Source organism: Pelodiscus sinensis, chromosome 1 (assembly GCF_049634645.1).
Source record: "Pelodiscus sinensis isolate JC-2024 chromosome 1, ASM4963464v1, whole genome shotgun sequence".
NCBI classification, from domain to species: Eukaryota; Metazoa; Chordata; order Testudines; family Trionychidae; genus Pelodiscus; species Pelodiscus sinensis.
In genome coordinates this window covers 326457321-326516637 of record NC_134711.1, presented here as the reverse complement: position 1 = coordinate 326516637, position 59317 = coordinate 326457321, and the positions used below count along the sequence as shown (strand labels likewise).

At 52.9% G+C, this 59317-nt stretch overlaps 4 protein-coding genes across 4 annotated transcripts in view; 1 reads left to right on the top strand and 3 right to left on the bottom strand.

Annotated features, from left to right (window-relative positions):
• Positions 1-909, bottom strand: part of LOC142827193 (olfactory receptor 51G2-like) — a 936-nt gene extending 27 nt beyond the window's left edge. Inside the window, exon 1 of the mRNA XM_075921371.1 lies at positions 1-909. This exon is cut by the window's left edge and continues 27 nt beyond it. Coding sequence (XP_075777486.1) covers positions 1-909 — 909 coding nt within the window.
• Positions 910-7539: 6630 nt separating this feature from the next.
• On the bottom strand, positions 7540-8475 carry LOC102461802 (olfactory receptor 51G2-like). Its single transcript, XM_006126570.3, has one exon. It carries the CDS (start codon positions 8473-8475, stop codon positions 7540-7542), a length of 936 nt encoding a protein of 311 aa, XP_006126632.3.
• Positions 8476-18868: 10393 nt separating this feature from the next.
• LOC102461561 (olfactory receptor 51G2-like) lies at positions 18869-26448 on the bottom strand. Its single transcript, XM_006126569.2, has 2 exons — positions 26420-26448; positions 18869-19847 (listed from the first exon to the last, which is right to left on the bottom strand). Exons 1-2 carry the CDS (start codon positions 26446-26448, stop codon positions 18869-18871), a joined length of 1008 nt encoding a protein of 335 aa, XP_006126631.2.
• Positions 26449-43505: 17057 nt separating this feature from the next.
• LOC112546353 (uncharacterized) lies at positions 43506-51998 on the top strand. Its single transcript, XM_075919700.1, is given in 4 exon segments — positions 43506-43721; positions 44618-44669; positions 45699-49600; positions 49603-51998. Coding segments are annotated over 4 exon segments (6360 nt in total). The 5' UTR covers positions 43506-43574; the 3' UTR covers positions 51862-51998.
• The last annotated feature ends 7319 nt before the right edge of the window (positions 51999-59317 follow it).

The window sequence follows — 59317 nt, the reverse complement described above, 5'->3', positions numbered from 1 at the left end:
CGCACGAAGGTGTTTGCTTTTCACGCTGTACACGACTGGGTTCAGCAGTGGTGGGACCATCAAGTAAAAGTAGGCCAGGAGAAACTGAAACAAATGAGGAGAGCTGTTCCCAAATCTGTGGATCACAGCCAGGCCAAGGACAGGTACGTAGAAGAGCAGGACGGCACAGAGGTGGGAGACGCAGGTGTTCAGGGCCTTGAGGCTCTCTGTGCATGATGCGATCCTCAGCACTGTTTTGAGGATCATCACGTAGGAGAGGAAGATCAGAAGCGAATCGAAACCCAGTGTCAAAAGTGCAGTAAACAAGCCATACACATTGTTGACTGTGGTATCCGCACAAGCCAGCCTCATAATTTCCTGGTGCAGGCAGTAGGAATGGGAGAGGACATTGGAGCGACAATATTGGAACCGTTTCAGGAGAAAGGGCAGTGGACATACTATAGCCACCCCTTTTAACACAAACACCAGCCCCATCTTGGCTACTCTTGGCAGAGTTAAGATGGAGGCGTATCTCAGCGGGTTACAGATGGCAACAAAGCGGTCAAAGGCCATCAACAGGAGCATGGAGGATTCAATACCTTGAAGAAAGTGGATGAAGAACAACTGAGCAAAACAGGCATCCAGGCTGATCTCCCTAAAGTTAAACAAGAATATGCCCAGTATCGTTGGCATGGTGGATATTGATAAACCAAGGTCTGTGAGGGCCAACATGGAAAGGAAAATGTACATGGGCTCATGGAGGCTTGGGTCTGTTTTTATAATGAACAGAAGGAAGGAATTGCCTACTAACGAAATGGCATACATGATGCAGAAGGGGATAGCGATCCAGAGATGGATGTCTTCGTGCCCAGATATCCCAGTGAGAAGGAACACTGCAAATTGGAAGTTGGTATCATTGACAGCTGACATATTGTACTGGAAAGTTCCAAGACTTTTTCTACTTTACTTCCTGAAAGGAACAACAGGAGACTGGATGACATTTAACTAGATATCATTCTGCTCTCTGATCAAAACTAGAGACTTCCCTGAGGAAAAAAAAACAGCAAGCAAATGGTCTGGTAGCACTTTATAAACTAACAAAACATGTAGATGGTATCATGAGCTTTCATGGGCACTGCCCACTTCTTCAGATGACCAGAGTTAACACTAGGGGACAAGAAAACTCGAAATAAATAGTAGAAGGGAAGGGGGGGAAGAGAAAGATGCTCTGTTGCCCACCCCCTGTTGGTTTTTTTTTCTGTAACAGACTAACTTGGGTACCCCCTGAATTCCCTGAGGAAGATCATCTAACTCATAGTCTTGGATTTACACCACCAATAGCAATATAGGCACTGTAAGCCTGGATCAGACCTGCATTGCCTCTAACCCAGTATCCAGTGGCCAAGTCTAGATGATTCAGAGGAAGGTAGAAGAAACCCTGCAATATACAGCTGCGTTCATACCTATTCTCAAGGAAAGTTTCCCACTGGCACCTACTAGTTAGACATAATTTGTGGTGAAAATCAAGGAAGATTTACAGCCCTTCCAAGACAGCTCTCACGGCTCTAATTGGATTTGCTGGTTACCCATATAAACATAAGCCTTCTTTGAATCCATCTGTGTTCTTGGTCCCAATGACAGCTTGTGGCAGAGAGTTCCACAGGCTACTTGATCTCTGTGTGATTTACAGTCATGAACGTCACGCAGAGAAACCCTTTCTGGACCTCCACTTTGGTGCCATTGTATCATGGCATGTGCATAAACACATGGCTAGTGCATGGTGAAAAGGGACATTGTACTTCACACCTCTACGGTCAAGCTATTTATAAATGTGTTTCATTGGGCATCTATTACATACAACCACATTTACACTCCCCTTTCCTCTACCCTTTGCTGAGACAGACCAGGGGTTCTGTTCTCTCGCAACTTTTTGAAAGACTTGTGCAGGTATTGCCAATAGATTCTCTTCATGATCCAGAATGGAAGCGTTAGAAAGAGCTTCTGATCCGGTAGCAGGAGGCAGGATCATGCACCAATTCACTGATCAGAGAATGCTTTTCAGCAGGCAAGACCGTACAGAAACGATGACACTTTTAACCACTTGCTAACAAACTCTTTAGTGCTGCACACAGCCATGCTGATTGTGAAGGTTGGTGGAGGTGGTGGAGTCAGGGTATGGACTCTTTCTCAGGGAATGCCTTGCTACTCAGTCATGAACTAGCACTCACATGAACCCTTCAGGGTCAACACGGTGCTGTTAATGTAGCCTCAGACTCAACAAGGCAGCCTGGACTGAGGCAGGAGGAAGGAAAACACAAGAGATGCAGGACAGTGGCTGCTATCGCTTCCCAGCATAAACTGAACCTGGTGGTGAACTCACACTATCCCACTGGCGTGCACCACTCTCTCTCCTGCATGGTGCATACACAGCTGCACATGGCCATGGGGGGGGGGGGGGGGGAGATAGACAGAGATGCACAGTGTCTGTGTGGCAGGGGGCGGATAGAGACATCCATTGCCCCTTTAAGTACGTGGGGCTCACTTGACGCATATTGCTCTTGTAAGTGGCCAGGGAAGTCCAGAAACAAGACTCTGTAGCTGTGATATCCTGCGCTATGGAGATGGGGTATGGCGCAGGATGGAGGAGGCGAGGGGGGACATTCTGACATCAGCACCCTCTTGTCCTTCCTAGTCCTCAGCCCCCGGAAAGCAGGCGACTCGTAGGAGCAACTCCAAGGCACAGAGCAGGAGCAGCACAGCAGTGAGGGGGAAGGGCAGCTGAACCCAGCCTCATGTCTGCAAGGGAACATGGGGGAGATGATGGTGGGACTGCCAGCCCACCCTGGTTCCAAACATCTCCACTTGGGCACTCACTTACTGATCCATCCTTTCCCCTCCGATCTCCTTTCAGAGATGATTTCTCATGTTACAGTGGGATTTCAAATGTAGCTTCTGTCATCTGGCTTTCTCCAAACCCTGAAAAGGTGGCAGAGTCTCTTGTTAGCAAACAAACATCCAGCAGCTCCACAGTCCCTGGGTTAAGAGCTGACTGGTTCTCCTCAGGGCCTGTTCTGTCAGTCTCTCGCCTGTGCCCGGTGTGGTGACATGCACGGGGGTCTGCATATGAAATATTCATCCCCTGAGCTCTCACTCTCTGGTACGTAACCCCAGCACCTGTTATTCAGGCACGATGAGGGTTTGCAGGAAGTGGATTTCAAAGTCAACTGGAGGAGTATTCATGGAAATGGAGCTCAGTTTCCCACATGCTAGTAATCTCTTGTTCTCTCCCTCAGGGATGTAATCGTTTAAACTGTAACCGTTTAAATGATTAACCAATAAGCATGAGCTTATCAAATACGGAAACTGTTACATGCCCGCTCTGGTGGGGCTGCATCTGAGCCCACAGCAGGGGATGGCATTCGGCTCCCTGGGAGCGGGGCTGGGAGCCAGTGTGCACTGGGATCCAGCTGAAAACCTCGTTTCCAGCATGCACTGTTTCCCATAGACAGCAACGCAGGGCAGCAGCCAGCTCTTTGGGAGCAGGGTGGGAGGTGGGATCCGTCTACGGCCCTGCGCTGAAGGTTCTTCAGTATAAAGCTTATAGAATCTGCAACACAGCTGGCTCCCCAGGAGTGGGTCTGTCATTCAGGAGCAAACAAATTCCCACACACTCATAAGAAAAGCAAAACACCCCATTCTACATACCAGGGCATTAACTTTCACAGTATCTTCCATCGAGGGGCTTCAGATGTCTGATATACTGTGCTCCCAATGGCACCAAACTGAACTAAAAAGCAAAGAAATCAAATGTTTTTCTTTATTGCATTTTGCTGTCCTGGAATGCACAGGCCACCAAATTATTTCTTCGTGCTCAGCCTCGTTCCACAGGGCAACATTTCTCCGTACTTGATATAACAAGGGCGTCACTCTGATATAACAAGACCTGAAATAACAAGGTTGTCGCTCCAGCAGCCTTGCTTGGAGTATTCCACTGGAAGCTCATTGGCGGTTCATTTCAGATGCTGATTTTCAATAAAGTCTTTTTCTTCAGGGGCACAGGACGCACAACAAGGAGAAGCCCTGGTTTGTCAACTCCTGGTCGTTCAAAAGCGAAAAGGCTTTAGGTTGAGTTTGTTTAATGCTTGTAGAGTGACTGTGAAGAGCTAATACTGTACAGAAGTGCTAAATATTAAGACTTTGCAACCATCGAAAGATCTGGGTCATTTCTGGTTGCTGCTGACAGAAAGCTTAACACAAAGAAGTGCAAACTGTAGGGGGCTGGTACACACAAAACGTATGCTTCAAGAAACCTCATGTCAGAGCGGCTGATCACACATGCTAGAGGAGATACTACTTAGTCCCACTAGGAGAGCAGAGGTTCGCCCTGCATGATCTCTTGACCCCTATCGTTCTCCACTATTATCCTGATTGTGCATGAGCTGATGGACAAAAGAGTGGGGAATCGGTGGCAATTAAGGACACAAACTAGGGATCTTCCCTAAAATTATATTGGGGTTCAATGTGAAGGCAACAATTCACACTGGGAGACAGTTTGTAAAGTGAGGCAGCCTAAAATGCAACGCCACCCCTGAAAGTGGGAGGATCACGGGATTCCAGCCCATAACAGGGCAGGGTATGAGGCTTAGGATTTGCAATTCGGGATAGTGATGCCAGGAGCACTGTAACTCTTTGGAGAACCTATTGGGTAGAAGTGATGGAGCCCTCAGCTGTTCAGGTAACAGAAATATCAGATTTGTTGCCAGAGAGCAACGCAGCTCTGAATTCCTGCCTGCACCATCAAGCCGGAGAATAAAGTGTTTGGAAATGCATTTGCTGAATGCATTTCCATTCAGAAAAAACTATTTGGGAACCATTCACTACTACCCTGGGAGATCCCCTTTCCCTCAGCCCTTGGCAGTACCTTGCTCGGAGCACATGGCACCTCTAGAAGTGGGATCCCAGAGCAACCCGGACTCCAGCTCATTTTGAATTTCTTCTGTAGCGTCAAAAAAACACCATGGAGCTTGGGCAGTTGTAAGGGAGGGTTCCCCATCTACTTAGTGCTGCCTGCCTGTCACCCTATCTCTGAGTCACCCGGACAGCCCAGCTGCGTCCTCTGCTGCTGCACAGAACATCTGCCAATACAAACAGCCTGCAGCCTTCGCCCTGCACTTGGCATGTTACAGACAGTGAAACCTGCCAACGTACCCAGTTCCTGCTAGAAGGGAGTCGCTGGCATCAGAGGTCTTCACCCTAAAAAACAAGGAATCACCAGAGAAGCTGCACAAGGAGCAGGCAGTGTGTGTTTAGAAAGGGAGACAACTGTCTTTATGAAGCATTTTTGTACATATCCTTGAGGGAGCTACTTGGCCATCAGGGAACCTAAGCTTTAACCCATGACATCCAATAGCAAACGGCAGGAGGCCAGATCCCAGGGGATGGGGGATGATGCTAAACAACTGGCCTGCAGCACTAGCCCTGCTGCAGGCTCCGTTGATGGAACCTGGACTTGCCATCACTGTTCTCAGGGTTTGACTCACCACATGGCTAAGGCAAGGGTGACCATATGGTAATGATGGTGCTGTCATGTGTTCTTACTGACATAACATAAAATATAGTAATAATGTGGGACCAGATTTCTCCCTGGCAGCCCCTTTCCTGTATTACAAAAATAATTATTAATTCTATCAGGGATGGTCTAGACAGTATTTGGTCCTGCCGTGAGGGCAGGGGACTGCATTTGATGACCTCTCGAGGTCCCTTCCAGTTAGTATTCTATGATTCTATGAGATAGTTTAAATGTCTCTTGTAGAAAATGTGTCTTGTCAGGTATTTATGGAAATGTTAAGATTGGCAGATTGTGATGGTGTCATGTGTTTGCATGGCTTATTATTGCAGCTGAAGTTATGAATATTGACTATCTCCATGTGTGGTGATACCTGGGTGGCACCCACAATGCAAAATACTTAGTTGCAGTCTAGACCAGTTGGTTACAAACTTGATTCTGGGGACCCCTTTGTAAGCCACTGATGGGCCAATGATGCTTTGGTAAGTCAAGTGTCTGTAGCAACGGAACCTCACAGCTCCCATTGTCTGTGGGCCAACATTTCCAGCCAAGAGGGGCTGTGGGAAGCTCCAAGCCCCTGGCAGGTCCACAAATGAAGTTTGAAAACTGCTATTCTAGACAGCAGGTTGGGAAGGGGAACTTAGCGGAAGCAATAGTCCCTAGGAGAGTTTTCCCAAGAAAGCTCCGGACAGCCTATGGGGAATGGCTGCTCTGATTCAGCAGGTCAGGCAAAGGCATGTGACCAGACCACATGACACGGAACTCCATTTCGGTACCCTGGGGAGCCAGGGTCTTGAGAGGGGGGCTACCCACAGACCCTGCTCCTGCTGCTCCTCTAGTCCCTGTGCGCTCCCCAGAGCAGGTAGAGGGTCCGTAGTTTCCCACAGTGGGCCGGGAACCCTGCGTGTCTCTTACCACAGCCCAGCCCTGACTTTCAGAAAGGTCAGGAGACATAGGACCTCAAGGTGAAGAGGAACAGGGTGAAGATATGGGGGGAGGCGAAATGGGGCAGGGACCTCTGAGGAAAAGGAGGAGCAGAGCGTGGAGCCTCAGAGAAGAACTCCTTCCCGTGTCCTGCTTTTGCCTGTTTGCAAAGGTCACCCTAAGGTGCAGGAACTAGGCTTGCTGTGCCTCTCGGCAAGGGGGAGGCTAACGGAGCCTGTTTCCACCACTTCCCAACGAGGTGGAGCAGCACAAACCCAGTGGATGCTGAAAAATTTCACCTGAATCTCTTGCCAGGACTCCTGTGGGTCAGACCCTCCCTCGCACACACAACTCTGCCCTCCCTTGGCAGAAAGTGCGCTCAGAGTGTGTGTGTGTGTGTGGTGCAGAGCCATTAAAGGGGAGGGAGGAGTTGTCTGACTGGCTTCTCCCAGGTCTCCTGCAAGAATCACGTCTCTGACACGACTCAGTCACAAGCCCCCGGCTGTGGGCAAGGGGGAAGGGTGGGTGTCTGTGCTCCTTGAACAGCCTCTGGCCATAGCTGGTGCAGGGCTCATGGGTCACACATCATCAGCGTGCTCAGGATGGGCCAGGACTGTGACTGCAGAACAGCTCTGTGGTTTATCTCAGGGCTCCTGGGTGTTTAAGCAGAGACAGGAAGGTGACAGGCCTGGCGTCATGGGAAACAACAGCCACCTCCCTTCTCTTTATGGTTTGTAGTAACAGGAATTCTGAGGCCGGAGCAGCCACCAAACAGCTCTTTATGGGCCAACATCCCACCAGTCCCCTGGCTCTTCCAAACACAGTCACTTTGTAAATGCTGCTTCCTACCTTGGTCTCCTTCCCCCATCGTTCCTCCCTCACCTGCCCTTCGCCCATTGCTCCAGGCCTTAGACCCCCATCCGACCCTCCCTCTACACAGCAGAGATCATTAATGCTCATGTCTCCTAGAGCATAACAGGTCCAGGATGGAATGGGGGTCTGTGCGGCCATTTATTTTTTAATTCATCTCCCATGTCACCAGCACTGGAGCTGGGTGATGAAATGACCCTTCACTTAATGAACACCCTGATGATCCTCGCACGAAGGTGTTTGTTTTTCACGCTGTACACGATTGGGTTCAGCAGCGGTGGGACCAGCAGGTAAAAGTAGCCCAGGAGAAACTGAAGTAAGTGAGAAGAGCTGTTCCCAAATCTGTGGATCACAGCCAGGCCGATGACAGGTAAGAAGAAGAGCAGGACAGCACAGAGGTGGGAGACGCAGGTGTTCAGGGCCTTGAGGCTCTCCGTGCGGGACGCGATGCTCAGCACTGTTTTGAGGATCATCACATAGGAGAGGAAGATCAGAAGCGAATCGAAACCAATTGTTAAGAGTGCAGTAAACAGACCAAAGATATTGTTGACTGTGATGTCCGCACAAGCCAGCCTCATAACTTCCTGGTGCAGGCAGTAGGAATGGGAGAGGACATTGGAGCGACAATATTGGAACCGTCTCAGCAGAAAGGGCAGTGGATATACTACAGCCACCTCTCTTACCACAAACACCAGCCCCATCTTGGCTACTCTTGGCAGGGTTAAGATGGAAGCATATCTCAGCGGGTTACAGATGGCAACAAAGCGGTCAAAGGCCATCAACAGGAGCGTGGAGGATTCAATACCTTGAAGAAAGTGGATGAAGAACAGCTGAGCAAAACAGGCATCCAGGCTGATCTCCCTAAAGTTAAACAAGAATATGCCCAGTATCGTTGGCATGGTGGATATTGATAAACCAAGGTCTGTGAGGGCCAACATGGAAAGGAAAATGTACATGGGCTCATGGAGGCTTGGGTCTGTTTTTATAATGAACAGAAGGAAGGAATTGCCTACCAGCGAAATGACATACATGATGCAGAAGGGGATAGCGATCCAGAGATGGACATCTTCGTGCCCAGGTATCCCAGTGAGAAGGAACACTGCAAATTGGAAGTTGGTATCATTGACAGCTGACATATTGTACTGGAAAGCTCCAAGGCATTTTCTACTTTGCTTCCTGAAAGGAACAACAACAGGAGACTGTATGACATTTAACTAACCATCATTCTGCTCTCAGATCAAGACTAGAGACTTCCTGGTGTTTGAGGAAGATCCGCTAAATTATAGTCTTGGACTTATACCACAAATAGCAAGATAGGCACTGTCTGCTTGGATCAGACCTACATTGCTTCTAACCAGTGGCCAGTGGCCAGGTCTAAATGATTCAGAGGAAGGTGGAAGAAACCCTGCAATACACAGCTGCACTAATACTATTATCAAGGAAAGTTTCCCTCTGACACCCGCTAGTTAGATGTAATTTGTCAGGAAAATCAAGCCCTCCGAGATAAACACTCATGACTCTAATTGGATTTGCTGGTTACCCATATAAACATGAAGCCCCTCTTTGGATCTGCCTGTACTCTTGGCCCCAGTGATACCTTGTGGCAGAGAGATTTACAGTCATGAACTTCACACACAGAAACTCTTTCTGGACCTCCACTTTGGTACCATTGTACTATGGTACATGCATAAACACATGGCTAGTGCTTTGTGAAAAGGGGGATTGTACGTCTCACCTTTATATTGAAACTTTTTATAAATGTGTTTCATTGCCTCACTCTCATAAGATATAATAAAAATAATACATTATTATTAATTGTCGTATTAGTATTATCTCCGCTCCAAACTATGTCACTGCCTCTTTGCAGTGCACGGGACAAATTCTTAGGGACATATTCTGAATTCAGCAACATTGACTTCAACTGTGTCACTGAAGATTTATATCTTTAAATTCCGTCAAAGCTGGTCTCTATAATTTTTCCCTTACTCGAAGCTTCTGGCGATACACTCTGGCCCAAAAGAATCCCCCCAGGAGAACCTGAAGTATTTTGACTGGTTAGCATTGATTGATTCAGGAGAATTCAGTCATCATACAGGCTTCTCTTCATCCTCACAAGACCTGCATCCTCGGTCTGTAGACACCAGGCAAGTTACAATCTACACAGACAGTCACTTCATCTGGTTGGGGAAGGGTTGACTTCACAAATGGTGAATAGTGCAAACACTAGTTTTTCACTAATATTCAGCTGACTGTGCAAGTTACCTCAGTTGGGTATCTATTACATATAACCATATTTACACTCCCCTTTGCTCTACCTTTCACTGAAACAGACCAGGGGTTCTGTTCTCTCAGGAGTTTTTGAAAGTCTTGCGCAGGTATTGCCAATGGGTTGTTTTCATGCCCCAGAATGTAAGTGTTAGAAAGAGCTTCTGGTCAGGTAGCAGGAGACAGGCTCATGCACCTGTTCACTGATCAGAGAATTTTTTTCAGCGGACAAAAGTGCTGCACACAGCCATGATGATTGTGAAGCTGGGTGGACGTGGTGGAGCCAGGGGGTAGACTCATTCCCTGGGAATGCCTTGCTACTCAGTGATGAATAGAGACATGCATTGCCCCTTTAACTACACTGGGCTTATTTCAAGCATATTTCCCTTTGAAGTGGTCCAGGAAATCCAGAAACAAGACTCTGTAGCTGTGATATCCTGCCTCATGGAGATGGGGTATGGAGCTGGATGGAGGAGGCAAGGGGAGACAGTCTGACATCAGCACCTTCTCTCCTTCCTAGCCCCCACCCCCGCAGAAAGCAGGATGCTCATGGGAGCAACTCCAAGGCACAGAGGTGGGGGAAAGGCAGCTGAACCCAGCCTCATAAATGACAGGGAACTTGGGGAAGCTGATGCGGGGCTGCCAGGCCACCCTAGTTCCAAAACCCCTCAAGGACAGGCTGCTTTTCCCAAAAATCCGGCAAGTCGTGGATGAAACAGGCAGGTGAACAACATTATAAGACAGCACTGCACAACTTTCCGTGAGCTCGTGCTCTGATAGAATAAGCACCGTAACAACTAAACAGCGTTAACTGGGATGACATTACATTGACTGTCCCTGTACATGCATGCCATGAAATCCTGTTTTGTACTCTTTGTATTGCAATGAAAAGTTTTGGAATAACATTTATACATTTCTGCTTTGGCACTCACTTACCCACCCTTCCTTTCCCCTCCGAACTCCTTTCAGAGATGATTTCTCAGGTTACAGTGGGACTTCAAATGTGGCTTTTGTCACCTGGCTTTCTTCAAAACCTGAAAAGGTGTCAGTGCCTCTTGTCAACAAACAAAGGTCTACTAGCATCTCTATCCCTGGGTTAAGAGCTGACTGGTTCTCCTCAGGGTCTGTTCTGTCAGTCACTAGCCTGTACCCAGAGAGGAAACATGCACGGGGGTCTGCATATGAAATATTCATCCCCTGAGCTCTCACTCTCTGGTACATAACCCCAGCACTTTTTATTCCGGCATGATGAGGGTTTGCAGGAAGTGGATTTCAAAGTCAAATGGAGGAGTATTCATGGAAATGGAGCTTAGTTTCCCACATAACAGTAATCTCTTGCTTTCGCTGGCTAGGTCTAGACTGCAACATTTTTGTGGAAAAAGCTATGCAAAATGCGCTCCTCATTTTGCATAGCTTTTTCCACCTTTTTTTTTCAGAAAAGCCTTCTCTTTCAGCGGAGCCCTTATGCCTTGTGAAACGAAGTATACAGGGCTTCCCGGAAGAGTGTGTTTGCTCTTCCGCGAAAAAAAGTGGAAGGGCAAACGTGTTCCTTGGACACAGAGATATCCCTCTAAAACCCCGTAGTCTAGACGTAACCTCTCTCTCAGGGATGCAGTAGACGTTTAAATGGTTAAATGGTTAACCAATAAGCATGATCTTATCGGAGACTGAAATGATTATATGCCAGTCCCCCCAGGGCTGTATCTGAGCCCACCAGCATGCGGCGGCAACTGGCTCCCTGGGAGTGGGGCTGGAAGCTGGTATGCATCTGGAGCTGGCTTAAAAGCAAGTTTTCGGTGCACACTGTCTTCCGAGGAGCAGCTGCCATCCTGTGCTGCTGCCTCTATATCATTCTTGGTACTTTTAAGGGGTTGCAAAGGCAGCGGAGGAAGCCCAAACACAATGTGGGAAGTTTCTCCTTCATCCCTCCTTCAAGGATTTTAAATCCACTTCTTAGCAGACTATGATAGAAAGACTGTCCCAATAAGCTAAAGGCAGGTTTTTCTCTCCATTTGCTGGATCTCTAACAGTTCAATCCATTTTTAAAGTACCTCACATTTGATTTCTTTTGAGTGTCATTCCAAAACCTTACAACTTAAAATAAACCTGAAGTTAGTCCACATTTTTAATGCCCCAAATCAAACCGACTTCTTTCCCAGGTGGCAAATGTTGGGTACACATGGAATGTGTATGATTCGAGAAGAGAAGGAGAACACAGACCAGTTACTGCTGACACTTGTCTAGCATTATTACCTCCAGGGAAAACAGATTTTTACAGAATAGATTTTGGTCCCTTCTGCTTTTTCACATCTGATATAGTAGAATTGCTTTCCTCTCCTTAATGGATCTTTTAAGATGCTGATTTTCAGTAAAATGTTTGAAAATGAATTTGCTGCTGCATTTCCAGAAGGAAATAAACCTAATGCTTTTTGGGAGCCATTCACTGAGACTTTGGGAGATCTCCTTTCCCTCAGACCCTGGCAGGACCTCGCTCAGAGCACACAGCACCTCTAGAAATGGGACCCCCTGAGAAACCCTGACTTGGGGCATTGGGGGGTTTAACATTTGAAGCTTGTTTTGAATCTTTGTGCAGTTTAAATGACCCACGGTGGAGCATGGTCTATTGTAGGGGAGGGGTTCACAAGCTAACGAGCGCTGCCTGTTCTCCAGCCCCATCACTGAGTCACCTCAACAGCCCCGCTGAGTCCTCTGCCGCTGCACAGAACAGCTGCCAATGCAAACAGCCTGCAGCCTTCGCCCTGCACTTGGCATGTTACAGATAGTGAAACCTTCCAACGTACCCAGTTCCTGCTAGAAGGGAGCTGCTGACACCAGAGGTCTTCACCCTAAAGCACAAGGAGTCATCAGAGGGGCTGCAGGGCAGCAGGCAGCGTGTGTTCAGATGGGGTGACAACTGCCTTTATGCAGCATGTTTGTACCTTCCCTTGGGGTCACTTGGCCATCGGGAACTCAGCTGTTTGGCTTCCTGTGAACCAGCTTTAACCCTGTCACTGCCAATGGCAAATGGTAGGAGGCCAAATCCCAAGGGATGGGTGCTGATGCTAAACAACTAGCTTGCAGCACCAGCCCTGCTGCAGGCTCTACTCCTAGTACCTGGGCTTGTCGGCTTTGTTCATATGGTTCCAGTTAGTCACATGGCTAAGGCAAGGGTGGCCGTATGGTAATGATGATGCTGTCATGTGATCTTGCTGAAATAAAATAGATTAATGATAGCGTGGAACCAGAGAACATGACCCATGAAGGAAGGCTGAAAGAATTGAGTTTGTTTAGTTTAGAAAAGAGAAGATTGAGGGGGGACATGACAGCCGTTTTCAGGTATCTAAAAGGGTGTCATAAGGAGGAGGGAGAAAACTTGCTCTCCTTAGCCTCTGAGGATAGGACAAGAAGCAATGGGCTTAAACTGCAGCAAGGGAGGTTTAGGTTGGACATTAGGAAAAAGTTCCTACCTGTCAGGGTAGTCAAACACTGGAATAAATTGCCCAGGGAGGTTGTGGAATCTCCATCACTGGAGATATTTAAGAGTAGGTTGGATAAATGTCTATCAGGGATGATCTAGAGTGCTGGGTCCTGCCTTGAGGGCGGGGGGCTGGACTCGATGACCTCTCGAGGTCCCTTCCAGCTCTAGTATTCTATGATTCTATGATTAAGAGATGATAGTTTGTTTTCAAGCTCTCTCCTAAGGGAGGATTAAAGAGCTTGGGGTTACCCAGAGGGAGAAATTCCCAAGGGCCCCCATCTTTGCACGTGAACTGCCAGAGGGGGGAACAGCCTTGACCGGAAGGATACAATTATTTTAGTTTTCCAGCCCAGCTCTTGCTCAACCCATGTGACAGGATCACACCTCTAGGGGGCAGCACTTGTCCCCCATCAGCCTCCCCCTCAGCAAGCCCAGGACATCTGGTAGGGTGCCTCTGCCAGCTCTGTAACAGAGGGAACCCTTGGAAATGGCCTGTCTGGAAAAGGCCCATCCATCAGGCGGACAATTTAAGAACGGCCAAATTCAATCATAGAAAGGGTCCATCCTGTCCAGTGTCCTGTCTCCTGACTGAGGCCAGTGCCAGGTTCTTCAGAACCAATGAGCCGAACAATGCAACCTCCATCGTCTGCTCCCCGCGGCTGGCAGTCACACAGAGCATGGGGTTGGGTGCCCAGCCATCACAGCTACAAGCCACGAATGCACCTGTCCTCCAGGAACTCATCAAGTTCTTTTTAATGGGACCCAGTTATACTTTGGGCCTTCGTAACGTCCCCTGGCAATGAGTTCCAGAGGCTGGCCACTCCTTATGTGAAGAAGTGCTTCCTTTTGCTTGTGTTAAACCTGCTGCCTATTAACTTCATTGGGTGACCACTGGTAGCCGTGTTGCGAGAAGGAATAAATAACCGTTCCTTATTCACTTTCTCCAAACCATTCATGATATTCTACATCTCAGTCATATCCTTCCTCCTCCCCCCCATACGCACACGCACACACTTATCTGTCTATTTTTCATACGGAAATATCCAAGTCTTTTAAATGCCCGGTCTATGGGAAACTGTTCCATACCTCTGACGATTTTTGCTGGCCTCCTATCTACCTTTCCCAATTCCAATATAGCTTCTTTGAGATGGGATGGTGTGACGGCGCGTTGAGGGTCCCCCATCTCCTGCACCCCCGTAATGGCACGAACAGACACCACCAGCCAGTAGAATAGAGGTGTTTTATTGCTTCTCCAGGATACAGCACAGCACAGATGTCATCAGGTTACAGGGCAGGCCTAGGATGCCTCAGCCCCCCTTGATATGGGGCAGGGGGTCTCAGCTTCTAAACCCCCCAGCCTGTTGCTGAGGCTGCTTCCTCCATGCTCCCAGACAGAAACTAACTAACTCTCCTCCAGCCCTGCCCCCAAGCCAGGGCGGCATTCCACCTTCCTTTGTTTCTCCCCATGGGGGGTAGCTGGTCAGACAGATTTGGAGCCCCCTTTGCATAATGACCAGACAGCAGAGGTCGCCACAGCCCTAGCAAGGCACCCCCACTACATCACAGATGGACAGAATTACACTGTAGTATTCAAGATGTGGATGCACTATAATTGACATGGAGGCAAGATGATATTTTCTGCCTTGAATACTGCGTACAGATGTGGTTGCCTCATCTCAAAAAAGAGATCTGGGCACTGGAAAAGGTCCAGAAAAGGACAACCAAAATTATAGGGGTGTTGAATGTGTGCCATGTGAAGAGAGATTAAAAAGACTGGGACTTTTCAGCTTAGAAAATTAAGGTTGGCGGGCAGTATGATAGAGGTCTATAAAATCATGACGGGTGCGGAGAACGTAAATAAGGAAAAGTTATTTACTTGTTCCCATAAAGTAATGGGGGTTACCAAATGAAATGAATAGGTGACAGGTTTAAAGCAAACAAGAGGCAGTTTTTCTTTATGCAGTGTACAGTCAACCTGTGGAACTCCTTGCCAGAGGATGTTGTGAAGACTAGGATTTTAACAGGATTCAAAAAATAACTAGATAAATTCATGGAGGCTAGATCCATCAATGGCTGTTAGCCAGGACAGGGTAGGAACGGTGTCCCTAGCCTCTGTTTGTCAGAGGCTGGAAATGGGTGTCAGGGGAGGGATCACTTGATGATTCTCTGTTCTGTTCACTCCCTCTGGGGCATCTGGCATTAGCCACTGTTGGAAGACAGGATACTGGCCTAGATGGACCCAATATCCAATATAGGATTGCCCTGCACTTGGCATGTTACAGACAGTGAAACCTGCCAACGAACCCAGTTCCTGCTAGAAGGGAGCCACTGGCACCAAAGGTCTTCACCCTAAAGCACAAGGAGTCACCGGAGAGGCTGCATGAGCAGCAGGCAGTGTCTGTTCAGACAGGGAAGTAACTGCCTTATTCAGCATGTTTGTGTAGGCCCCTTACTAAAGGAGCCTCTGACTTTGATTGCAGCTACAGCCTGTTACTGAGAACCTACCCGGGCTTGGAACTAGCAGGCTGCTTCGGGGGCTGCTGAGGATTGTCCCTAGAGGGCAGAGACTCTGCCTTTGCCTGTGGCTGTGAAGGGCCTACATAAACCTGCACTGGAGGTGACTGTGAGTAACTGGGCTGTTTGGAAAAGTGCTGCCTAGGACAGAGCACAGAAGACAAACTGACTCTGGGTGCAATGGGAGGCAGAGTGATCTGCCCAGAGAACCAGAGCTGCTGGCATTTGGTGGGGCCTGCTCCAGTGGCAGAGGGATTTTGCAGCTGGTTGCTCAGCTTGGACTAACATACACAGAACCTGCCCAGGGCTGTCTCCACTCCAGCTGCAGACCTTCAAGCACGCCCACCCAAATGTCAGGGACTCTGAATCCAGAGGAGGGCACGTTCTGGGGTGGGATGGATGGTAGCAGTGCATATGCCAGATGGATAAATTTCCTTTCTTTCTGTGTACTTTGTTAATTGATTTTATTCACTTTTAATCTGTTATACCCTGTTTCTTCAAGCTGTTAAGTAAAGGTGTGTTAATTCTAATCTAATCAAAGTGTATTATTTATAATTGTTGTCTTGGAGTTAGATCCAGATTATTGCTGAAATAATTTTATTCCTGGAGGCTTCCAAGCACACCACTAAGGCTATGTCTAGACTGCAAGCCTCTTTCGAAAGAGGCTCTTTCGAAAGATACTTTCGAAAGAGCCTCTTTCGAAAGAGAGCATCTAGACTGCACGCGGAATTTCGAAAAAGCAAGCCGCTTTTTCGAAAGAAAGCACCCAGTGAGTCTGGATGCTCTCTTTCTAAAAAGCCTGTTTGCTTTCAAGAACGCCTTCTTTCGAAAGAGCACTTTCGAAAGAAGGCGTTCTTCCTCGTGGAATTAGGTTTACCACCGTCGAAAGAAAAGCCGCATTCTTTCGATTTAATTTCAAAAGAACGCAGTTGCAGTCTAGACGCAGGTGAAGTTTTTTCGAAAAAAGGCTACTTTTTTCGAAAAAACCCCTGAGTCTGGACACAGCCTAAGTGTGTACAGGGCCAGCCATGTGGCGGCACCGCCATTGTATATTCTTTAGGAGCAAGGGGGTGGCTAAGAATCCCCAACTGAACAACATCACCACCGAGGTACTCAGGATCTCCTTTTATGTTAAAATGTCAAGCGCCCAGGCACACCTGTGAGTATGACCCGCTCCCGAGCAACCCCGGGAGAAAAAAGGGGGTTACATCTGTACATTCCCTTGGGGCCACTTCACCATCAGGGGACCTTAGCAGTTTGGCTTCGTGTGCACCAGCTTTAACCCCATCACAGCCAATGGCAAATGGCAGGAGGCCGAATCACAGGGGATGGGGGGTGACGCTAAACCACTGGTTGGCAGCATCAGCCCTGCTGCAGGCTCCGTTCCTGGAATCCAGGCTTGTCGGCACTGTACGTTCTTATGTTCTTATGTTCCTTTGCTGCTGAGGCCTGTCAGCACACTCTGCCGAGGGTATTCTGGGCCCCTCCTGCAACTGGGCCGCCAGAGGGGGGCATCAGGCCACAGAAGGAGACAGATCCCGTTCTGTCTGGCCTGGACAGAGCTCCACTCCAGCCACCTGGCTTCTCTGTGCAGAATGGAGCTCAGTCCTGCTGTCCCGGCACTCAGCACTCCTGGAACAGAGCCATTTCCCCCATTTCCCAAGGCATCATGGGAGTTGGAGTCCTTAGGGCTAAGTAGGTCAGAGGCTGCTGTAATAAAGAGGCCATTATTATTATGATGATGATGATTATTTCAGTAGGATCATCACAGCTGTGATAGCTCTGTTGTTCCCGCCCATCTGGCCCCACTGTAGCCATGTGACTAATCGGACCTGCTCGGCTGGTGATCCCAGTTCTCTTCTATGGCAGGAGTCCCCGACTTAACGCCTGGAGCATGAACCTGTCAAGCTCCACCTTAAACCGATCTGGGTTGTTCCCCCATGCTCCTGTTGGGCGGCTCTTCTAAAACCTCCCTCCTCTGAGGGGCAGAAATCTCCTTCCCAGCCTCAGTTTACTTCTTACCCCCCTCGCCCCATTTCTTCTTCGGCTTGCCACACCCTCTGCCCCATCTCTTTCCGAGGCCCCCGCCCCTGCGCCTCCGCTTTCCCCCCACTGGCCAGGTGGGAGCCGGGCTGTGGTAAGGGCATAGGACAGTGTGTGAAGTCCCAGACTCTGCGCCTTCCCTGGGAGCATGTCCTGCCGTGTGGGGCTGCTCACAGGCCCACCAGCCCCCTGCCCAGGACAGCAAGAGGGTCTGGGGCTGGCACAGTGACGCTGGCTCCTTGGGCAGCTCTTACAACGGTCAGGCTCTAGCTTCCGGCCGGGCCAGGGAGCAGGGCCTCAGGGACAGAGAAGCAGGATGTGGCACCCCAAGGGGGAAGAGGAGGAGCAGGGACTGGGGCTCCCGGTTGTGTCCCACACTCCCTTTTGCAAAGGGGGGCACCCTACACTGAACGGGCTGGGCTGGGAGATGAGCTAGACATGGCCCTGTGGGGGAGCCGAGGCCCATTTCCGCCCCATTGCATTACAGAGGTGGTGCAAACGGAGGGGAGTCAGAGGGAATCTAGACCTAAGTTTCTTGCCAGGACTCCTGTGTACCAGACCTTCCCTCACACACACAACCCTGCTGCCCCTCGGGGCACTATGGTGGACTCAGCCGGTGTGTGGTATGTGGGGACCTAAATGGGGGAGGGGGTTCCTGACTGGTTTCCGGAGCGCCTGCCTTACTCCTGTCTCTGATATGACTCAGCCACAAGCCCCCGGCTGAGGCTGTGGGGGAAGGGTGGGTGTCTGTGCCCCTTGAATCACCCCTGTCCACAGCTGGCGTAGCCCCATGGATCACACAGCACCCAGAGGGCACTGCTACTTTTTTCATTATCTCTGGGTGTTAGAGACAGGCCAGGTATATGGGAAACAACAGCCACATCCCTTGTCTTTATTGACTGTAGCATCAGGAATTCGGAGATTGGAGCTGCCGCTGAGATGGTTCTCTACAAGCCAATATCCCACCAGTCCCCTGGCTCTCCATGAACAGTCGCTTTGTAAATGCTGAAGCCTGCCTTGGCCTCCTTCCCCCAGCACCACGTCCTCGCTCACCGGAGGCTGGGGACAGCCCCTCTCCCCTGGCTCCAGGCCTTAGAGCCTCTCAGACCCTCTCTACAGACTAGAGATAGTGGCTCATGACCTCTGTGATGTAAGGGCCCAGGATGCCTCGGTCCATGTTTCTTGTCACCCATCTCACCAGCACTGGCATCAGGGGATGTGCTGTCCTTTCACTTGACAAACACCCTGATGATCCTCGCACGCAGGTGTTTGCTTTTCACACTGTACACGATCGGGTTCATCAGGGGCGGGACCACCAGGTAGACGTAGCCAATGAGAATCTCAAGCAAGGGGGAAGCGTTATTCACAAACCTGTGTATCACAGACAAGCCGAGCACGGGAGTGTAGAAGAGGAGGACGGCGCAGAGGTGGGAGACGCAGGTGCTCAGGGCCTTGAGGCGCTCCACGTGGGACGCGATGCTCAGCACCGTTTTGAGGATCATCACGTAGGAGAGGAAAATGAACAGCGAGTCCACCCCCACCGTGGAGATCGTGACAAACAAGCCGTAGATGCTGCTGACTCTGATGTCTGAACAAGCCGTCTTCATGACCTCCTGGTTTATGCAGTAGCAATGAGACAGGACGCTGACTTGACAGTATTGATAGCGTCTCAGGAGAAAGGGGAGTGGGAATATTACGGCCACCCCTCTTAGCGTAAACACCAGTCCCATCTTGGCTATTCTGGGTGGGGTTAAGATGGAGGCGTATCTCAGCGGGTAACAGATCGCGACAAAGCGGTCAAAGGCCATCAACAGGAGCACAGAGGATTCAGTGAAGGAAAAGGAGTGGATGAAGAACAACTGGGCAAAACAGGCATCCAGGCTGATCTCTCTAGAGTTAAACAGGAAAGTGCTGAGTGTCGTCGGCATGGTGGATAATGATAATCCAATGTCTGTGATGGCCAACATAGAAAGGAAAATGTACATAGGCTCATGGAGGCTTGGGTCTCTCTTTATAATGAACAGAATGAAAGCGTTTCCTGCTATCGAAATAGCATACATGAAGCAGAAGGGGATGGCGATCCAGATATGGGCGTCTTCCTGCCCAGGTATCCCGGTGAGGAGTAACACTGCAGAGTTGAATGTGGTGTCATTGACAGCTGACATAGTGTACTGAACAGGCCTGAGGAGCTTTGACTTTTCCTTCCTAAAAGGAAAAAAAAACAGGAGTCTAGGTTATATTAAACAAGGCACCTTTCTGCTCTCAGTGGAAGTCAAGGGACTCCCAAGTACTCAAGGAAAATCATCAAAAACTTAGTCTTAGATTTGCACAACCTACAGAAAAATGGGCACTGTCAGACTGGATTAGACCTGTAGTCCATCCAGACCAATAACTAGAGGCCATTTCCAGAATCTGCAAAGAAAGATGGATGAAGCCTTTTAATACGCATCCATGGCTGTGTATAGACTATAGGGTTTTGTCAACAAAACTATACCTGCGTCTATACTGCCGCTGAGTTCTGTCGACATAACGTCGACAGAACTCAACAGTTTTGTCAACGGCTGTAAATCTCATTCTACGAGGAACAACGCCTTTTGTCGACAGAGTTCTGTCGACAGACGGCGTTATTGCGTCTACACTGTCATGTCAACAAAGCAGCTTGCTTTGTCGACAGAACTGGATGTAGTCTAGACGCTCTTTGTCGACAGAAGCTTTGTTGACAGTATCTGTCGACAAAATTTCTGTCAACAAAAGCCTGTAGTCTAGACGTACCCCATGAGACAACCTAAACCTACAAGTTAGACATATTTTGTGGGGCAAATTAGGAAGTTTTAGTGCCCTTCCAAGACATTTAAAAAAATCCTCAGTACTGAATTTTCTGGTTCCCAAGTAAATGTCCAGTTCCTCTTGGAATCCTGCTACACTCATGGCCCTATGGATGTCTTGTGGCTGAGAGTTCCACGGCCTACTATGTGATTTTACAGTTGTCACCTTCCCGCAAACACCCTTCCTGGTGTATGGCCCATTGTATGATGACATCTGTATGGAAAGTGTTTGGTGAAAATGGTCCTTATATTTATCTCTCCTGCACCAAAGCTATTTATAAACATGTTTCATTGCCTCATCATCAATATATACGTATATATTCTTTACTTTCCCCACTACTGAGAATCCACATTTTGCCTCTGCCTTTTTCTGTCACATGGTATGAAATCAGGGCCCACTTCTGAAATCAATAACATTGCCTTTAACACTGTCACTCCATATCTCAATGTGTAAATTCAATAAGAACCGGAGTGGATAAATCTTCCCCTACCGAATGCTCCTGGTGATACACACTGGCCCCCAAGGAATCCCTCCAAGAGGAGCTGAAGGGCTTTGCCTGGCCAGCACTGACTGAACCCAGAGATGTGGATCACCCTACAGGCTTTGCTTCATCCTCACAGGACCTGCATCCTCTGGCCATTCAAGGGTCTGTGGTTGACTTCAGTCATGCTCGGGTAACATGCTATTCATAGTGTCCAACCCTCTGCCCAACTTAGGACCAACCCCAACTAAATCCTCCCAGCCAGGGCTTTGTCAAGCCCGGATTTTAAAACCTCTAGGGATGGAGATTCCACCCCCTCCCTAGTTAACCCATCCCAGTGCTTCCCCACCCTCCTAATAGCCAACCTAGACCTCGACCACTGAAACTTGAGACCATTGCTCCTCGTTCTGCCATCTGTCACTACTGAGAACAGCCTCTCTCCATCCTCTTTGGAACCTCCCTTCAGGTAGTTAAAAGCTGCTATCAAATCCCCCCCTTGTTCTTCTCTTCTGTAGACTAAATAAGCCCAGATCCCTCAGCCTTTCCTCAGAAGTCATGTGCCCCAACCCCCTCGTAATTTTTGTTGCCCTCCACTGGATTCTCTCCAATGTGTCCCCGTCCTTTCTGCAAATGGGAACCCAGAATTGGATACAGTACTCCAGATGTGGCCTCATTAGTACCAAATAAAGGGAAATAATTACTTCTCTAGATCTGCTGGCAATGCTCCTCCTAATGCACTCTAATATGCCATTAGCCTTCTTGGCTACAAGGGCACATTGTTGACTCATATCCAGCTTCTCATCCATTGTAATCGCCAGGTCCTTTTCTGCAGAACTGCTACTTAGCCAGTCAGTCCCCAGCCTGTAACTATGCTTGGGATTCTGCACTTGTCCTTGTTGAACCTCATCAGATTTCTTTTCCAATTTGTCTATTAGATGATCCTTCTGGGTTCCAGGGAAGCGGACAGGTGAAAACTGTCCAGAGCTAATGGATCACTCTCCACAGTCTTTGGGAATTCAAATAATTCAAAACTGATCCTGGGGATTCAAATATTGACAGGGGACCATAGAAAATATAGCAAGGGCAGGCCTGATGATCAAAGGGTTTTTAAAAAGAGAACCTGAAGTGGACACCAAAGAGAAACCTCACATAGCACCCATTGCTCCTTGAAAGTGTCCGGGGGGCCAGTGGTCTCTACCAGGAACATACATGAACATATGGGGCTGGAGCATATGACTTATGAGGAGAGGCTGAGGGACTTGGGTCTGTTTAGTCTGCAGAAGCGAAGAGTGAGGGGGGATTTGAGAGTAGCCTTCAACTTCCTGAAGGGAGGTTCCAAAGAGGATGGAGAGAGGCTGTTCTCAGTAGTGACAGATGGCAGAACAAGGAGCAATGGTCTCAAGTTGTGGTGGAAGAGGTCCAGGTTGGATATTAGGAAAAACTATTTCCCTAGGAGGGTGGTGAAGCACTGGAATGGGTTCCCTAGGGATGTAGTGGAGTCTCCATCCCTAGAGGGGTTTAAGTCTCGGCTTGACAAAGCCCTGGCCGGGTTGATTTAGTTGAAATTGGTCCTGCCTAGAGCAGGGGGCTGGACTTGATGACTCCTGAGGTCTCTTCCAGTTCTATGATTCTATGATTCTATGATTCTATATGGAGCATTGGAAGAAAGCCCCACAGAATCCTTTCAGCCAGCAGCCTCTCTCTGGTGATGTAGATGGCCGCTTTGGCCATCGCTAGGAGGAAGTTGACGGCTTTGTGGAGTCACTGCTGGGGTGTCCTATTTGAGAAGGTGGGGGAGAGAAGCACCACCACAGACATAAAAGGAGACCCAGGAGGACCCGGGATAGGGTCTGAAATCTGGTGCACTCGGGGTAGGGATAGACATCGGGGACAGGAATGAACCAAGCCAAATCCATGCCCGTCGTCATGGCTCCATGGAGGAACCACCATCCAGCTTCCCCAGCAGGCCATGGGAGCAAAGTGGAATATAGGTTGGGGCGCTGGGGTTCTTCACCCTCAATAGGTGGCAAAGATCCACCATTTAGCATCGGAGTGGGACATGAGGGTGAGGAAGCGGAGACTACGGAGCATGAGCGTGTACACAAACCGTGAAAGCACACAGGCGGAAGGCCTTGCAGCCAGCTCAGATTGTGAGCGGGAGGTGTCCGGGGAGCTCATAGGGCAAGAGCCTAGGAAAAGACCCCGAGGGCCTGTCATGTGCAGTGAGCAGGGAACAACCTTCCGGAGGCCATGCCCAAGGTAAACCCGAGCAGTAAGCAGTACTGTCGACAAAGCAAGCCACTTTTTCAAAGGAAAGTCTAGATGCTCTCTTTCAAAAAAGCACAATTTGCATGCAATAGCAACTTTTTTCAACAGAGTACTATCGAAAACAGGTATTATTCCTCATAGAATGAGGTTGACCACCGTCAACAAAACTGCCGCATTACTGTCGACTTACTGTCGACAGAACATGGCGGTAGTGTAGACGCAGGTATAGTTTTGTCATCACACCCAGTATGTTATAACCTCCGCGCCTGGTAATCAGGCACAAGGAGGGTTTGCAGGAAGTGGATTTCAAAGTCAAATGCCTGAGTATTCACGGAAATGGAACTTAATTTCCCACATGAAAACAGTCGATTGCTCTCTGACTACCTGTGTCTGTTTTCATACCCCCTGGGAACGGTATTGGGACAGACCTGGAGGTGAATTTCCAGAATGAATGTTACTCCTAGCAGAATTCTGTGCCACTGCGCATGCACAAAATGTATGTCCTCAGCAGGTTTCTTTTCTTCCCTGCAGAAAAATGGCTTCCTGAAAGGGAAGCAAGGGGAAGCCACATGAGAGGTCAGGCAGACCTCCCCAGAAATATGTTCCCAGTGCCCAAGGCATGTGGCAAAGAAGTATGTCATTGTGGGGCAGAGGACAGGACTGGTAAGAACTGTCTATGTTTCTTACCCTAGCATGGGGATCAGGTGTCAGTCCCGGCTGGGCTGGTGAGGATGAGACTTCTTCCCCTGCTCAGCATCTGGGGCTGGGTCCGACCCACCCCAGATTTCTCCCCCAGCTGCAGGAAGCTCTGCAAACTTACACACACACTGTAAAAACTCTGGTCTTCTGAAGAAGTGGGCTGTGCCCACGAAAGTTCATGTTCCCATTTCTGTTTTGTTAGTCTATCAAGTGCTACCAGACCAGTTTTTGTTTTTTAAGTTTAGCCTGTACAAACTAACTCAGCTACCTCCTGAAGCTTCTGAACACACACACACACACATCACACCTCAGCTGCAGGGGGAGGGATCCCCATACAGGAAGCTGCTCTCCCATCTGCCCAACCCCCGTGTATCCTGACCCTCCCACAGAGCCAAAGCCCCTAGACTCAGAAACCCCCTAATGAACCCATAGCTGGCCCACCCCGATGGGTCACCCACACCCAGATCCCCACCTCACTTAGCCTCACTCCCCAAACATCTGGATCCCCACTGAGTCCCCCACACCTCCACCCCCCTGCCAAGCTCTTGCCCTGCATACCAAAACCCTCCATGGAACCCCAACCACCCTCACCTGCATCCCCCTATAAAGTCTCATGACAGTTGTACCCAGAGCCTCACCCCCCAGCAAGCCTCTGTGTACCCAAATCCATCCCACACCTGGATCCCCCAGTGACCCACCCCAGCCTGATTGCTCCCCACCAAGCCCTCTCACCTCACCCCACCCCACACTAAGCCCCTCCATGCTTGGTCCTGCCTTGCTGAGCTTGCCTGCCCACAACTAGTGTGCCATGAACAGAGGGCCAGAGTCCTAGGGTGCTTCTAGGGCAGTCTGCATCCTTGCACTGAGCCCAGGCTGGGTGTAGCCTCACCACTGAATCCATGACCCAGGTGGGAGATACACAGCCATCTCCTACTTCTGTGCAGCCAGAGGCCTGTGCTCCCCAAGGGCACGCTGGAGCCTCCACAATTATTTGCACAATTTTGAAGAATTTTAAAATATCGGGTGCAGAATGTTCAAGTTTTTGGCACAGAATGGCCCCAGGAGTAACTGAATGTGTCTGTTAAGCCCAGTTCTTGGGGGTGTTTGCTCGCTGTGTCGGGTTCACTAATGGGATGTTGGCTAGAGTGGGTGAAACCAGCCTGGTGCTTCTTAATTTAAGAGCAGGCTGAAGGAGGGGAAGCGACAGCTCAAGAAAAGCCATCACTCAGTGCAAGGGGCAACAGAGGAGCTGGGAAGAGCCCATTTTCGGGCTCCAGCCACCCAGCTTGTTCTGCCAGCGCTGGGAGTCAGTCCAGAGGTGGGGCCGCTGTTGCGGAGAAACTCTTTACACCGACAGGCACAGACACAGCTGGGGAAGGCTGACGGCCCTCGGCCTGCCTGGGTCCCTGTCAGAGTGGGGGCTTTTTCCCCCACGTTGCACTTTAATTCCTGCTGGTCAGATTACACCGTATTTTGGCTCTAGAAGGCTGGCTGGTGACTCGCCTCAGCCCTACTCAGCTTCCCAAAGCGAAGAACCACAGGGGCTGAATCAACAGCACTGGGACCAGAGAGGGGGCAGAGAAGCCGGTAGCCCTGTAACTCTGAGGGTAGTGACTCTCAGCCAGTCAGGAAACAGAAATGGGCCCCATCAGACTCGTTACCACAGAACCTCATGGCTCTGAATGCCTGACCTCAAAAGCGAGCCGCAGAATAAAACCCTTTAAAACGCATTTGCTAATTCCATTTACAGGAGCAAATCAACTGGAAGCAATTTGGATACTAGTCCCTGGTACTCCAAGGGGTCTCCTCGCACTCAGCCCCTGGGCAGGACTGGGCCCAGAGCACACGGCAACTGTAGCAGTGGGATCCATTTTGAAATCCTGACTCGAGCCACTGAGGTTTTAACACTCCAAGGCTATGTCTATACTGTAGCCTTCTTGCGGAAAAGCATATGCAAATGAAGCACAGCGTGGAATATCGCCGTGCTCCATTTGTATAAGTAATGAGCAGCCGTTTTGCGCGAGAGGCTTTTGTGCAAAAACGAGCTGTGTAGATGGCTCCTTTTTGTGCAAAAAAACCCTCTTGCACAAGAGCCATTCTTCCTTGTTTTTTGAGGAAGAACGGCTCTTGTGCAAAAGGGGGTTTTGAGCAAAAAGGAGCCATCTACACTGCTCATTTTTTCACAAAAGCCTCTTGCGCAAAAACAGCTGCTCATAACTTATGCAAATGAAGTACAGCAATATTCCACGCTGTGCTTCATTTGCATATGCTTTTCTACAAGAAAGCTACAGTATAGACATAGCCCAAGACCCCTTTGAATGTCATATTTCTGTATAACCTAACACTGCCTGCCCTCCCGCCCCCTCACTGGGTCTCCCTGACAGCCCCGCTGAGTCCTCTGCCGCTGCACAGAACAGCTGCCAATGCAAACAGCCTGCAGCCTTCGCCCTGCACTTGGCATGTTACAGACAGTGACACTTGCCAACGTACCCAGTTCCTGCTAGAAGGGGAGCTGCTGGCACCAGAGGTCTTCATCATAAAGAAGAAGGAGTCATCGGAGAGGTTGCATGGGCAGCAAGCAGTGTGTGTTCAGCTAGGGAGGCAGCTGCCTTTATGCAGCATGTTTGTACCTTCCCTTGGGGCCACTTGGCCATCAGGGAACCTCAGCTGTTTGGCTTCGTGTGCACCAGCTTTTACCCCACCACGGCCAATTGCAAACGGCAGGAGGCCAAATCCCAGGGGATGGGGGGTGATGCTAAACAACTGGCCTGCAGCACCAGCCCTGCTGCAGGCTCGATTCCTGGAATTCGGACTTGTCAGCCCTGTTCGGACTGAGAGGGTCCTGGAGCAGGAGAGATGTGCTACCAGGATGCCTGTCGGCAACCACTGCTGAAGTGGCTTTGTATGGCGAAGAGAGGGCTGCACAGAGATGGCAAGGCAGGTTGTAGTAGCTGATGGGCACAACACCCCGGCCAGAGACTGATCCCGAAGGACTGGACCTTTCCATATTCAAAAAGCAGACAGATACTCCGTGCCACCTTCATTTATGATACGAGGGAGAGGCAGAAAAGTCTTCCATTTCTCATGAGGATCCAGGCAACTGTAGCTGGGCAGCCTCATGGCAGCTGAGTGTTGAGGGGAAATGATCTGTCCTCTATGAAAACTCCCTCCCAATAATGGATTAAAATTGAGGGCAAATATTTTTCCTGGGCGGAATTTCTTTTTCCTGGTTTCCAGCCCAGCTAGAAAACATGAGCCTCTGTCCCTCCTGTTGCATGATCTCACCCCTAGGTGGCAGCACTCCCCCGCCACCAGCCTCTCTCACACTGTGGTCCCTGAACATCTGCCTGGGTGGCTCTGTCAGCTCTATAATTGGGGGCCCCCGGGCAATAGGCCGCTCTGCAGCAGGCCTCAGTGGAACAATTGAGGAACATGAGCATGACCATGTTGGGTCTGAGGAATGGTCCATCGAGGCCGGAGTCCTGTCTTCTGACCGTGGGCAGGGTCAGGTTCTTTAGGGGGAAAGGACAGACTGTGGCAAATATCAGGTTCTTTTTTTGGACCCAATTATACTTTTGGCCTTCACAACACACCCTGGCAGGGAGTTCCACAGGTTGACGGGGCGTTGTGTGAAGAAGCGCTGCCTTTTGCTTGCTTTAAAAGCTGCTTCCTTGCGTGAGCCCTGGTTCCTGTGTCAAGTGGAGGGGTAAATAAGACTTTCTAATTCTCTTTCTCCACACCACTCCTGATTTTATGGGCCTCTCTCATATCCCTCCTCGCTGGGCCGAACAATCCCAGTCCCATTAATCTCACCACATGCCCCTAATCATTTCTGTTGCCCTTCTCTGCACTTTTTGTATCATAGAATCATGGAACCCTAAGGCTGGCAGAGACCTCGGGAGTCATTGAGTCCAGCTCCCTGCCCAAGGCAGGATCAACCCCAACTCCATCATCCCAGCCAGAGCTGTGCCAAGCCAGGACTTAGAAACCTCTAGGGATGGAGATTCCACCCCCTCCCTCGGGAACCCATCCCAGTGCTTCCCCACCCTCCTAGGGAAATAGTTTTTCCTAGTATCCAAACTAGACCTCCCCCACTGTAACTTGAGACCATTGTTCTGCCGTCTGTCACTACTGAGAACAGCCTCTCCCCATCCTCATGAGAACATAAGAAGATAAGAACGGGCGTACTGGGTCAGACCAAAGGTCCATCTAGCCCAGTATCCTGTCTACCGACAGTGGCCAGCACCAGGTGCCCCAGAGAGGGTGGACCGAAGACAACGATTAAGCGATTTGTCTCCTGCCATCCCTCTCCAGCCTCTGACAGACAGAGGCCAAGGACACCATTTTATCCCCTGGCTAATAGCCTTTTATGGACCTAACCTCCATGAAATTATCTAGCTTCTCTTTAAACTCTATTATAGTCCTAGCCTTCACCGCCTCCTCTGGCAAGGAGTTCCACAGGTTGACTACACGCTGTGTGAAGAAGAACTTTCTTTTATTTGTTTTAAACCTGCTCCCCATTAATTTCATTTGGTGTCCTCTAGTTCTTCTATCCTCTTTGGAGCCCCCCTTCAGGTAGCTGAAGGCTGCTATCAAATCCCCCCTCACTCTTCGCTTCTGCAGACTGAATAAGCCCAAATCCCTCAGCCTCTCCTCATAGGTCATGTGCTCCAGCCCTCTCATCATTTTCATTGCCCTTCGCTGGACGCTCTCCAATGCCCTCTTCTGTAGTGGGTGGCCCAGAATTGGACGCAATACTCCAGAAATGACCTCACCAGTGCCAAATAAAGGGGAGTATACTATAAAGGGAATATACATCCTCTATCAACCTATTGAATTCCAGCCTGACCCCTGTCCTTGGACAAGTGACCCTTGAGCTGTGGGTTTCTGACTGTTCAAGAAGCCAAGGCTGTATCAGCTGCCATCTCTCCCCTAAGGCTCTCGGTACCATGTGCCCCGATCCCAAGAATCCATAGCAGGGCCATTTGCTGGGACATTAGCTCTGACACTGGGGCTGGCTGAGCCATTCAAAGTCCTGTTGTTTTGGGGAGCTAGGTGACAAACACAGACACTGTAGCTGGCTGGGCACCCTGCCCTGATCCAAAATGGCATTAGACCCAGAGTAGCCGGGAGTAAGGGATGGGCAGGTTCCTCCTTCGCTATCTGTGTGCCCTGGGTCTGACCCTCGTAGGGGCAGTTTCTGTTCCCAGGTATAGGTCTAATGGGGCGTGATGTTATTGGATTAAGTTATGACCATACAGATTATTGCTGCAACCCCTGTCATACGTTTCCACCAACGCTTGAACAAGGTGGGCCAAGTGAGGCATCTATAGAAAGCTTATGATTTGCTGGTTTTCTTTATACTGTGTCTATGCAGGTATCATTTTTGTATCTGAAGTTATGACTCTTGGCTCTGTACTTGTATTTCAACTGTGTGCTTTTGGGAGATGGCAACAGGAGGTCTGGCCAACCTATTGTGAAAGGGTGGCTAGTCAAGTGAACAGAAGTACTTGACAGACAATGGGCCTTGGGAGGTGCCAATCCATCATCTGAAGAGCTTTTCTGTGCATGTTCAGACCAGCACGGGAGCAAGGTCTGCAAAGAACTGAGTCATGCATGGACAAGTGACTTGCTCATGTGACAAACTCCATTTTGGGATGTGCTTATATACAGCTCAAACAATGGGAGGCCCTCCACATGGCCGAGGGTAGATAAAGGGCCCTGGAAATGCCTCCATTTTGTCTTCAATCCAACTTCTCACCTCTGGAGGATCTTTGCTTTGAACAGAAGCTCTGAAGAAAGGACGAACGGGCCAGTGAGTGTGGATGTCCTCCAGAGACTTGACTTAAGCCAGCAGTTTATTCCATCACTGCTACAAGCCCATGCCAAGGATTCTGCAGTTTTAACTCTCATACGTCCTTCTTTCCTTTTTTTTTGTTTTTTTTGTTTGTTTGTAGGATATGAGTTATAAAGGGGTTTTTCCCTTGGCAGCAGGACTCCTCCGGCACCTGTCAGGCAAACCAAAGTCCCCCTCCCTCCACGTTAGAGCTAGGTGCGTAAGGAGCCTGTTGTCCTGTCCCTTCGTGTGCTGGGCTGTTCTGGAGCAGACATCAATACACACCCTAACCCCTTCGGCCCACGGAGCGGGGCCAGGAGCTCAGCCCTGGCTTTGGAAATGCTGCCTCAGCCAAGCGCTAGGTGGCAGCCATGTTTGCAGAGTCCTTCCTCAGCCATGGGCAGGGCCTAATGCCAGCTCCTGAGGTGTCACCTGGTGCTCAGCTGGACTCCCGGGGGTGCATGAGGGTTGTGGGTAGCTGGTGCCGTACACAGAGGGTGGGCCGGAGCTAGCGACTGTCAGCACGCTAGTTATAACAGTACCCACCCCACACGCCCAGCTTGGCTCCAGTCTGTACCCAAGGGGGTGCACTCAGTGCACTTGCTGTGATCACTAACACCCCACAGACCCCCAGAGCTGGCCAGCTGGTAGCGAGAGAACACGCTGGCCTGCCCCTTGCCAGGAGAAATGCCAGGCCCAGAAAGTTCAGCCTGCTGCCCTGGGGGGTGCTGTGCCAGCAGCTGGCGTTCCTGCAGGAGGCCGTGCTGGGCGTCAGCCGAGCGGAGGGAAAAGGCTGGCAGCCCTGGCAGGGCAGTGCCTGCGAGGAGCCATCTCAGTGCTAACAGCTGCTCCCTACCAGGTGACCCTAAGGGCTGCATCCATACTGGGCGAGCTCCAAATGGGAAGCACGCCAAGCCCAGAGGGCGGCAGGATGCTGTGTTGCATTCGCCCTGTGGCCGGGGCTGGTGGAGCTGCCCTGCTGTGCAAACAGCCCCAGAGTTAGTGCGAGGCCTCCCGAAAGGAACCCTCCTTCCCGGCGGCAGCACGCTGAACCCATCTAACACCCACCCTGCACCCTGCCCTAACCCCCAGGGGCTGAGGGGCTGCTGGCTGGCACGGCCTGCACAGGCCTGCAGGGAAGGACTCCTTGCTGGTGAGAGCTAGTGCTCAGGACAGGGCCTGGTCCATAACAGGGCACAGTCACTGTCAGCGAGGGTGCTAGGGAACAACCCAGGCAGTGGCATGCCCGGCCCTGGTTCAGGCACGAGGCCTGGAGAGCAGAGTTCTAGGGCTGCAGCTTTGTGACCCCAGCCCCGCGCTGCCCGCCACAGGAGCGCAGGGAAAGATTAGAGTTCGGACTCAGGGCTGGGAGACCGCAGCGGGTTTTACAAAGGGAAAATCTCTGTCCGCTCGCTCGCCCTCCGGTGTGTTTTCTGTGGCCGTTCCCAGGCGCTGTTCCTAAGGTCGGCCCGTCTGTAACGTTTCGCCTGTAACATCTCCTGCCCACCGTCCCTAAAGCGCATGGGTGGAGATGCTACGGCAGCAGAAGGGAGCTGATCCCGGCTGGTCTTAGCTAGCTGTGTTTGTCCCTCTCTGAAATAGGATTCTCTGCAGAAGCGAAGAAATAGGCAGAGACGATTCCGCATGTGCATGGGAGGAACAGGTGAACGTAAGGGAGTCGCATCACGTATCGGGACATGGCCTAGTGACATGAAAGGGCCCTCCTGGCTCATCGGATCCAGCTCCACACCCTTTGAGGAAGGGGTCTCCTGGCTGTGCGTGTACAGCACCTAGCACAACCAGGTCCTATCCTCCACTGGGCCTCTGAGTGCTGCTGGAGTGTAAATCATAGCTGGAGGAAGACAGGAGAGGAGTCTATCAGGAGACCAACACTCTGCTTCCAGTGACTGTGTCACCGTATGACATTGGGAGAGTGACTCACCCGTTCTGTGCCTCAGTTTCCCCTATGTATACAATGTGGCTTAGACGTAACAGGAGCCTGTGAGCTACATCCTGGCACTCAATACATAGCACAGGGCACTGCCTGGCCTGCTGGGATCATGCTGTGCGGCTTCCTTGGGAATCTGGACTCTGCTCTTTTCATTCCTGGGAGGCAGCAGCCGTTGCTTGGCCTGATCGCTGGAGGCTGAAAGGACAATGATGGAGCAGGAAGTACTTGCTCACCCTTTATGAAAGAGCCTTTCCTCCCAAATCCATGACAGACCTCTGCGTCATGGAATCAGTTAGCTCGTTAGGTTAACGAACGGGTCATCCCGCCTGTGTTTACAAACATTCTTTTCTTCATGCGCGTCCAGCTCTCAGGGAATCAGTTTGCTCCCCAAGTTAACTTGCTCAGAGACAGAGGCAGGAGGGGCCCTGTGCTGTTCTGGGGGGGGGCGGAGGACTTGCCAGCTGGGGTATCTCAGTGAGCCATTCAGCTCAGGAGCTGAACCCTACCTCGCGGCAATATGTGATTCAATCCAGCAGCTGAAGCACGAAGCCCCTTCTGTCTCAGAAAGGATCCCTGCACGTAGCCTGATGATAAGCAGTGTTCCCAGGCATGATCACAGCATGAATGGGCATGTGGAGAGCACCACAAATGCAGCCACCTCTAGGGCAGAGTGTGACAGCGATTTAACCCACACGCAGCACCACAAACAGTCTGGCTATGTCTACACTGGTGCGTTCTCACGCAAGAGCTCTTTTGCGGAAGCGTTCTTCTGCAAAAACTCTTCCAGAAGAGCGCGCCGACACTGGCATGTGTGTTTGCGCAAGAGATGTGCTTTTGCGCAAGAACATCCGTGTCAGTGTAGACGCTCTCTTGCGCAAGAAAGCTCTGATGGCCATTTTAACCATAGGGCTTTCTTGAGCAAGAAATTCATGTTGCCTGTCTACACAGGCCTTTTCTGGAAGAACTCTTGCTCAAGAGGGCTTATTCCTGAGCAGGAGCGTCAGAGTTCTCACGCAAGAAGCCCGGATTTTATACATTAGAACATCAATTTACTTGTGCATGAACACTCGACCAGTGTAGACAGGCAGCAAGATTTTACGCAAGAGCGGCCGCTTTTGCAAGAGATCACGCCTGTGTACACAGCCTTTAGGTCAAGGAAGAAAGAAGGCTCCTGAAACTTCTGGGGGAATTTAGGGATGCTGATTATCAGGGCTTGATAAACTGCTATTTCTACTCCCCTACAGCAAGTAGATTTCAGCCTGTCACTCCATGCTCCCCATTCACCAGTGCTGTGCACATGCACAGTGCCAGTCTGGTGCAGGGCAAATAGCTCTCTTGCTGCAGATTATATGTGAATGGGAAGACACATTGCCATGCACTTTGCACTACTTTAGCAGAACACCATTGCAACCTATGCTGCTAACAGCATGTCCACACTTGAAATATACCATCTGCTAGAGCAGGAAGGGACCCTGAAAGGTCATCAAGTCCAGTCCTTTGCCCCCACAGCAGGACCAACTATCCTCCCAGATTGAATGGACGCTCTCTCGCATGTAAACTGCGATTGCTGTGGACAGAATGGCCACCAGGACACCTGTGCTTTTTCCTCTCTCCTCTCCTTCCGAAAGAATTCCCTCTTCCCTGTTCACACACGCCTTTCTCCGAAAGAGCTTTCAGAAAAAGGCTTCTTCCTCGTAGAATAAGGATTACCAATGCCAGAAAAAAAACCTTTGTTCTTTTAGTTTTCTTGTGGAAGAATGCAGTTTCAGTGTAACCGTTCCTCAAGTTTTGTTGGAAAAATGGCTGCTTTTCCGACAAAATGCTGTAGTGTAGACATACTCCCTGGGTGAGCTAGGTTTTGCTGGTTGACCATCTTTTTCCTTCATCCTTTCTTCCGTCCTGTCTGGCAATCATCCCCACAGTATCTGAGAATTGTCAGTTCCCTAATGCCCCTCCCATTTGACCAGAGTCTGCTTTGGTTTTGTCTGGGGCAACTTCAGTCACACAAAGGGAATCTCATAACTGCCTTTGAGGGCAGAACTGGGTGCATCTATGTTTATTTTTAGTGATTTGGGTACATTCCAATCAGGCTGATGCACAGTCATCATAAGAGCCAAGTGCATTTCAGGCTCGTCCTGTGAAACTTGGTTCATCACATGAAATCAGCGAAAATTTGGAATAGGAGAATCTGCTGCCTGGATCTCCTCCTTCAGCTGAGGTTTGGAAATCTGTCCATCTCCTCTGGCACTGATTTCCTTTCTGAAATTGCACAGGGAGCTTGGCTGTCCAATCTGTGGTGAGCTCAGGAATTTTGAACGGGAAATAGACGACATTTCACTTTTAAAAATCCCTGTGAAGCATTATTTTGGGATTTACATATAGCATCTAAATGACAGCTCGGATGCAGTGTAATGTACTGGGTACCACTCTAGTAGTAACTGCAAATACAGCTGCTCATGGAGCTGAAGTGGTAGATGTATTTGGGTTTGACTGGCTCAAGTTCATTCCCTGCTATTGACCCATAAGTGATGTTTCTTGCAGACGCCACCATGTTATTATTAAGACTGCCTGACACTGTTATAAGACCGTTTTTCATTGCTTGTAACGTTTCCAAATTGCAACCCTCTGGACCGGAATTTTCCATGCTCTGTGTCTTCCTCAGATTAACCTTGTGGGGAAAATTTCAGCAAGAGGATACATCACATACTGGTTTTGCTACTTGCCTCCTGCCTCAAGGAAGCTTCGTCTATACTGCGAGCTTTTGCGGCAGAAAATATGCTAAGGAGGGACTCATTAGCATAAGTCGTGACATTATTAGCATATTTTCTGCCATTTCTTTTTGCGCAAGGGGCTTTTTTGCACAAAAAGAATCAGTGTGGACAGGGTTTTTTTTTCACAAAAATCCTGTTTTGCATAAGATCCTTATGCCTGTCCCAGAGAGGCATAAGGATCTTACACAAAACAGGGGTTTTGCACACAAAAAAAAGTCCATACTGATTCTTTTTGTGCAAAAACCTCTTGCGCAAAAAGAAACAGCAGAAAATATGCTAATGATGTCACAACTTTTGCTAATGAGTCCCTCCTTAGCATATTTTCTTCCGCAAAAACTCACTGTGTAGACATAGTCTCATTGCACAGCCTGGATCTACTTTGGAGATGACCCACGGTAGTCTAATGAATGAGGCTTTTGTCTATAGGACTCCTGCTTCATTTGTGATAGAAGTTGGAAGCTTCTAAACTGCAGGAAGAGAGAAGACCATCTGTGACATTCCTGGATTTTTGATATGAACATGCAAAACATTGTGACACCCATTGTGGTGTGTTTGCCCCAAATGTTGTACAAAGTGGGCCAAGTGAGTATTTCAGATGTTTGCTTCTGGGAGAGATCAACAGGCCCCACCAATATTGTGAGTACCGGTACTTGACTGACGATGAACCTTAAGGGTTGCCAATATACATCTGAGGAATTCTGCTGTTAACCTGCAGTCAGTCATGCACCCCGTGGCCACTTGCCTAAAAAGGACATGGACAGGTGACTTGCCATGTGACAAACTCCATTTTGGGAGGTATGGTCACACGGAGAGAACAACGGGACTCATTCCACATAGGAAAGGTTATAAAAAAGGCCCTACAGGTTCCTCCATATGTCTTCATTCCAGCTCATCACTTCTGAAGCGTCTTTGCTATGAACAGAGGGACGGGAAGGACTGTGGACCCATCATAACACAGGATGTACTCCAGAGACTTTTAAGATAGCAGTTTATTCCATCTATGCTACAAGGCTGCCCCAGGAACATTGTGATGGGTGTATCTAATGTTATTTCTTTAACAATTCTACTCTCAAACTTTTCTTTCTTTCTTTCTTTCTTTCTTTCTTTCTTTCTTTCTTTCTTTCTTTCTTTCTTTCTTTCTTTCTTTCTTTCTTTCTGTACATCTACACTGCAAGGCTATTTTGGGATACCAGAGATATCCCAAAATAGCTACCCTACGTCTTTTGAAAGCGTCCGTTATTGAAAAATATAGTGGACGTGCTATTTCAGTATCCCTGTAAACCTTGTTCCATGAGCGATAAGGGATGTCTCAAAATAGTGTGTTATTTCAGAATATGGCATTGTGTAGATGTGCTTAATTGTGGCACAGCCTATTTCAAAATAAAATCAAAATAAGATACGCAATAAATTGTGTATCTTATTTCGAGTTTAGGGTGCAGTGTAGACACACTTTTCTTTCTTTCTTTCTTTCTTTCTTTCTTTCTTTCTTTCTTTCTTTCTTTCTGTACATCTACACTGCAAGGCTATTTTGGGATACCAGAGATATCCCAAAATAGCTACCCTACGTCTTTTGAAAGCGTCCGTTATTGAAAAATATAGTGGACGTGCTATTTCAGTATCCCTGTAAACCTTGTTCCATGAGCGATAAGGGATGTCTCAAAATAGTGTGTTATTTCAGAATATGGCATTGTGTAGATGTGCTTAATTGTGGCACAGCCTATTTCAAAATAAAATCAAAATAAGATACGCAATAAATTTTGTATCTTATTTCGAGTTTAGGGTGCAGTGTAGACACACTTTTCTTTCTTTCTTTCTTTCTTTCTTTCTTTCTTTCTTTCTTTCTTTCTTTCTTTCTTTCACTAATAAACCTTTAGATTTTAGATTCTAAAAGGATTGGCACAGCATGCTCATTTGGGTAAGATCTGAGGTATACATTGACCAGGGAATGTGGCTGGTCCTTTGGGATTGGAAGAACCTGTTTGGATTTGGGGAGATTGGTTTTCATAACCTCTCATCAGTGTAAGAGGTGGCACTGGTTGCGGCACAGGAAAAGCTGGAGTATATAACGGGATTGCTGGTGTGACTTCCTGCTGGCCAGTTTGACAAACAGAAGTGCTCTTTGTGACTGGGTTTGGTGCCTTATAGGGAAGGACCCCCAGTCCTGGGTTGTAAAGTAGTCCTGTTTCTAAGCAGTTTGCCCTGATTTGACCCTCTCAGCTCTGTCCCCAGAAACCTTTTGTTATATTACAGCATCTCATAGGCCAGGCAGTTGAATGCTGCCCAGGAGAACTGGATTCTGTCTCTAACTCTGCCACGGACTGCCCATTTGTTGCTGGGCAAGTCACTTAAACTGAACTTGTCACTAATTGTGTGATCCTCAGATTTTGGGTACCTGATCTGAGACCTGGGGTCTGATTGGCCATCCCTTGGAACTGTGTTTTGAACCCATGAAGTGTTGCCTAGTGCTAAGTACCCTAGGTGTCTGCAATTGGTCACCCTAAAGTAGGGGATACTTTTTACCTTGATCTCTGAGAAAATTAATTGCTGTGTCTTTATTGCAGTGTTTGAATAAGGCCAGGGAGCCAATACCTTGTCTATACTTATGGAAAGATTGACAATCTGCAGATCGATCTTCTGGGGTTTGAGTTAGTAGGTCTAGTAAGGTCCCTCTAAATCAAATTCTGATGGCATCCTCTGTCAACCCCAGTACTCCACAAGGTGGCAAGGAGTAAGGGTAGTTGACGGGAGTTTCTCCCATCAATCTCCTGAAGTGGGGATGCCGGAAAAATTAATTTAAGGTACATCGACTGCAGCTATGCAATTCTTGTAGCTGGAGTTGCGTATCTTAAATTAAATTGTGTAGTACAGCAGAGAAATCAGATTTTGAATACAGCACATAGTCCTGTGGCACCTAGGAGACTAACAAAAATATATAGTATCATGAGCTTTTGTGGGGTAAGACCCATTTCATCAGATGAGTTGGTGGATCTTACCCAAGAAAGTGCATGATACTATACATTTTTGTGAGTCTCTAAGGTGCCACAGGACTGCTCGTTTTTAAAGTTACAGACTAACAGTTACCTCTCTCGGATTTGATTAGAAGAGAGCACTGTCCACTCTATGCACCGAATGTGGCAGAGGTCCTGTGGATTCATTATGGCTGTGTCTACATTGGCACACCTTTCCGGAAAAGGGATGCTAATGTAGACTTTGGAATAGGCAAATCCGCAGGAGATTTAAATATCCCCTGCGGCATTTGCATTAACATGGCTGCCACTTTTTTCCGGCTTGGGGAAAAGCCGGAGAAAAACGCCAGTCTAGACATTATTCTCCGGAAAATAAAGCCTTTTCCGGAGGATTTCTTATTCCTACTTTCAAGTAGCCTATATGTAACATGTAATAACAATCTGTCTATGACTATGTCTACACTACAGGGTTTTGCGCAAAAACCCATGGAGCGTCCTCATCTCAAGCGTGCTTTTGCGCAAGAACATTTACAGTAAAACAGCAGAACAGAGGGCTTTTGCGGTGTAAGTATACCTCTTTCTACAAGGAATAACTCCTTTTTGCACAAGAGTTCTTGCCCAAAAAGGCATGTGTGGACGCTCAACAGGGGTTTCTTGCACAAAAAGAGCCTGTCAGAAAAAGCACAGGTGCTCTGATGACCTTTCTGTGAATGGGAATCAAAGCTTTCTTGCGCAAGCGCATCCATGCAGTGTGGACGCTCTCTTGTGCAAAAGCACGTCACTTTTGCGATGTGCTTTTGTAGTGTGGATGCATTTTTGCACAAGAAGTTTTTGCAGAAGATCTCTGGCAAAATCCCTCGTCCAGGGTTGGTCAAGTCCTAAGGGTCCGTGGAGGTCCAATCTGTATACTGATTGACTGTGTCTACACTTGCATGAATTTCCGGAAATGCTTAAAACAGAATAGTTTTCGTTAGAAGTATTTCCAGAAAAAGAGCGTCTACATTGGCAGGCTGCTTTTCCAGAAAAGCCCTTTTTCCGGGAAAGCATCTGTGGCCAATGTAGACGCGCTTTTCCGGAAAAGAGCCCTGATCGTCATTTTCGCAATCAAGGCTTTTTTCCGGAAAAGACTACTGGGCTGTCTACACTGGCCCTTTTCCGGAACAGTGTTCCGGAATAAGGACTTATGCCCGAGTGGGAGCAGCATAGCTTTTCCGGAATAGCGGCTGATTTTGTACAGTAGAGCGTCGTTGCTTTTCCGGAAATTCAAGGGCCAGTGTAGACAGCTTACAGCTTATTCCAGAAAAGCGGCTGATTTTCCGGAATAAGTGGCCCAGTGTAGACACAGCCATTTACTTCAGCTGAGGATCAGGCCCTGAATCACAGAAGTTAGAAAAAGAAAACACTTTCAGGGCATCCTCTCTCTCTCTGCGAATGCAGGATTGGTTCCGACTGCGTTGACACCATCTGCATTTAAAAGTTTTACACGATGGGGCTTTCAGGACTTCTTTTGGGAGAGTCGTCCCCTAGTTAACAGCAAAGTTCCTGTTGCTCACTCTCTGGAAAAGGGTGCAATATTAAGTCCTAATTTTGCCTTCCTGACATTTATCTGCAGACTTTGACCTCCTGCGGTCTTTATCAGCCCTGTGGGTGTGTCTAGACTACATGGCTCCCTCGATGGAGCCATGTAAATTAGTTTACCCGACATAGTCATTGAAGCGGAGATTTAAATAATCCCCGCTTCATTAAAATAAAAATGGCCACCGTGCTGTGCCGGATTAGCTGATTGTCGGCATAGCGCGGCAGTCTAGACGCAGATCGGGAAAGTCTAGACGCAGTCTAGATGCAGAAGGGCAGTCTAGACGCAGAAGGGAAACCATTGTCGACCACTCCTGTAAACTTCGTTTCACGAGGCATAAGGGTGCGGTCGACAAAGGGTTCCCCCACGCTGTGCCGGATCAGCTGATTGTTGGCACAGCGCAGCAACCATTTTTATTTTAATGAAGCGGGGATTATTTAAATCCCTGATTCATTGACTATGTCGGGTAAACTACTTTACATGGCTCCGTTGATGGAGCCATGTAGTCTAGACACACCCTCTGAGTCTATGATTCTATGCCTTTGCTGTTTATACCCTGCAGATATTTATGGAGTTTGGAGTTAACATCAGGATTATGAACACATGACCCCTCCATTAGCTTATTTGTACACAATTTATGCAGGACTCTCTGAACAACTATCTCTCTGAGTCATAGAGGCCTCTCTGCTTCCTTTTTAGAAAGCGAAATAACCTACTGAGCTTTCTTATGTTTGCAGTTTGCTCCTCTGCTGTTTGATTTTCCATCACTGGTGTAGAAAGCTATCAGCTTTGTGATCTCTCCAAGGCAGATGGACTCTATCTTATCTGCATTTGCTCTTTCCTGTACATATGTACCAGGTTTGCCATTAAAAATGTCAGCATTTGCCAACTGAGGGTCTGCTCTCCCCAAATGTGTGTGTGTGGGGCGGGGGGGTATTTGCTCCATACCAGTATTTTTAGAGTGGTATAGCTTTTATATGTGTGCAAGCTTTAATTTTGCTCAAAACTGAGGTCCATCAATATGACTGCAGGTGGGTTTTTTTGGCAAATTCTTGACTTCTAATAGCAACCACTGCCCACATTGGTTTATTCGCGGATGACTTTCTCTTTGGATTTCACAGTTATCAGAATAGTGATAGAAATGTAGCCGTGTTAGTCTGGGGTAGCTGAAGCAAAATGCAGGACAATGTAGCACTTTAAAGACTAACAAGATGGTTTATTAGATGATGAGCTTTCGTGGGCCAGACCCACTTCCTCAGATCAAATAGTGGAAGAAAGTAGTCACAACCATATATACCAAAGGATACAATTAAAAAAAATGAACAAATATGAAAAGGACAAATCACATTGCAGAACAGGAGGGGGATGCGGGGGGGGGGGGGAGGAAGGAAGGTAAGTGTCTGTGAATTGATGATATTAGAGGTAGGGAGAGTGGGATGTTTGTGAGTTAATGGTATTAGAGGTGATAATTGGGGAAACTATCTTGGTAATGGGTGAGATAGTTCAAATGTTTGTTGAGTCCTTTTTGGAAAGTGTCGAATTTTAACATGAATGACAGTTCAGAGGATTCCCTTTCAAGTGCAGATGTAAAAGGTCTTTGTAGCAGAATGCAGGTGGATAAGTCATTGAGAGAGTGTCCTTTCTGGTTAAAATGGCAAGAAACTGTTTTCTCTTTGTGATCTTGTCTGATATCTGTTTTGTGGGCATTAATCCTTTGGCGAAGTGTCTGAGATGTTTGTCCAATGTACATAGCAGACGGACATTTTCGGCACATGATAGCATAGATTATATTTCTGGATGCGCAGGAATATGTGTTCTTGATCTTATAACTCACTTGGTTAGGCCCAATAATGGTATCAGCAGAATGAATATGTGGACAAAGCTGGCAACGGGGTTTGTTGCAAGGGAAGGTACCAGGGTTGGTATTAGTGTGGTATGTCCTGTGGTGGTTGGTAAGAATCATCTTAACTCACAAACATCCCACTCTCCCTACCTCTAATATCATCAATTCACAGACACTTACCTTCCTTCCTTCCTCCCCCCCCCCCCCCCCCCCCCGCATCCCCCTCCTGCTCTGCAATGTGATTTGTCCTTTTCATATTTGTTCATTTTTTTAATTGTATCCTTTGGTATATATGGTTGTGACTACTTTCTTCCACTATTTGATCTGAGGAAGTGGGTCTGGCCCATGAAAGCTCATCATCTAATAAACCATCTTGTTAGTCTTTAAAGTGCTACATTGTCCTGCATTTTGCTACAGTTATCAGAGAGCTCTTTACAGCTTTGCAGACGATGGTTCAACTCCATGCAGGTCAAATAATGCTGTCAACATCTCAGACTATGTCAACACTGCCAGGTTATTTCGATATAAGTTATTTTGAAATAACAACTCCCAAAATAACTGTTTCAAAGTAAGTTTATTCCTCTTCACAGGCGGCAGTTATTATTCCGAAAGAACAGGCGTGGGAATGTGGACACTCCCCTTGTTACTTCAAAATAAGTGTAGACACACCCTCAAAGGTGCAGCTGTGTTAGCCTGTAACTTTAAAAATGTGTAGTCACACATTCAGTAGGGATGTGTACCTTTCGTCTTTGAGATCAACCAATGGGTCCCCCTCTGTCCTGGTGTGTGTTCCGGTGTCATTGTACCTTTTTAGAAAGCATTTTTTCCCCAATAGGTGTCTCGATTTTTGAACCAGATTGGGTTTGGATCTGGAGCTGTGGTTTAGACAGCTAGACAGAGGGGGCCCAGAGGCGAAATCTGGAACCAGACCTGGGTCTGAGGCTGATTGGAGCTGGAGTGGCTATCCCCCCTCCGTTGTTTTCCAAAGCAGATCTATGTGATAAGAGTTGCAGAGAGGCTAAATTTGATTTCGACCAGGTTGGTCACAAGGAAAACCTTTCAGGACGTGGCTGTTCTGCTCGGGGACACTGAGAGGCAGATTGCTGGCAGGGGATGGGAAGCCAGGCAGCTGACTGTGGGCACGACAGAGGCTCTGGGCCAAGGATGCTGTGGTCCAGGCTCACAGGGCTGTTGGAGAGCAGGGAGAACATGCCCGGTGCTGCGGGCATGGAACCAGGATGGTGCCCTTCCTTGTTCTGCCCTTCCCCAGCATCCCTGCCTTGCCTCTGTGTATCTAGCACCATTTCAGGCCCACAGCCTCACCTGGCCCAAGGCCCCAACAGCGGGGCTGGAGAATGCGTCCGGGTGGGTGCGAGGGCACGAGGAAGGGGCATGTGAGTCCCTGAGCGGGGGGGGGAAAAGGGGGGAGTCACTCCAGATTAAGTGTGAACAACCCCTGCCCCTGCAATGTGAGGGCTCAGCCCCAGTGTTCAGGGCCGCAGGGCGAATGCGACACAGAGTCCTGCCGCCCTCTGGGCTTGGCACGCTTCCCATTTGGGGCTCGCCCAGGGTGGGTGTAGCCCTTGGGGAGCAGCTGTTAGAGCTGAGATGCCCCCTGGGGGTCTGTGGGGTGTTAGCGACCATAGCGAGTGCACTGGGTGCACCCCTTGGGACACGGACTGGCCGGCTGGCACCAGGCTGTGCGTGTGGGGTGGGGACCGTTATAACGAATGTGCCGACAATGGCTAACCCCACCGTCGCCATGCGGAGCCAGCCACATGCATCCCTGGGCTGCAGGGCCAGGCAGCTGGGCACCAGGTGACCCCTCGGGAGAAGGCATTAGGCCCTGCCCGTGGCTGAGGAGGGACTCTGCAAACATGGCTGCCACCTAGCGCTTGGCTGAGGCAGCATTTCCAAAGCCAGGGCTGAGCTCCTGGCCCCGCGCCGTGGGCCAAAGGGGTGGAGGGGGGGGACTGTGCGTCAACAGTGGCATCGCCTGCTTCCGAGTCACCCCCGACTTGCAAAAAGCTGACCCTGAGTGCGTCCGGCTCAGCGCCTGCGCAGAGCTAGCACACCGGGGGGAGGTGCGTGTGTGTAGTGGTGTCTGCTCCAGACCAGACCAGCACACGAGGGGACAAGACGACCGGCTCCTTACACACCAAGCTCCAACGTGGAGAGAGAAACGCTGCCTGATGAAGGGGAATTTGGTTTGCCTGACAGGTGCTGGGGGAGTCCTGCTACCAGGGTGGAAACAGCCTCGGACTGTCTCAACCCTCTAACTCAAACGGTGGCATGGAAGAGGGCGAGTTCTACCCTGGCTCTGTGTTGCGGCGGGCGTGGACGGTGCTGGAGTAGCACCCAGTCCTGTGCCCTCCTTCGAGCAGGGCGGGATAAGTTAGCGAGAATTCGCTGAAGAGCCCCGGACTGCCTCAGGGCCGGGAAACCTGCCTCGTAGAGCGAGACTCTCGCACCTCGATCTTCGCATAACGCGGGCAGGTTACGGGGCGACTTGCGCTCCGTCTGTGGGTCCCCACGTGGGTCCAGGGAGGAGCGGGACCGGTGCCTGCAGTCCCTTTGTGAGGTCAGCCCCCAGCCTGGCCTGGCCCTTTGTGATGCACTTTGGAACAAAGAGCCCTCAGGAGAGATCCAGCTGAGGCAGCAGCTGGAAGGGCAGCGTTTCCCCGCCCCCTTCCCCACGGCGGAGCCAGGCCCCCCAGCATGTTTGACACGGGGATAGGGATAGCGCAGAGCTGGTTCTGTGTCTGCTTGCACAGCTGGTGGGTGCTGTACAGCTGCCTGTTTCTGACCCTGGTCGTCTGGATGGCCTGGAAGACCAAGCGCAGCTTTTCCTGGAGAACGAGGATGGTAGGAGGCCCCTCAACCCCCTCGGCAGCCTTTCCATGCTCTCAGCACAGTCTGCCCCATGGAAGGGGGAGGGGAGGGGGGTATTGTGATATGACCAGGCCCCATTGGGATGGCGTGGCACATCCACAGAGGGAGACATGGCCACTGACAGAGTTGGTGGCTCCACTCACCGGCCGTTCCTTCAAGTCCCCATGGCGAGCGCGAGGAACACCCAGGCTCTCCCCCATGGCCACAGTCTTTCCCGGCACCAACCCGGCTCTGGGGATTGATTTCGCTGCCCTCGGGGAAGCTGGGACCCCGCAGCCAGGTTATTTCCCCCATAGATGGAATTGCTAGCTAGGCTGTGACCAATAAACCCTCCCAGCTCCCTCCCATAGCCACAAGCTTTCTCAGAGCCCCGGCCTCGCAGCCGCCTGAGGAGAGGGCAGGCCAGGGGAGGAGAAAGGAAGAGCGGGGACAGATATTTGGCCTACTGCCTCGGCTTCTTGAACTGCCTGTGACACCAAGGACAAACAGGAGGCAGCCTGGAATTCAAGGGGCTGAGAGAGCACAATAGAAAGGGGAGGCCTAGGCATTCCCTTCATTGGGGTTGCCTGGCCATGGGCATGGGGTGGCTGAGGGGAGCCCCCATGACCTGTCGGGGAGGCTGGAGAAAGGGGCCCCTGCCCAGACACTCGGGGAGCAAGCGCTGGTGGGATGTGGCTGCCGAGCGTGTGGGAGCAGCCTGGCCTGTCTGCCCTGCCGCGGCTCCAGTCTGGCGATGCCCCGATAGCAGGGGAAGACCCAAAATTGTCCCAATGACACTTAGGTGGGGAACAGGGCAGGGCCGGAGCCAGTGCAGGAGGTGGAGGGAAACATGGTGCCTTCTAACATTGCCACATCCTTCGCCCCAACAGGCTCTTCTGGGCAGCAGGCTCTGGTGGAGAAGGACGAAGGAGCAGGGAGAAGGTAAGGGCCTGCCTCGCCCTCTGCTCCAGCGCCCAGGGTCCAAATCCAAGGGACTCTTCCAAGCCTTTCCCTCTGCCTCAAATGAGGCCTCTGGCCTGTCTCCTGGGAGGGGGCAGCAGAGGGGCTGAGCAGAGCAGGGATGAGCTGACATGGTGCTAACGAACCATCGTCCGTCTGGGGGATTTGCCATGACAGAGGCCAAGGCCTCATTGTCCGCCCCATGTGGCTGGGCCAGCGTTGGCCTCCATGGCTTTGTGCTGGCGAAAAGTGAGTGGAGGGTAGGGGAGCTGGCGGAGTGCGTCATGGCACGCTGGGTTCTCACACGCTCAGCATGCCACGTCCTGCTGTGGCGGGACAGGGCTGCCTGGGGGCAGGGTGCTGGAATGGGAGGGTGAGGGGGATTCAGGGGGCTATGTCCTCCCACTTTTCAATAGCCATAAGGGCGAGAAATGGGGGCAAAGAAGTGAGGAGAAGCATGGGAAGGGGAAGGTCTTAAAGGGAAACGGTGGTGAGGGGGCGGGGTTTGGGACGAAAAGACAATATAGGGGTAGGGTCCAGGGGAAAATGGGCGGTGTCAGGGCAGAGGTTCTGGGAGTTAGGGCAGGATGATGGGCGGAGCCTGACAGAATGGGCGGAGACAGGGCAGAGGTTCTGGGAGTTAGGGCAGGATGATGGGCGGAGCCTGACAGAATGGGCGGAGTCAGGGCACAGGCTTGGGGAGTTAGCGCAGGGTGATGGGCGGAGCCTGAGGGAATGGGCGGAGTCAGGGCAGAGGCTCAGGGAGACAGGGCAGGGTGATGGGTGGAGCCTGAGGGAATGGGCGGAGTCAGGGCAGAGGCTTGGCGAGAAGAGGTGGGGCAGGGATGGGGCCTCAGGGCTGGGGAATGGGAGAGGACAGGGCCACAGGACAGTGCCTTTGGGAGTCCCCTCCCCCATGTTTAGGGAGCTTTCGTCGCTCCTGGCCCGGGGCACGCAGCAGCTCTGCGCTCCCGGCTCTCCTCACACGCCCTCTCTCCTGGTCTGCTTTAGGTGTGGAGAAGCTGCTGGTGAAGCAGCCCTACAGCCAGCCAGGCCGGGAGCACCCCAGCCGTGCCCGCCGGGCCACCAGAAGCCGCTCCATCCGCACGCTGCTGTGTGACAACGCAGACTGCACCCTGTGCAACGAGGCAGCCCGGCAAGCTGAGGAGCTGGTGTACACTGAAAGGGCCAGCACGTGGGTCCCTGCCAGGCCAGCGTCACCTCCCTCTGCGGCCACCAGCCCCAAAGGGAGGGGCCTGCTGGACAGCTCCACGTGGCGAGGCTTCAGCGTGTTGCCGTGGTGCCGCTGTCGGGTGTCTCCTGTGTACGACCAGGCCCCTCCACCGGCAGAGGGCCCCGTCCCGCCCCGCAAGTCCCGCTCCCCGCCAGAACGCCAGGCAGGCGGCCTGCAAACTGAGCGCCGCCCATGGGGCCAGGCCAAGAGCTCCCCCAGGGAGCAGGCGGAATGTCTCAGCTGTTCCTCCCGTGGGCACGAGACTCGCCTTCGCGGGCAAGAGCCGGTCCAGAGCTCCCTGCCCAGCCAGCCAGAGCCGGCCCGTCACAGGAGGGAGCAGGACCAGAGCTCCCTGCCCAGCCAGCCGGAGCCATCGCCTCAGAGGTGGGAACAGGACTATCGCTCCTCAGCCCGTCAGCCGGAGCCATCCCGTCACAGCTGGGAGCTGGACCAAAGATACTCGTCCAGCCAGCCACAGCCGGACCCTCACAGGTGGGAGCAGGCCCCTATCTCCTCAACCAGCCAGCCAGAGCCAGCCCATCACAGGAAGGAGCAGGACCGGATCTCCCTACCCACCCAGCCAGAGCCATCCCATCAGAGGTGGGAGCAGGACTATAGCTCCTCAGCCCATCAGCCGGAGCCATCCCATCACAGCTGGGAGCAGGACCAAAGATACTTGTCCAGTCAGCTAGAGACAGCCCTTCACAGCTGGGAGCAGGCCCATATCTCCTCGTCCGGCCACTCGGAGCCATCCCGTCACAGCTGGGAGCCGGCCCATATCTCCTCGTCCGGCCACTCGGAGCCATCCCGTCACAGCTGGGAGCAGGCCCATATCTCCTCGTCCGGCCACTCGGAGCCATCCCGTCACAGCTGGGAGCAGGCCCATATCTCCTCGTCCGGCCACTCGGAGCCATCCCATCACAGCTGGGAGCCGGCCCATATCTCCTCGTCCGGCCACTCAGAGCCACCCCTTCACAGCTGGGAGCAGGACCAGAGCTCTTTGTCTGACCAACTGGAGCCATCTCGTCACAGCTGGGAGCAGGACCGAATATACTTGTCCAGTCAGCTAGAGACAGGCCTTCACAGCTGGGAGCAGGCCCATATCTCCTCGTCCGGCCACTCGGGGCCATCCCGTCACAGCTGGGAGCAGGCCCATATCTCCTCATCAAGCCACTCGGAGCCACCCCTTCACAGCTGGGAGCAGGACCAGAGCTCCTCATCGAGTCACTCGGAGCCACCCCTTCACAGCCGGGAGCAGAACCAGAGCTCCTCTTTTTGCAGCTGGGAAGAGGATCTGAAATTCTTGTCCACTCAGCACGTGCTGTCCCGTACCCGCTGGGAGCAGGAGCAGCAGTTCCCACGGAGCCAGCCAGAGCCGTTTCTGCACAGCCGGAGGCCAGCAGAGAGTTACTCTTTGAGCCAGCATGAGTCGTCTCTTCTCGCCGGGGAACTGAGAGCAAGGTCCAGGCAGCACGAGATGTTTCCTTCCAGGCATGAGGAGTACCCTGGCCCCGCTCCTGCCCGGTTCCAGCCCTTCCCTCCAAGCCAAGCAGCACCTGGTTGGGGAGGGACTCTCCTGCACAGTGGCAGAGCACAGAGTCCCCAGGCAACTCCTCAGAGACAGGTGCATCGCCCCGATCGGGTGCCGTTCGTGGCCACATCCCAGGCTGGGACCAGGATGCCAGGGCAAGAAGCCAAATGGCAGCCAGACCGAGACAGCCCAGCGCCCGTGGCTGCAGGAGGAGCTCTGGAGTTTCTGGCTATGAGACCCCCAGCGCGGGGTAGCTCCGAAGCCCCGCATGTGCATGGCAGGATCGAATTTTTCGAAGTGGAAACGCCCTTCCTCCAGAGGGACGTCCGGGTGAGCCTGGAGCGGCACGTCCAGGTGAAGAGACTGCAACACACCCTGGGGCTACCCTACACCCTGCAGAAGGCTTTGAAGAGCTTCATGCCCCCCATCCTGAAAGCCACCTCACGCAGAGCCCGGTGGGCGGCCACGGTGGTGATAGTGCCACAGGCTCTTCCCTTCCTGAGCGTCGCCTCCAGGACAGAGCTGGAGCGGCACCTGGAAAGGATGGTGAACCTCAAGAGATGGGGCCTCCCCAAGAGGATCCAGGATTCCTTGCGGCTGATGAAGCCGGCTGCATCTCCTCGCCCCCAGCTCGGCCCCCTGCTGCCTGGGAGACGGTTTCCAGGGGGCGCAGGCCCGGCGAAGAGAGCAGGCCAAATGCCCCGCCTGAGAGCTAAAGCCCCCGCCCAGCCCTCACGGGGTACCACCAGAGTGTCCGAATCCACGCCTAGCTCACAGTGCTGCAGAGAGACCTCGGCGCTTGAGGGCCACATGGCCAGGAAGAGCTTGGAAATCAGACTGGGCGCACTGCCCGCCATGCTGAGGAGCTCTGAGAAAATGGCTGCCCGGGGGCGCAAAGACTGGCTCCTGCCTAAACTCATCCGCCCCGGCTGCAAAGCTCCCCTGGCCCGCCACCAGCTCTGCCCCTCGCTCCGGCACCAGGCGGCCAGCGTGGAGGTGAATGTGAGGCACAAGTACATGCAATACCGCTGGGCCCTCCCCACCCTGTATGCAGAGTCGCTCGCCAGGATGATGTCCGGGCCCCCCGCCCCCTCGCTGCCCCTGGCCACGGCCGTCGACTTCTGCCACTTGGAGGCCCCTTTCATGGCCCACCGGGACTGGGAGCTGCTGGAGAGGCACGTCCTGAGGAAACGACTGCAGCATGAGTGGGGACTGCCTGGCCTGGTGCGGAGATCCCTGGGGCATTTCATGCCTCCGCCGCCTGCGCACCCCAGAGCCAAGACAAGGGTCCGTCTGGCAGCCCGGGAGCTCCGTGTGAGCTGCGGGATCCCCCCCATTTCCCTGGCCAGCGCGAGGGAGCTGGAAGCCCACATCCGGCGGAGGGTGGCCGAGAGGAGGTGGGGGCTCCCCCGGCGGGTGAGGGAGTCCCTGCGGGTGTTCACACGCCTCACGCCCACAGCTCCAGGGCCACGTCTGGACACGCGAGGCACAAGGGCCAGCCGGCCTCTCAGGGAGCTGTCGGGGAGAAGGGCTCCAAGCAAATCAGCCACCAGAAGGACCCTCGTGCACCCCACAGCAGTGCCTGTCTCCGTAGCCGGGGCCCTGGGAGCTGCATGGAGCCAGCAGCTCAGCTGGGACACGTGCCGCCAGCTACTGGAGAGACATGTGGCCCGGAAAAACGTAGAGATCCGGTTGGGCCTGATCCCCCGCAGGGCCCAACGCTCGCAGGAAGTTGTTCGGCGGCTGGGAAAGCTCCCCCTGCCCCGGCTGATTCGCCCCGGCCAGAGACCCCTGGAGCGGCGGAGCCGGCAGCTGCTCTTCCTGGAGCCGGGGGCCTCCAATCGTGTGGAGCTCAACCTCCGCCACAAGCATCTGAACTTCATGTGGGGGCTACCCACGCTGTACCGCCGGTCCCTGGCCAAGCTGTTCCGCACAGTCCCAGCCCCTGCCCTGCCGCCTTCCAGCACCCACCCAGCCCGGACCAAGTTCATGGACCAGGAGCTGCCCTTCCTCCCGCCAGGCGCCCGGAGACCCTGGAGCGGCACGTCAGGAAGAAGAAACTACAGCATGAGTGGGGGCTGCCTCTCATCATCCAGAAATCCATACGGGGCCTGCAAGGGGCCCCCCCGGTCCCTAGCCAGCCCAGAGCCCCTCCGCCGGCCCACGTGGCCATTCTCCAGCCGGAGCTGTCCTTCCTCAGCGAGGGCAGCAGACGGGAGCTGGAGCTCAGCTTGCATAAGACACTCATGCACCGGCGCTGGGGGCTGCCCAAGAGGATCATGGAGTCGGTGCGGCTGCTCCAGCCGGCCTCAGCAGCCCGAGAGGTCAGGCCTCGCGGCCTCAGGGAAACAGCTACCCAGGAGCCCCTCCTTCCGAGGCACAAGAGCACGGCCTATGTGGAGCGGGGCATGAGGAAAGCCCTCAGAGTGGTCGCTGCTCCCCCGCCGCGGCTCAGCCTGGGCCGTGAGGTTCAGGAGCGGCTGCAGCTCCACGTGGCAAAGAAATGCGTGGAGATCCGGCTGGGCGCCAGCCCCACTGTTGTGAGGCGCTCGTGGCAAAGGCTGCGCCTCGTATCCCGGCTGCCCCTCCCCAAGCTGATCCCACCCGGAGACCGGATCCCGGAAACCAGGAACCCCCTGCTGCCCTTCATGCAACCGGAGGATGCCAACCGCCTGGAGATGATGGTGCACCACAAACATCTCACAGCCCTCTGGGGCCTGGCCACGCTCTACACCCAGTCGCTCAGGAGGATGGTCCCCGGAGCGCCCCCTTGGCCAGTTCCACACCACAAGGCCAAGGTCGAGTTCTCGGCACAGGACCTTCTCTTCCTGGGCCCGGAGGCCAGAGAGGCCCTGGAGCGGCACGTCAGGAAGAAGCGGCTACAGCATGAGTGGGGGCTGCCTCTCATCATCCAGAAATCCATACGGGGCCTGCAAGGGACCCCCCCGACCTCCAGCCAGCCCAGAGCCCCTCCGCCGGCCCAAGTGGCCATTCTCCAGCCGGAGCTGTCCTTCCTCAGCGAGGGCAGCAGACGGGAGCTGGAGCTCAGCTTGCGTAAGACACTCATGCACCGGCGCTGGGGGCTGCCCAAGAGGATCGTGGAGTCGGTGCGGCTGCTCCAGCCAGCCTCAGCAGCTCGAGAGGTCAGGCCTCGCGGCCTCAGGGAAACAGCTACCCAGGAGCCCCTCCTTCCGTGGCACAAGAGCACGGCCTATGTGGAGAGGGGCATGGCGAAAGCCCTCAGAGTGGTCGCTGCTCCCCCGCCGCGGCTCAGCCTGGGCCGTGAGGCTCAGGAGCGGCTGCAGCTCCACGTGGCAAAGAAATGCGTGGAGATCCGGCTGGGCGCCAGCCCCGCTATCGTGAGGCGCTCGTGGCAAAGGCTGCGCCTCGTATCCCGGCTGCCCCTCCCCAAGCTGATCCCACCCGGAGACCGGATCCCGGAAACCAGGAACCCCCTGCTGCCCTTCATGCAACCGGAGGATGCCAACCGCCTGGAGATGATGGTGCACCACAAACATCTCACGGCCCTCTGGGGCCTGGCCACGCTCTACACCCAGTCGCTCAGGAGGATGGTCCCCGGAGCGCCCCCTTGGCCAGTTCCACACCACAAGGCCAAGGTCGAGTTCTCGGCACAGGACCTTCTCTTCCTGGGCCCGGAGGCCAGAGAGGCCCTGGAGCGGCACGTCAGGAAGAAGCGGCTACAACACGCGTGGGGCTCGCCCGCACTCATTGCTCGGTCACTCAGAGCCTTCGCGCCAGAGCCCCTGCGGCCGGCGCCGGTCGTGCCTCGCTTCCGCACCGAGCTGCACCTCCTCATCCTGAAGCAGGAGCCTCCACTCATCGACCAGGGCGGGAGAGGCCACCTGGAGCAGCACCTGCGGAAGATGATCCTGCAGCGGAGGTGGGGCCTTCCCCGGAGGATCCAGGAATCCTTGCGGGTGTTTGCTGCTTTGGTCCCACCGGCTGGCCCACGGCTTCCTGAGGCCGGCAGGGAAAGGGATACTAGGCCACATCAGCTAGGGGCCAAGCAGGCAGACCTCCCCTCACGGAGCCGCTGGGCAGGAACCAGCATCAGTGAGCGGGGAGATGATCTGCAACAGGGCCTGCCTGAGAGTGTGGGGGCCAAGAAGCTAGAGAGAAATGGCTACCGGGAACCGGCTCCCCTGACAGGAGCCGGCACAGTCGAACTCACAGTGCCCCACGCAGGGTCGCTTCTGCTTACGGACGAGGCCCGGGACCGTCTGGAGAGCCACGTCCTGAGGAAGAAACTTCAGCACCTGTGGGGCTTACCGGGCGTGGTGCAGCGATCGCTGGGGGCGTTCACCCCCTCGCCGCCCAGAAGGCAGGCCCAGAGGTGGTACCAGGCCCCAGCCGAAGGGGCTTCACCGTCAGTAGTCTGCTCTTCCTGAGCATGGAAACCAGAGAGCTCCTGGAGTCGCACATGAGGAGACTGGTCCAGGAGCGCAGATGGGGCCTGCCCAAGAGGATCCAGGACGCCTTGAGGATATTCCGGCCACCTGGAGCAGAGCCCAGAGGCCAAACCCAGACCCCGCGTCATCTCCACCGTAAACCCTCCCCAGGGCCTGCAGCCCCCTTCGGGGGGCAACCTGAAAAGCTGCAGTCAGACTTCATGGAAGCCCTCCCCTACCAGTCCCAGCACTGGCAGGAACTGGGGATGAAGGAGGGCCAAGCCGTCTCCCGTGAAGCAGAGCCCCCTCACGCCATGGGGAGCAGCAGCAGCGGGGGAAGCCAGGAAACCTCCCAGACGAGTGATGTTGAAGGGCCCCCAGGACCCACACGCCTCTTGTCCCCAGAGCAACTCCTGGGCTCCCCCTTCAGCTCTGCAGAGGACATGGCAGAGCCGAAATCCACCCTGGCCTTTCCAGGGAAAAAAGTGCTGGGAATGTCTCAGGAGTCCCAGAGACAAGCCCCACATCCAGCGGCCCACGAGCCTTCCCCACCACAGAGAGAGCCCAGCTCTGAGGAAAGTTCCAGGCCCCGGAGGATCCACGACCACAGAGGAGCTCCGTGGCCAGCAGGCCCCAGCATGCGCTCCCAGCGCGCATCCGTGGAGACGGCAGTTTGGAGCGAGAAGAAGATCTCCCGGGAGCTGGAATCCAGCTTCAGGAAAATAGCCCGGAGCCGCAGCCGGCAGGGCTTGGGAGCAAAGCAGCCTCGGTCCCCAGAAATCGTGGGCCAGCTGGAAATGGGCCACTGCACTTGCTTCGACTGCCCACGCTGCAAGCTAGAGGGGCAGGCCGCCACCCGCACTCCAGGGCCTGGTGCTCCTGTGTGGCAGAGGCAGTTTATCTGCATACGGGAGCCAGCGACTCTTTCAAGAGACACAGCAGCTCCGAGCCCTCTGCCGGCTGAGCACCGATGGCAGGGCTGGGGCACCCCCCGGGCAGTGAAGGACGAAATGGCTGCTTCCTCTCCATCGTCTCTGTCGGGCAGCGAGTCCAGGGCCTCCGAGTGGTCCACCGGAGAAAGTGCTCGGGCCGCCTCTCTCCCTGCACCCGACAAGCCCTCACTGGGGCGGGGGCGCCTCGCTCCTCCGCCGGCCGTGACACACCAGCTCGACGTCCACCTGGCGCAGAAGGCCCTGGGCTCCTTCATCCTGCCGCCCTGCGTCATACGCTCCCGGGCCGCCTACGCCGACACGGCAGCCGAGCGTGGGAGAGCCGCCGCCCAGGAGCACCGGCGGGAGATGAACATCCGGCTGCAGCGCAGGAGGGGCCGGAAGAGCCAGGTGGGAGGGCCCAGGCAGGAATCCCCAGGGGAAGGAGTCCACCCCATGGGCACGGAACAGCCGGGATTCCCCTCAGCCAGGCCCTCGAGCAAGAGACTGGTTAGAGAGTCCCAGAGCCTGGCAATCCACTGCCAGTGTGAGATGTGCCGTGGCCTGTCCACGGCTGATGAGGAGAAACCTGGGGCCCCTCCATGTGCTGCTGAAGAGACCGGGATGTCAGGCATGCCGGGGGCTCAGCTAGAGATGAGCGTGTGCCCCAGGGACATGGCCACGTCCAGCGACACCTGCAAAGGGGAGCAAGGTGCATCCTACCAGTCGCTGATTCTGAGCCATGCAGCTGGGGCTGCCCTGTATGAAAGTCCCACTGGCACTGAGGACAGAGAGGATGCCCAGGGCCCGACCTGGGCACATACCCTCCAGCCAGCGACCAGAGAGGATGCAGCAGAAGGAGGTTCGGCTGACAGCCTTGCGTACCCCCCAGCCAGCGGCCAGTGGCCGGCCAGACCCTCGGAGCAGCGCCCCCAGTCTGCGGAGGGGCTTTCCCAGTTCAGCACCGAGGGCGAGTGGGAGATGGTCGGGGACTGGGACAGCGAGGTCGTGGCAGCCTGGGAGGCGGAGGGAGCCAGCAGCCAGGCCTGGAAAGAGAGGAGTAAGACCCGGGAGAGACGTGGCATGGAAGAGACAGGCCCCAGGGCTGGAACCGGCATGAGGCAGACGAAGACGCGGGGGCCAACTGTAGCACCGTCCCATGACCAGCTCGCCCATGAACGGAAGGGCTCCACCTTCACCGGAATCATGCTGGGCTTCCTCAAGCGCGTCACCTCCCGGGCGTCGGCGGGGCAGCGAGGCCAGGACGACGGGCAGGTGGCTGCGCCCCATGAAGCCCTGCCGCCCCCTCAGAAACTTGCTCCGTCTTCCAAGGGCATGACCTTCAGCGCCGAGGTCCACGTGCAGGCAGAGGTCAGGAGATGCCAGGTATGGGTCGGCGGGGAGCAGGCAGAAGGTGCGGGGAGAAAGGAGTCACCCACAACCACACAGACCAGGGAGCTGCCAGGGAATGGGACGCCCCAGGAAGCTGGGGAGGCCGCTGCAGATGCCATGCAAGGAGAAAGGCATGGGGGCAGCATACCCAGAGAAGAGCCTTCCCTGGGTGGAACAGGGTTCTCAGCAGAGCCCGGCGGATACCAAGAATGGGCAGAGAGAGTGACTGAGTGCCGGGAGGGGAAGGTGCAAGGCCCCAATGGGGCACCTGCTGCACCCACAGGACCTTCCGCCCCATGGCCACCACCCCCAGCCCGCCCCACCGCCCGGGGCACCAGAGGAGGCACTCAGGAGGGAGAAGGGGGCGAAGGCGTCACGAGTCTCAAGGGGGCGGACTCACGGCAGCTGGGGACCGCGAGGGCGCAGGGCCGCGCCGCCCGGTACGTGGCCACGGCAGGTGCCTTCACCTCGGGCCAGCTGGACGAGCAAATGGTCGTCATCGGGCTGATTCTGGAGAAGAAGCTGGGCCTGCGTCATGGGCTGTACGCCTGGGAGCGCAGCCAGGAGAGGAGCAGAGCCCTCTGGGGAACGGGAGGCAGAAGAGACGGAGCCGGCACTGAGCGTGCAGGCGACCTGGGGGACACGGCCAAGGAAAGCCAGTGGAGGGATGGGAGCTGCGGGGCCAGGGCTCACGTAGCTGCTGAATTTGTTGTGGAAGGAGCTACCAGGGCACCAAGGATGGATGCACCTCAAGGCCGAGGCACTGATCTTCCCCTGCCGGCTAGAGCCGAGAAATCAGGACCCGTCCGATGTCCCAGCGCCACAAGCCTGCAGCAGCAGGAGTACTTGGCAGGGGTCTTGCAGTCTGTCTCAGCAACCCTGAGCTCCAGCCAGACATCTCCCCAGGAGTCCTCCCGAGCAAGGCCCGGAGAGCAGAGTGGCCAGGGGCTCAGCCCTTCGGCCCGCCGAGGCCGGCCCAGGAGCCGGACGGAAGGCCTGTGGTCCAGAGGCAGGGCCAGAGGAGAATACTGCAGGAGGCTCCAGGCTTGGAGCAGAGACGGGAGATCCAGCAGCCGAGGCAGGCCCACCGGCAGAAGGAGACGGTCCAGAAGCAGAGAAGGGGAATCCACGGCTCGAGAGGGAGTCCAGGACTGGCAGGATGCACGCCGGAGGCCAGCCAATAGGAAGGGAGGAAATGCCACCCAGGACGCCTCGAGGAGAGTCCAAGCTTCCAGCCTGCAGCACCGTGGGCACCGGGTCATGGTGGAAACTCAGCTCCTGCAGTCAGGGGCACATCCCGCCAAGGGCGCCGGCTCCGTGAGCCGGTTCCACCAGCACCGAGCTCACGCCCACCATCACTACACATACGAGAGAGCAGTGGTGCTCCGCGGGGACCACCTGTGCACCCTGCGGGAGAGGATGCAGGCCCGACGGAGGAAGCTGTCCACGTCTCTCGACAGCGCTGCCTCCGAAGAGGAGACTCGCCTCTGGGCCTCGAGCAAGAGTTAGGGTGGGAGTTTGCAGTGGGCTAATAAACCTCTATTTTGCGTGCAAACTGCGGGCATGACCGGGGCCCCAACTCATCAGCAGGGCCCCTTCCCTGCCCTGGGGCTGGGCACTGCTTTCATCACCCCGGGCCTGTCTCCTCCTCCTGAGATTGCCAGCACTTTGGGGCAGTGCCCAGCACAACGGGGCCTTGATCTCAGCTGGGGTAGGGCCTGTCTCTCGCTGGGTCTGTGCAGCGCCCGGCACAACGGGGCCTTGATCTCAGCTGAAGCAGGGCCTGTCTCTCGCTGGGTTTGTGCAACACCCGGCACAACAGGGCCTTGATCTCAGCTGGAGCAGGGCCTGTCTCTCGCTGGGTCTATGCAGCGCCCGGCACAACGGGGCCTTGATCTCAGCTGGAGCAGGGCCTGTCTCTCGCTGGGTCTGTGCAGCACCTGGCATGACGGGGCTCCGATCCCAGCTCAGGCAGGACCTGTCTCTCGCTGTGGGGTCATGTCCTAGAATGATAGCAGTTTTCAGGTATCTAAAAGGGTGTCACAAGGAGGAGGGAGAAAATTGTTCTCCTTGGCCTCTGAGGATAGGAGAAGAAGCAACAGGCTTAAACTGCAGCAAGGGAGGTTTAAGTTGGACCTTACGAAAAACCTCCTGTCAGGGTGGTTGGATACTAGAATAAGTTGCCTAGGGGGGTTGAGGAATCTCCATCATTGGAGATACTTAAGAGCAGGTTGGATAGACACCTGTCAGGGATGGTCTAGGTGGTACTGGGTCCTGCCGTGGGGATCCCTTCCAGTTCTAGGATTCTATGACTGGGAGGTGGCCTCAGGTTTCCTGGTTGGTAACACAGAGGAGAGGCAGGGTGGGTGATCGAGTGGTGGGGCACACGCAAGGGACCTGGCTTCGTTTCCTGCTTCAGGCAAGTCCACGTTGTCTGAGCAGTGGGACCCCCCCCAGCCACTGAGGCAGAGTGAAGCAACGCATCACTGGGCGTCCTCTAGGCAACCCCAAAGCGAGCTCGGCACAGCGAGAGATGGGCTCCTGGGAAGGGGACCCACAGAGCCCATGCACTGGGGGGGAGCTGCATACACCAGCCAGGGAGAGATGCTGACCCGAGGGGGGGGTGCTACCACCCTAGGAGCTCAGAGCCTGCGAGGGGGCCACGAATGGGCCCCCCAGGCCTGGAATAGGGCAGCTGGGAGTGGGAGAACGAGAGAGTCTCCCATGATGCAGAACTGGGGAGGCAGACTCCTGGAACTGCTAGGCCACTGGGCAGAGCGGAGAAGGGCTATTCCAGGGTGCTGGTCTCCCACACACGCCAGCCACTCCGCTCCGGGATGTGTGTGCGTCTCTCGCAGGCTCACCTATGGGGGCTGCCCCAATGGGGTTACACAATGAGCGAGGCGGGCGTGGCGGCTCCCACCCCCCAGGCTGTAGTAGAACCCTTCCCCCTCTCCAGCCCAGGGGCTAGTTCTGGGTTTATCCAGAGGGGACCAGCTGCCCCAGGAGACATGGACGAATTTTCCCCTTCCAGCTCCAGCTGGTGCAACTTCCCTGGAACTGGAGCGGGGGAACCTGCCCCTCACCAGCCCATCAGGCCTCGGAAGGTGTCGGTTGAGAGCTCAGGGGCGGGGTATCTGCAGTCCCATCCCCCTCACCTGGGCCTCTGGCAAAGCTGCTGCCCAAGAGCTGTGCCCTGCCACAGCAGCCAGCAAAGGGGTGCTGCTTTCCATGGGAGATGCCCTGCCAAAGTCACTGCCCCCCAGCCAGCATAGGCACAATCTGACCTAGGCTGGGCTACCATCCAGACTGTTCCTTACCACGTGGCAGCTCTGGGAATGAGCTGTCAAGGGGGCCATAAAATCGCTCCTCTGCTGCTCCTTCTCCTTTGTGTGGTGGGGTTATTTTTGTACAACTGACCAGACTGGGTCGCAGGCTGGAGCCGAAGGCAACAGAGGGCATCTAATAGACATTCTTACAGGAGAGACAAACATCCCTCATCAAGGGCTCCGTGGGGATTGCGTTGGTCCCCAGAGCTTCAGTTGGGCTCTGCCAAGACCTAGCTGTGACGGGGTGCAATCACAGAAGACCCCTTGGGGGTACCTCCCCGAGTGTTGACATGGCCACTGCTATTCACGTTCCTGTTCTCTGGGGCTTCTCAATGCCCAGTACTGCTGGGCCAACTCCGCTGGGCTCCCCCAGCCAAGACCCAGAGCTGAGATCCCTGCCCCCCCCCCCAAGAAGCAGCACAGACACTGAATGTCTTCAGGTCTGAGAACGATGCAGTTTAGGGCCCAGCTTCCTGGGGTACCCCTCCCCAAATGGGATCAAACCCCAAAGAATTGGGTAAGCCCCCTTTAACAATGAAAGGGGGGATGTGCACGCTGGTTGCCCCTCCAGGTAACAATTATTTACCCTGGGCTTGATAGAAAAGTGATTTTATGACGTACAAGCAGTAGGATTGAAGTGGTAATAAGCAAGAACAGGCAGAGCAAAGCAAGTTACAAACCAAAAGAAACAAAACGCTTGGCTAATTCTACACTGAAACCTCAGTAAAAACTTTTCCAAACTCACCCTAAAACCTCTTTCCCAGCTGCCCCTCCAAACCAGGGCTGTGTCCCCACCCTGGGGTCTTCAGCTCCATCCTTCAGGTGCAGCCCAGCCAAAAGACCTAGGCAGGAACGGCCCGAGGCAGGCTGCCCCAGCTGGTGCCCCAAGCGGAACACGTGATTGGCACCCCACCTGAATGGCCATCAATGGAGTGATGTCATCATTGGGCACCCCGTGATGTCATCATTGGGCGACCTGGGCGCCCTGTTGAAGGCAGAACCCTAGGTGACGGCCGAGTCATCCTATAGTCACAGGCCACCCCTGGATCTAGGCCCCTGCTTTCCTAGTCTTCTTTAAGAAATTGAGGCCACTCCCTACCAGCCACTGCTCAGATTTAAGGACAAAAGAGATTGTTTAACAGCGGCTCATCAAGGCATTGTGGGTAACACTCCCCATGTCTCTCATACACACATTTGAAACACACAAAGTATCCCCCACGCCGTAAGTCTAATTTTACACACAAAAACAATACACACGTCAACGTAAGATCAACAGAACCAGCAGATCATGCCATGGAGATTGATGGGTTACATGAAATAATTTGCTCAGAGCACCTTTGCAGTATGTACATTCATGTCCATAAGTCCGTTCTATAAAGCTTGGGGGGGGAGGGTCCGTCGCACAAGCAGTAAGCTTTGCTTTTGTATTTCTCGCCTTTTCATTCAGGCGCACGTGGCAGATTGTTCTAGGGCGCTAGGTGCTCAGTCCCGGAGGAATTCTGCACCCTAAGGTCTGCTCAGAGCACCGCAGTAGATAAATGGTGTGAAGTTCTCCCCACACACTGGACGAGCCATGTGGTCTATGTGCCATTGGAGACAGAATGTCCACACAAGCGTTGGATGGTGTCACCTTCTCCTGGACTCTGCCAGCTCCCTGTTTTATCCCTGGAGCTCATCTACAGACTTTGAACGTGCACCTTGTTGTGGGGGTACCTGATTGCACAGAGGGTCTTCAAAACATTTTCCCACAGGAGGATCCCCCAGTAGCCCCCCCCCTTCATCATCACATGGTCTCTCTTCACACTC

Bases quoted from the DNA above. Each gene is read 5' to 3' on its own strand.
- LOC102461561 (XM_006126569.2), bottom strand. From the start codon at position 26,448: ATGAAGACCTCTGGTGCCAGCAGCTCCCC. The intron at 19,848-26,419 runs TTCTAGCAGGAA...TTTTTTTCCTTT, and splicing joins TCTGGTGCCAGCAGCTCCCC to TAGGAAGGAAAAGTCAAAGC.
- LOC102461802 (XM_006126570.3), bottom strand. From the start codon at position 8,475: ATGTCAGCTGTCAATGATACCAACTTCCAATTTGCAGTGTTCCTTCTC.